Below are 72089 nucleotides of genomic sequence, written 5' to 3' on the forward strand. Positions count from 1 at the left end.
CGACCACCTCCAAATCACCTCAGTTTTGGCACACATGATATCTTCCACAAACAAAACTAGGTTTCCAAGTTTTTGTATTTTTTTTGAATTTTTTTGAATTTATAATGCCCTCTAGACTGACTGCTGAAAACATCGGTCTATGCCTCAAGGGGGCATTGTAAAATAATTTTTTTCAAAATTTTCTTGCACACACATGTTTTGCACATGTGGGTGACCATGTACAAGAAAATTTGGGTGATTTGGAGGTGGTGGAAAAATTCACGTTTTTTCAAAAATTGGTTTAAGTTATCCAAATGGTCCCTCCGGGAATGCGGGCATTTTTTCGACCACCTCCAAATCACCTCAGTTTTGGCACACATGATCTCTTCCACAAACAAAACTAGGTTTCCAAGTTTTTGTATTTTTTTGAATTTTTTTGAATTTATAATGCCCTCTAGACTGACCGCTGAAAACATCGGTCTATGCCTCAAGGGGACCTGCATGCAAGAGTCGGGGACCTGCATGCAAGACTCGGGGACCTGCATGCAAGAGTCGGGGATCTGCATGTGAATAGTGATTCATCAAGGCCTTGACAGCTACTGGCACAGCGGCTGCCGCCCGATTTGCATGCAGCGAAGATGAACGTGCATGGAGGTTTTTCAAAGATTTCCAAGCACACCCCAGTGGGCCACGCTTATTTAAAAAATACGTCAGTCATTATTGCTCTGTAAATGAAGAATATGCATGATGATTATGAATATGCATGACAACCATAGTAAGGGTGAAGAATCATAGTGCCCAATTTGTTGAAATACATCATCATTCTTAAAGTTGGACATCAAATGATACACACAGAAAATGGAAATGAAAGATGTCGAACTAATACAGTAACATGGCAGTACAACCATACTTCACTAAATTACTGTCACGGTGAAATAGAATGTAAAGACCACGTCACACAAAGCTGAATGGCACACGACTTTCTCTGGCTCATCGTCGGTTCATGTTGTATGTAGATATCACAGTTCAGCCTCGAGATCCTACACAGAAGAATACAATAAATCACATGGACATCAATTATGAGTAAAACACATGCAAAAAAAATATGAACATATTTCGTACCTCTAGCAATTTAGCGCATTTACGTCAATTGTGACCTGGTTTCTTGCAATAGCCACAGATATTTTGTGATCTTGACTTCTTTGTCTTTGCCTGCAGCCTTTTCTTCGGTGCACCTCGTCCTGGCACATGCACGGGATCCAGAACCTTATCAACTTTCTGCGAGTGCGGCATCAACGGGCCAAACCTAATGCTGTTATGCTGAGCATTAGTTGGCTCCTTGCTGTCAGCTTGTTCAAAACTTGATTGCTTGCCATGATGTTGTGCTTGCAAAAGCATCTTTAGACGGTGATAGTCCTCATCAGAGTGGCATGCCTGGAAACTTGCGGCATGACTACAATTCCGCAACTCGCGGTACCTCTGCAGGCTTACCGAATAGTCATACATCTGGTTTTTTCTAGTAGGTGCGTATGCACATTTTGCATTCATAGTCCACCTAGTGGGAACGCAACAACCGGGCAGAATTGTTTGTTTTAAAATCCCCAATATGTAAAAAATGTGGGAACATGGTGTGCCTGCGCATTCCAGCTTACGGCAAGAACAACTCACCCTGTGCAAAAGACCTCCTTGCTCTTCAATGCGCACTCCAAACTTTTTATCCATTCTTTCCTGGTTGGACACAACATAAGTGGAATCTTCTGATCCATCTAGTATCTCTCTAATCTGACATTTGCTGACAGCATCTATGCTCCATAAGACCATCTTAAAGACACTAGGTGTGAAAACTGTTGCGGCGTGTTTCTCAAGCGGCGAAGCATTTTCCTCTGTAAATGGAACGGACTGCAAGGCTTCGACGTCATGGAGAGCTTCGTTAATCCGTCGCGACGCAAGGCAACGCTCATAGTGCTCTAGCATTTCAAACAACGACATCTTACCCTCAAGATGTGTATGTAGCACAGAGTTCAAGCTCTCACTCCTCTGATTGCTGCTCAATCCTAAGAAATAACGCCCCTCAAGATATGGAGCACACCACAACTTTCTCATCTGATACATCTGATGCAGCCAAGACTCCTCACTGGTTACTTTATTCCGTTGTAAGAATTGTATCCATTTTATCTCATGCTCTTCAATGGAAGAAGTATCATAAATGAAAGATCTGAATTCCTCCTTTACGTCGACATCATGCAGATGGCGTACAATGTTCTGCTGAATGTGCCATATACATAGTCTATGGTTTGAGTCTGGCCAGACCACTCTTATTGCTCTCTGCATTGCAAGGTCCCCATCTGTGATCACAGATATCGGATGCTTCTGTGCCATGCAATCAGAAAAGGTCCGCAACATCCACTCATATGCCTGGCTTGTTTCATGAGAAATTATACCACAGCCAAATATAACAGTGTTGCAGTGGTGATTCAACCCGACAAACGGCACGAATGGCAGATTGTATTTGTTGGTTCTGTATGTGCTATCAAAAACAATGACGTCTCCGAAAGCCTTGTAGTCAAGTCGCGATTGACTATCAGCCCAGAACAGTCCCTTGAGATGGCCATGCTCGTCTACCAAGTACTTGAAGAAAAAATCCACATCTCGCTCTCGCCTTGCCATCATGTGCATGATCACCGTTTTAGCATCACCGGCACTGATTGTCTCCTGCTTATTAGCATGGCAGAAATTATAAATGTCCCTCTTTATGCATCCAACCTTATCAAATCCACCGTATTGAAAGCACAAAATATCCATAATACGGTATTTGCGGATCCCACATTTTTCCATGTCCGCAATGTCCGCTTTCTGCTCATCGCTAATTCGTTTGTGCGAACGCAGCAGACAAGAAAGATCCCGTGGGGCTAGAGGATGGATGTGCTCATCGATGAAATCCTTGACAAACCACCGACCGGTTTCCTCCTGTCTCGTAATGACCAATTTAGCATTACACCCAACACGAGTTAAACTTCATGGCCTCCTCTTTCTATCTTCCATCTTTCTTTTTATGTGCTTATCTTCGCGAAACCCTTGACGACTACACACAATTTTCCTTAAAATTATGTATTTGTTGGATCCATCCCACTCAACATAGCTTTTCCTCACACTAAAACCTTTTTCAAGAGCATATTTGTTATAGAATTCATAGCCTTCAGCCTCACTATCAAACATCTTGGTGACAACATTTACATACTCGAACATACTCTCATCACTTGCATATGCCATGTCTTCCTGCATATGACATGTGAGGGAAACCAATCATCAACATCTTTCTGTTTATCAATGTTGCAGGTGTAAAATAGCTCATAGGCAAAGACAAGTGCATGGAAAAGACTTTGCTGGTTTGACATGTGAGGGAAACCAATCATCAACGTCCAACAAGTAGTATCTCATCTTCCTTTAAACTATATTTCATGCGCTATGCTAACCTAAAGTGATGATGACTTTAATAAACTAAATTAAGTGAACTATGGAACCAGTATCTCATCTTCCTTTAGTATATCTCATCTCAAACGTCAAGGAAGTAAGCAATGCCCTCAACATCTTACTTAAACAAACATGATGCGATTAGCTCAAGAGAAACTATGCCACGATGAAGCTTTCCATTCGTTGTTCTAGTCCGTACCCGGATCTTGTGGGGTTGAGGTTGTACTGCATGCACGGTGGAGGGGCGCAACGGCCAAGTGAACGAGCAGAACGCCAAGCCGAATTCATACCTTAAGGATGGTACGCGCGAAGAGATGGGATCGCCCGCCGCGGTCGCCGCCGATTCAGCCGGCGCAGATCCGGCCTTCTTCTTCTTCGGTGACGGCGTGGGGGGTTGGGGTTGGTTGGGTGGAGGACAAGGACGATGAATTTATTCCTCTCGCCGGGCAGGTCGAGGACGGAGAAGGTCAGGAGCGGCGAGCGGCGACGAATAGATCGGAGGAGGATTCTGAACTGGATCGAGTAGACATGGATCTGGTCCTCAGGTGATCGGTTCAAGAAAAGATATTTCCCCCTGAACCATTATGCCCTTATCGCAATTAACATATTAAATTTAATCAATTAAAATTCCCCGCAAGATCTGACGGCTAATAAAAATCAGACGTGATCAGACATGTAAGTACTGCTAAGTACTCCGAGTACTAACCCAATCACCGTAAAACAGCTCGTACAATATACCTTGGAGTATATATGTGCGTTTGCACATGAATGTAATATTTGTTATTTTGTATTTCATTCTGACATGTAATATGCCTGTTGTACTTTTGCTTGCTTTGCAGGTGGATGCCATGAAATATGTCGGAAGATCACTCACAGGATGAGGGGCGTCATGGACTACGAGCGATGCCACGCATGTCATGGCAGTCTGAAACATCCAAAAGGAGATATGTTCATCGGAGGGCATAATAGCACGAGGATGCCCTACTACTCTGCAACCTAAGATCTGAATTAGTAACAGCTTAGAAGGTTAAAATTACCATCAAGTGTGATGTTTGCATGAGTAAAGGCTAGATGTTTAGTATTATTGTTATATGTGATGTGATGGTGTAAATTATTGGCAGGTGTGATGTTCGCATGCCTACAATTTAGGGCAATTTTGACAAATTTGACCTCTGGACAAAAACAATTCACAAACTGAACTGGTTCGAAAAAGGTTCACTCAGCTGACCGTTTTGTGTGGCGCCCGGCATGCAGGCGCCACACCCCTACGGTGCAGCGCCCAGCTCTTAGGCATTGCACGTTTGGCCAGCATGGCACCCCCTGGGCCCGCACCCAGCAGTGTAGCGCCTGAGAGCTAGGCACCACACATGTAATGTGGAACGCCCAGCTTTTAGGCGCTGCACATTGACATAAGTTGCGTCGGGGCTCCCCTCTCCATCCAAACAGCAGTTATCCATCCCCATCTCTCCTTACAGAGAGCGGCGGCGGCGGCCCTCTCCTCTCCCCCCTACACCCCCTCTCCAAAATCAAGCAGACCTGAAGTTTTTGGCCGTGTGTTTCTTCACCAATCCATCCTAGAAGGTACTCCCCTCCGATCCCCTTCTTTCTATCCAGAAAATGGTACTTATTTTGAAGATTTGTGGAACCCTTGTTTGATTGGATTGGAAACTTGCACGTACATTTTGAAATAGATTTGTAGGATTTAGGATTTGTAGATGATTTGTAATCATTTTGTAATCCTAGTTTAGTTTATTTGTATTGAAAATATATGATTCCATGTTGAAAACCTAGATTGTTGAGATGAACCCTATACATGTCTAGATGTTTGTGTTAAATTTTTAGATGGGTTAAATGAAATCCTAGATTTTTATTGACAAGAATGCTTTCGTTGCGGAACCCTACATTTTGAGATGTTTTTAGATGAAATCATTATGGAACCCTATATTGTTTTGGATACATATATGTTTTTTGTGATGATTGTTGGCATGCTTTGATTGTATATATTACATTATTATTTAATTTTCCTTTTTGTTTGTACCAATTGTTGGCATGTTTTTTGTGATGATTGTTAGCATGCTTTGATTAGGAAGTATGGTAGTTAGCAAACATATGTTTATTGTTTGAAATTTGTAGGATGGTTTGGCTTCTCGATGACTATTATGACACTGTACACCGGGCCTACTTTATGCTGGTGAAGAAGTGGGTACTATGAAAGTGGTCGGTACTATGAATTTTGTGTTTATTTCAAATGCACATGCTCCATATGTAATATTCTGATTTGCTTGTTTGTAGGAGCTTCAACCTCCAAAGATTCGGTCTCACGGGGTCACCAGTGGTTTCATGCGTTATGATTAGCGGTAGACACCGTACGTAAGGGACACAGGATTGCTCCCTTTCATTCAGTTGGTCAGTCGGTCGGCGCTGAACCTTAGTGTTGCAGCAATCATCGCGCTTATTGATCGTTGGAGGACGAAGACACACAGTTTCCATCTTCGGACCAAGGAGATGACCGTGACGCTCCAGGATATTGCTATGATCGTCGGTCTTCCTATCAAGGGGAATCCTCTTTGTATGAGCACCGATTCTGATGGGTGGCGCCAGCAGATGGAGGCCCTTATCGGTATGTCTCCTCCAGAGCCTCCGAAACCAAAAGGAGACAAGAAGAGGGAAAGAGTCGCAGCCGGTGCTCCTTTCACTTGGATTGCATTCCACTTAGGGAATTGCCCTGAGGATGCTAGCAATGAACAAGTCCAAACATACGCTCGTGTCTACATGTGGTACGTTATCTCCAGGACTCTGTTTGCTGACAGCACAAGCAAGAATGCTCCATGAATGTGGCTGAAGGCGTTGACCGTCTTCGATAGCAAATGGAGTTGGGGTTCGACGGCACTGGTTTACTTATATAGACAGGTACAGAGTTGTTTGTTTGCATTTAATTATCAATGCGATCTTCCTGTTAAGTGAACCATGTTTTCTTTTATGTGCAGTTGGACGACGCGTCTTGTAGGATCTCAAAGGATGGATGTATTGGTGGTTGTATGCTCGTAATTTCTGTATGGAGCTGGGAGCACTTGTCGGTTTGACGGACGAAGCAGGTGAAGTACGAGGCGTGGGACGACAAAGACGACCCACTGCGGTTCCCCACTTGGGCTTACAAGTGGGATGTGTTAAATGAGACGACGGATGATCCCTCGCTCATGTACAAGCAGTACATAAGCGAGTTGGACACGATTATGGCTGAGCAGGTCAGTTGACATTGCATCAGTCATTCTCATGTTTTTATCGTAACTCGACATCAATGTTGCCTTGTTGTATGCTATGTTGTAGGTGGAATGGGAGCCGTATGGCGCCCGGGATAGGTTTGGTAACCCTGGAGATTTCATGATGAATCCGATTTGCCTTAGGGATAGGGATCTTTGGCATATGCGGTGCCCACTCATATGCAATTGGGTGGTTGAGCTTTAGATGCCACATCGGGTGTTCCGCCAATTTGGTTTGTTCCAGCCTCACCCGTCAGAGTGGGAGGACACGGATTTGCTACACGGGTAAGAGAGAATGAACCTTCTGCACTTAGCAGCTTGTCGGTGGTTTCGATGGTGCTAATATTCTGTTTTCTAACATGCAGGTTGGATAGGAGAAAGCAGTGCAAGATCAAGGACTGGGACAAGCATCACGGGAAGTATGTCATACAGTTCGCGCTTAGTGTGGAGCAAGCTAAGGCTAGAAAAGGATCCAAGCTTCGTGAGCACTGCCCGATCACGTTCAACAACTACCTCACATGGTTTCTTGCAAGTACTCGTGTGGAGATATGCAAGCCGACATATAATGAGGAGATTTTGGAAGATCCCACCATCTTTGATGAGCTAATCCAGCACCAGTGCAACAAACTTGTCAGGGAAGGCACCCGAGTCCCTTCAGCTCCAGTGATGAACTTTGTGGTAAAGGCTTCCCCTCTATTCTTTCCCATTTTCCCTATTCACATCTTTGCTTGCCTAACACGTTTATGTCGTTTCCGTTCATAGTGTATCCAGATCAAAAAAGTAGCTGATGAGAGCGAGATTATTCTGGAGACAATCCCGATTGGAAAAGGCGATGGGGAAGGTGCACTTCGAGCATTCATTAAGGTACACATCTCTTTCAGTTGTCCATTTTACATTTATTGCTACGTTCGATATCTCATTCACTTGTACATGTTGCAGCATCAGGGCCAAAGGTCAAGATGGTTATCAAACATTGTCAGTTGTCGTGACCCCGAATATGTATCACCTTAGCGGTCTAGGTCAGCTACACCATCAGATTCCACTTCTGACCATGGGGCTCCTTTGGAGGAGGAGGATGTGGGTGTGGTTACCCAGGAAGTATGCCAATAGCACATACTCATTTCTTGATGCATTGCTAACTTCATCCTCATGCACTATCTTTTCCATATCGTTTGTTTTTATAATAGGTTGATGATGACATGACCTTGGATAACTATCAAGTTCGGTCAGCATACATGTTCAGGTGTGAATTAGGGGCTTTACCTTTCACGTATTTTGGTATACCTATTCACCATCGTAAGCTAACAAACAGAGAATGAAAGTGCATTGAGGATCGATTTGAGAAGAAACTGAGCTGCTGGAAGGGCAAGCTGAGGTCATATGGGGTCCAATTAGTTCTCATTAATTCGGTTCTCACGAGTATGCCCATGTTTCTCTTGTCTTTTTTCGGGATACCAGTTGGAGTTTGGAAAAGACTAGATTTCTATTGTTCCCAATTCTTCTGACAGAGTGATGATCTGAAAAGAAAGTATAGACTTGCTAAATGGATATTATTTGTCGACCAAAAGACCAAGGGGGTCTAGGTATCAAAAATCTTGAGGTGAAGAACAGATGTCTTCTCAGCAAATGGTTGTATAAGCTATCTGTAGAGATGGACGTCACATGGGCACAGATTCTGCGTAATAAGTACCTTCATTCCAAAACTTTATCTCAGGTGATGGTGAGGCCAACGGACTCGCCTTTTTGGAAAGGACCGATGAGAGTTAAATCAGTTTTTTTCAATAGGACAAAGTTTATTGTCGGTAACGGTACCTCTGCGAGATTCTGGAGGATACATGGCTAGGGGACACACCCCTCGCGCTTCAATATCCTTCTCTCTATAGCATTGTTCAACGGAGAGACGCGTCCATTGCGACAGTACTTCAGTCCACGCCTCTCAATATTCACTTTAGGAGAACGCTAGCCGGAAACTGTTGGGAAGCTTGGCTCCATCTTGTGAGACGACTGATGGATGTTCAGCTTTCTCAACGTCCCGGTCAGTTGTGCTGGAAGCTAACTAGGAATGGAGAGTTTACGGTTAAATCCATATATCTGGATATTATCAACTCTACCTCTATTCCTAGTTCAAAACATGTTTGGCATGTCAAAGTACCTTTGAGAGTTAAAGTGATTGTGTGGTTTGTACACAAACAAGTCATTTTAACTAAAGACAACTTGGCAAAACGCAACTGGACTGGATCTACAAGATGTAGTTTTTGTGATCGGGATGAATCCATCAAACATCTCTTTCTTGATTGTCCATTGGCAAAAAAAATATGGCGGCCGGTTCACATAGCCTTTAATATTACTCCTAATAATATCAACACGTTATTTGGGACGTGGCTTGACGGGATAGATTCCGAAACAGCTAGACACATTCGTGTAGGAGTTTGTGCTTTATTATGGGCAGTCTGGAACTATAGAAATGATTTGGTCTTTAACAGAACAATAAATACTCATTTTTTGCAGGTTATCTTCCGAGCCACTGCGTTGATCCGTATGTGGTCGCTACTCACTCCGACGGAGGCCAGGGAGCGTTTGGTTACTAGATCTACCCGATGGGAGATGGTAGCATGGGTTATTTTCAACCGGTTTGGATGGCGGTTATGTAATAGGATAGACAATTAGTTTTTCTATCTTTCTTTTGCCATCCGGTTGTGGCTTTACTTTTACTCTTCTGCTCCTTGTGAGCATTTTTGTTCTTTTGTTTGAGACTTCAAGACCTCTGTCGAACTTATTTGATTTTTAATAAATGTGCCCGTATGCATCGTTCTGATGCAGAGGCCGGGGATCTCCCCTTTTCGAAAAGAAAAAAAACATGTTAAAGCCTAGGAGGGGAATCAATAAATACACACCCGAAGACTTCACTGAAAAAGGCAAGAGGAGGTTGGCATCTCGCGGATGGCGGCCTTGGATGACTATGTGGACGAGGTGGAGCAGGAGGAACTGGAGCCTGAGCCATTTGCTCGTTCTAGGAAGAAGAAGATATCCATTAGGAGGGGAAGAGGCGGCAATAAGCGCGAAAGGAACTAGTCGCCGTCCTCTTTTTCTTATGTAACTCGACTAGTGGTCGTTTTCTTATGTCAAGCTTGTTATTCGTCGAACTTATAGGCTTTGTTGAACTTGTTATATCGTTGAACTTGTAGCAATGTTGAACTTGTTGACTTTCTTTAAGTTCAATTGATGTGTTAGTTGATCCTAATTGCTTAATCTTTTTCATATTACTTCATCAAATTGTCATAAGCTTTATCATATTACTTCATCAAATTGTCATAAGATTTATGTTGAAAAAAATCTAGAATGCAAATGTGCAGATGTTGTTTGTCTTCTTGCCTCTTGACGCACGTGTGGCGCCTAGCTCCTAGGCGCCACTCCACACAGTGTAACGCCCAAGTGGTAGGCGCTGCACTGTGCATTGTGGCGCCTAGGAGCTAGGCGCCACACAATGACTTAGCGAAAATTTGGCCTCATTGTAAGTTGGGAACCTTCTGTTGCTCACTGGACTGTTGTCGACATGTGCAACGCCTAGGTCTGAGGCGCCACACACTACGGTGCAACACCCTGAGCGTTGCACCATACCGTGTGGCACCTCAGACCTAGGCGTTTCACTTGTGGACAACTGGCTGTAACCTTCTGTTGCGCATTGGACATGTGTCCAGATGTGCAACGCCTAGAGCGAGGCGCCACACCGCATAGTGCAGCACCTGGCCCGTAGGCCTTGCACTTTGATGTGTAGCGCCTCTAGGCTAGGCATTGCACATCTGGACAAATGTCCAGAGAGCAACAGAAGGTTATAGCCAGAAAAAGAGTAGTGTGGCGCCTGAGAGCTAGGCGTTGCGCTATGATGTGTGGCACTTCAGCGCTAGGCATTGCACATCTGGAGAAATGTCCAGAGAGCAATAGAAGGTTACAGCCAGAAACAGAGTAGTGTGGCGCCTGAGAGCTAGGCATCGCACTATGTGGTGTGGCGTTTCATAGGTAGGCGGTACACGTCTGGAGAAATGTCCAGAGAGCAACAGAAGGTTACAGCCAGAAACAGAGTAGTGTGGCGCCTAAGAGCTAGGCGTCGCACTATAAAGTGTGGCGCCTCGGCGCTAGCGTTGCACTGTATATTTTTTTCCAACACACTGTATGACAGCAGATTTTGGGACTATTGAGGAAAGCACATATTGAAATAGACAACACATGGCACACATACACAATCGGAGCATACAGTGCTTACCATGGTACATAGTAGTTCAAATAGAGGATGAGTCCATAGAACCAAATAGAGGAGGAGTCCAAAAGACATAGTAGTTCACAACCAAATCGAGGAGTCCAAAACACATAGTAGTTCACAACCAAATCGAGGAGGAGTCCAAAATACATAGTAGTTCACAACCAAATCGAATATCATAGTTTAGAGTATAACATGGTCATAGTCCACAACCAAATCGAAGATCACATAGCTCTATTGTGTCATTGTGTCGAGTGAGGCCCCTTTCCCTTCTTCTTATTCCTCTCTTCTTCTTCTTCCCCCTCCCCTTTCCTTGTGCGGTGAGCCTCTTGAACCACCCTCTCCATGAATATCTTGTTCTCCCTCTCTTTCTTTGCATCTTCGAAAGCCCAAAGCTTCAAGGTTCTTTCTTGAAAATCCTTTAGACATTTCTTCTCGGCCTCTTCACATTTAATCTTCACCACGAGCTAGACCGCCACCAAGGCCTAGTCCACCACCACGAGCTCTACCACCACCACCATGGCCTCTTAGAAGTCCTAGTTGCCTCCCTCTTTGTTGCCTAGTTCCTCTTTGGCCTACCCCTTGTTGGCTACTTCCTGGTTGGTTTGGCACTTGTTGGCTACCACTTGCTTGGCTTGGCACTTGTTGGATACCACTTGCTTGGCTTGGCCCTTGTTGAGTACTACTCCCTCCGTTCCTAAATATTTGTCTTTTTAGATATTTCAAATGGACTACCACATACGGATGTATATAGACATACTTTAGAGTGTAGATTCACTCATTTTGCTTTGTATGTAGTCACTTGTTGAAATCTCTAGAAAGACAAATAATTAGGAACGGAGGGAGTATTTGCTTCGCTAGGACCTTGTGTACCTCCTTGTTGGCTTGTGCTTGCATCATTTTTCTTTTACCTCTTTCTTTGTTTAGTACACTTTCTTTTGTTGTGGCCCTGATCTTTGCATTCCCCACAACGGGAGCGCTCACGAGGCTCTTGGAATTGGCCATTGCCTGATTCACGGCCAACACCATGGCCCCATCCGTCCATGTCACCTCTAAGACGCTTTGTCTTACGTCTACCCCATTTAACAACCTTCAAATCCAGATCCGTCCATAGTTGAACTCTATAGTACTCCGGCCATTGTGATTGGTCAAAGTATGGGTGAAATCGGGGATCCCATGTATTCTTCATCATCATGATTGAGAATTCCGAGAGCCTCACGGTGAGCGGGTGATCGACGTCCACATTCCTAACGCGAGCGGTAGTATACAAGTGTGAGCATGGGAGATGAAGCAACAATGGCCTCCCACGAGAGCAATCACACCGTGTTAGGGAGACCTTGAAAGCCCGACCTCCATGTTGGCGGCCATCGTTTGTGGTTCCTCCTGGCTCTTTCAATTCGTACAACCAATCGTCGTTGTTATATAGTATAGCTTCCTGTGAGTCTGCCGTGATTGAAATTCCGACCATTCATCAACCTTGGGTGGGAACTTGTACTTGTACTTGCGGTTGTTCTCACCCGTTATCTGCGTATCTGTTTCCATTGAGTGCTTCAGAAAGTACGCATTCATCTTGTCAAATGTGTATTGAACTATTGCCGTCACGGGTAATGCACGTACACCCTTGAGCACCCTATTGAAGCATTCGGCCATATTGCTTGTCATTTGACCATACCTCCGGCCGTCTTCATCAAAAGCACATGCCCACTTATTCCTTTCTTGAATGTGCCTATTGAGGAAGTCTTGACCCCCGGGATCAAGTTTTTTGTGTGTGAGCAATTTGTTGTACAATTTGGCGAACCGCTTGTCGGAGAAAGCGAGACAACAATCTTGAAAATCATCTGCCAACTCCTTAAGGCCACATGCCCTATAGAAGTTAGAACAAAAGTGCCTCATGCACCATTGATGGTGCAACGGAGCATGCCCGGGAATGTTAATGTCCACCGTGTTAAGAATTACTGGATGGCGATTCGATATGACACAAATTTCCCTTTGAGCTGGTAATACCTTGGTTCTCAAAAGATGCAAGAACCACTCCCAGTTATCATTGTTCTCCACCTCAACCAAAGCAAATGCCAAAGGCAACACCCCGTTATTGGCATCACTTGCTATTGCAACGAACAAGGTGCCCTTGTATTGTCCAGTCAAGAACGTCCCATCAATGGCGATGACCGGCCGACAATGTTCGAAAGCCCTCACGCATTGCTCGAACGCCCAAAATGAACGGCCAAATACTCGGACGGTCCTTCCATCATGAACCGTTGTTTTTCCCCATGAGGCTCGACCACATGAACCATGCCCGGGTTTGTGGCGGCCATAGCTAACAACAACCTAGGGATTTGGTTGTATGCTTCATCCCAATTAGCATACAACATCTTAAATGCGGCTTGCTTTGCCTTCCATGCCTTGTCGTATTTCACCTTGTAATGAAAGATGGCTTTCACAAGGTCCATGACTTGTTGGATGCTCATTGTTGGAAGTGTGGATATTGAGTTGGAAAGCCTATAAGCAATGAACTCAGACGTGAGTTGTCTGTGGTTTTTGGATACAATTCCCATCCACCCTCTTGCCTCGGCACATGTGACTTGGTACACAACTCACTACGTGCCAAGTGGGCCCTCCTTTACATGGTCTTGCATCCACAATCCATGGACATTTTTTGTCTTCACATGCAACTATGTAGCGCACATTGACGTCTGAGTTCACCACCTTGTGTGGACGATAATGTGTAACCGAGTAGTTGTCGAGCCACATCTTCAACTCCAAGAAGGTTTGGAACTTAGACCCGGGAGAAATCCCATTCTTGTCATCTTCCAAATCCCAGTGAGAACTTGGGCTAACTCCAAGAGATATACCTTGGTTGCCATCTACCACAGCTTCATCTGCGAGACTAACATCCTTGAACAATGGAGTCTAATGATCCCGCCCAAATACCTTCTCGAAAGCTTCGGCCTCCTTCACCGTGAACCCCTCCTCATTCTTCATCCGGACCTTCGTCATCCGACTCCGATGCATAGCCACGGGAATAAGGGATGGAATGGCCCATTGTCTCTTGCACATGATATTTGTCAAGATCACCCACATTGTTGTCATGGATATCAACTTCATTGTCATCGTCCTCATACTCATCATTCTCCTCTTGCAAATCTTCATTGTGGTTGTTTGAAATCGGGCTCCATGTACGCCTCACTTGTTGTGTCAAAGGAGGTTCACCAATTTCATCTTGGTTCATGGGTGGGGGACTACTAGCAACCAAGGGGGAGGGGTTCCGGTTCAAGTCCAAATGCACACTAGAATCAACCTTCTTCGTAGAAAATAACTCAAGAGCCTTGTCTAGTGATTCGGCCACCGTCTCCTTGTATGCAACCCAATGTTGCTCGGAGTTCGCACGCATGGTCTTTCAACGGATGTGCATTCCAGAACCAACATTATGCCTTCCCTCCAACTCAACGGTATCACTTGGATCCATCCAATTCAAATCTTCCCTCACTTGTTCCAAGACCTCTGCATAGCTAGGACTACTATCAAACACCATGTCAAGCTCATCCGGATCCGGTTCAATATTGCCTTTCAAAAAGGCATCTTTGTCCACATGATGAACAAACACACATGTTCTTCCCATCCCTATAAGCATTCAAACAACAAAACGTAACATATCTTCCATAAGTACTCATCTGAAGATTAACACGGAATACAAACCCTAACATAGATATGAAACAATAACCCTAACCCTCACTTAACAATGACCATAAGCACAACCCTCACATATTAATAACCCTAGCACCAACATAACAACGCCTATAATCCTAACCCTAACATACTAACAACCCTAATCCTAGGAAATTGGCAAACAAACATCTCCTATCTCCATACATATTGCAAGATCCATAAAAAACTAGGGCTTGCCCAAACTGGCAACAAATGAGCAAATGTTACCATTTTTTGGATCAAAACAAGGGGATCGGAGGAGATTACCTTGAGGGAGATATTGGGTTCGAAATCCACGGAGAAAATATTCAAATTTGGAAGATTTGAAGAAGGATTTGAGGGGGGGGAGGGCAAATCATGGGGGAGTTGGGGTGTGGGGGTGGGGGGTTTGGGGGTTGGGGTGGGGAGGGGGCAGCCAGGGAACTAGTAACAAGGTGTGTAGCGCCTAAGAGCTACGCGCTGCACATAACAAGTGTGGCGCCTAGCACGCATGCACTGCACTTTACAGGTGTAGCGCCTCTCTGAGGCGTTGCACTGCTGGGTGCGGGCCCCAGGGTGCCACGCTGGCCAGAAGTGCAGCGCCTGAGTGCTAGGCGTTGCACTATAGAGTGTGGCGCATTCGTGTCGACCGCTACACAAAATGGTCAGCCGAGCGAAAAAATTTCACAAGCAGTTCAGTTTGTGAATTGATTTCGTCCACGGGTTAATTTTGTCGTTCTTGCCACAGTGTAGGGGTTAGGGCAAATCAAACAGTTTGCCCCATTCATCCCACAAATGTCCAAACCGAAAATGCAATACAATTCGCTTTCCCATTTTGGCCCGGACAGTCTAAACTGTTAAGTATCCCCCACTCTGGCCCCAAATGGAGGAGACTACTCACGAAGTCTTGACTGTTGGTAAGTATCCCCCACTCTGGCGCCAAATGGAGGAGACTACTCACGAAGTCTTGACTGTTGGTTTTTGATCGCTAGATCAATTCACCACGTACGTGCAAACTAGCTCAAGGGAGCAACCAAATAGGCAGCTTAATTAATAGTGCGTACTCCCTTCATCTGAAAATACTTGTCCTAAAAATGGCAGTAGCTAACTAGCTCATACTTGCCGTAAGCATGTACGTACATGAAACGCCTGTAGCGATCGGATCGATTCAGCGGTCTTGGCAGAATCTCTCGACGGAACGGAACGAAGGCACCGAATCGATGTATTATTTGGGTTATTTCTTCTCTTATTTTCTGGTCTAATTGCACCGGGGTATACGTAGCTAGCATCAGCCCTAGTCAGTATTTAGTACTCCCTCCGTTTCAAAATAAGTGTCCGTTGAGACACTTATTTTAAAACGGAAGGAGTACTAGTTCTACTCGAACACACACATGCACGTGCAAATCCACGTACACCTAGGAATACTAAGCCGTGTTTACCTCTAACATTGACTGTACGCCACGTCGGGCCAAAAACCTGTCCCCAGCCTCAAATCACATCCGGACCCATCCCCATCCAGCACTGCACCCCTCCTCCACTCGCTCTTGGAGGCCGAATTTCGTATTTTGACCCTTTTTACAAACAAAATCTGGATCTGACCCCTATTCAAAAAAATTCGGAATTTGACCCTTTTGCTATCGCCAGAGCCTCTGGCGGTAGGGTTAGACAGGCTACCGCCAGAGGACCTGGCGGTAGGGTGTGACGGAGGGGGACGGCCCCGTCACCACGCGCTGACGTGGATAAGTACCTTATCGCCAGATCCTCTGGCGGTACGCTGTTTGATCCTACCGCCAGTTGCTTTGGCGGTAAGGTGTGGCCGGGTTTTGCCGTGCAGCCCTTCTGTAACGAAATATGCAAGAGCGTGCCTGGCGGTAGGGTCCTTTGTTTGTTTTTTCAAGTTTATTTGGTTGCTTGTTTTCAATTTAAATATGACAGCAATATCACAAAAAGTTTTACAAATATGACAGCAATATATGAGCTCACATATTAATAAAGGTTTTACATAGCAAATATCAAACAGTTTACACATAAATTCATAAGTAGGAAATAGCAAATAGCAAACTTGTCCATATAGTTTGACAACCCCTACTAAATCATAGATGCATATTCAATAGACATGTTTATAGGTTGGATATACCTCCCCCCTCGTATGCAAATTTCATAGACATCCAAATAGTTTGATCACAATTTCATAGAAATATGCAAGGGCCCTGAACATAAGAACCAATAAGCACAATTTCATAGAAATATGCAAGGGCCCTGAACATAAGAACCAATAAGCACAATTTCATAGACATAAGCATAATTAGTTTTGCCATTACGGATTAAGAAACAAGTACCAAATAACATAGTTTGATCACAATTTCATAGACATAAACATAACATAGTTTGATCACATCCAAATAGTTTCACGAAGCCAACATAGGTAGCAATCAAACATGACGATCATCAGCAGCAACAAACATATATAGTTTAGATGATATCGATGATGATCATCATCTTCAAGCCTTGACGGTTGGTCTTCCTGATAGTAATAAGGATGGCATGTCCAACATATATAGTTTAGAGGAAGCTTTTCCACCCATCTGTGCTTAAATTTGTGCGGCCGTCCGTGTCCACACCGTACGCACAAGTAGTGACGGGGCCCCTTGCGGTAAGGCGTATTCCAGCATAGCCTTCTTCATCAGTCTCGATGCCACAACTCTCAGATAGGCTCTTTGGCAATTTCTGAATAAGAAAACATATCAATTAATAAGTATGGATTATCTAAACTATTAACAATTCCTTGGAATCTACACTAATAACATACCATCTCATGTCGATCGATCATGGTAGTTGTCAGACGGGTCATGAATGGCGCCCCGATCAACTCAGCACGTGGCAGAAAGTTGTCCCATAGGTTGCACACCTCCTGTTCGCTCAGCCTCACTCTTTGAGCACAGATGGCTTCCTCAAGTGGGTCTTCATCTTCATAGTCCTCATCAAGTGGTGGTGGTGGCGCCATGTTCCTTATATAAGCATTGGTTGGATAAAGTTAATTAAACAAATATCACATATGGAGATATATAGCAAAACAAATATCACACAAGAAATCATCACATATGGCTATAAGAAAGACTAAACCTAGGGTTCATCTAGGTTCTAGGGTTCATCATATCAACTAGGTAGGGTTCCTCGTATGGCTATAAGAAAGACTAAACCTAGGGTTCATACATTTGCAACTATATGAAATAGGAATACACACATTTTCACACTATGCATTAACCACCTACCAATTTTGCAAAACATTCATCTTCACAAATTTGCAATACATTAACCATCTACGAATTTTGTTATGCCTTTATCCTCACAATCTTGCATTCAACATACAGAAAGATTTCTTATAAAATTCATATATACATAACAAAACAAAATGGACTAACATATATGCATTCACCAACATATCCTCACATATCTTGCAATTGTTTCACCCACACATCCTCACATAGGCCTACTAAATCATATACTCCTAAACAACTAAAACATCATAAAAAAATCAACACCAAAACCTAGGTTGCACCTAGTGCCAAACATAGCTTCAAAAATAAAAAACCATTGCGAAAACTGATTGGAGGGAATGGAGGAGCTTACCGGCCTCTTCGATTTGCCCCAAAGATCCACGAAAATGGTGGAGGGAAGAGGGAGAGCGAGGGAGGGGATCGGGAGGAGGAGAGAGGCGGCGCTCGACTCTGTTCGAGTCGAGGGGAGGAGGAAGAACGGGCTGGTGGGTGGGGTAGGGCCCGCCCGCCACAACCACGGGCGGTAGGCCTCCCAACCCTACCGCCACAGACTGTGGCGGTAGGCCCTTTTCCCCGTCAGTACGCGCCGACGGCCGTCAGTCACCGTTACAGGGCCTACCGCCACTGCTGATGGCGGTAGGACGTGCAAACCTACCGCCGGACCTCCTGACGGTAGGAAAAAGGGTCAGATCCCGAAATAATTTCAGACAAGGGTCAGATCTTGAATTTCTTTGCAAAAAGGGTCAAAACACGAAATTTTGCCGCTCTTGGACCCCGACACCGCCACCTCGACCCCATCTGCTTTGTCCGGTCCAACAGATTCTTCCTAGTTTGATTCGTCGTCGCAGTTCACTGTTGACCACAACTTCGTTGAGTCCTGGCAGCTCATCGGGTCCGCGGATGGACACAACCAGATAGGTAGAATGACCTCCCCCAAGCTCGATGGCAGAAGAGGTGTGGATGTCTATGATCAATGCATGTCAATCGTCCGGAGTGGTCAAAAATTGGTCGGCGCCCGATGCGTACAGAATCCAGGAAGTAAAGAGAGCCACATAAGACATGAGGAAGGAGAACTGGTTGTTAGGTTTCACATTTCACATAGTGGGAGGTGAGCTTTGATCCAATTGCCACTGTCAAGAAAAGGTGGGCGGACAATTAGAGGAAGGTTCGTGAGTTTTTTTTCTTAATGCGATGAAGAACTACACGCCATTCAAAATCTTAGTTCCATCTCCAGCTACACACACGCACACACCTATATCCAAACTTAATTGTCTCCTGTCTAGAAACTGGAGGGGTCAACAGAATAACTAGGAAAATTGTCTAGAAAATGGAGGGGTCAACAGAATAACTAGGAAAAATGCAAGGAGCGCTGATGGCGTACTTGCTTCCTATCATAATTTCCACAGTTTATCATCTCCATGCACAGACCTCCTGACCCAAGATCCAACAAGGCACTTGTTCACTTCCTTAAGGTCAGGAATTCCTAGCCCAGCAATTTTCTTTTTCATGCATATCATGCCCCAATTGGCAAGATACAATTAATCGGTTGTGTTAACATGATGAAACAATGCAGACCCTTGGACTGAACCAGCAGCTTAATGCTTCAACAATGCAGCAAAAAAAAAAACTCAGGCATGGTAACAGAATCAGTCAACCTTTGCATCCAACACATGGATAATCAGAAACATTTGACAGGGCACAGATCGGCCAACATGGCAGCACCGAACCAAAAGCTCAACACAGCAGCACTAATCCAACATCTAACCAACTCGTTCCTCACAGAGGAACCCCTCCAGTGGATAGTTTGCACTAGAAAACTCAGACCGCAGGTACAAGGCAGCCCTCGGGCATCAGTTGTCAGCGCCTCTCCTTCCTGGACAACAGGGTGCCGGACAACTGCATTTCTCCTGCCTCTGGTATCCAAACGAACATGTCGGCGATTCAAGTTCAATCACTTGTTATCTTGGTCATATCAGAACAACAAAACATCACATGTCACTTCAATTAGTAATAAGGGACAAACTGAAACATTCTTTCTACTTCAGGACTGACTCGAACCAATCGAGCTGACGGTCTTTTTTTCGCAGGAACTGCCTATAAGTTTGGAGGTGGAAGACGTGGTGAACCCGTGAAATCTACTCCCGGAGGGTGATATATTCCTCCGAAGCAGTACTTGCACACCACAACAGAAGCTGCACAAATATAGATCACTCCCAATTAGTGTTTTGTATAATTACTACTCCCTCCGTTCCTAGATATAAGTCTTTTTAGAGATTCCAACAAGGGACTACATACGGAGCAAAATGAGTTAATCTACACTCTAAAATATGTCTATATACATCCGCATGTAGTTCGCATTGAAATCTCTAAAAAAGACTTATATTTAGGAACGGAGGGAGTACAAAATAAGAAATGACGTGCTAGAATTGATTTCACAAAAACATTACTACATCTCAGCAAAGAAAGAAATAATAGTCCAACAATAAACAACAACTCGTGGTACTTTCTAAAAATGAGTATTTTCACAAATGTAAAATCAACTTCGTAACAGTAGTTTTTTAGTGATCGATTCAATGTGACAGAGATGTGTAATCATTCGTACCTTTATTCACGGCAGTGCAATATCTGAGCAATTCGGGTCCTTTTTCCCCACTCAACTCAGCAAAACACCTGTACCGGTTTCTCCCTACATAAGCTTTAAAGTACACATGCCAATAGCTCAACGGGTCATTCTGGTCCAAGATAAACATGTTGCTGTCAACTCCAACTGCACGCATTATCTTCTTATCATCACTCTGTAGGTTAGAAGCAAAAAGATTAGGATTCCACAGATTCAACTATACTTTTGGTCTATGCAGCACCAATACGGGGCCACGGACACGGCCATACAGATATGCGGGACGGGGATAGGGATATGGGGACACGGGATAAAGCAATTTTTAGAAATGGCCATACGACAATACGGCGAGTGTATATATAAAATAATGTAATAAAGACAAAATGATAATCTAAAGATGTGAGATACTGAGATGAGATCAAAATATTATGGCGTGTGGTGAGGCGTAAACAACACTTCGTATGATAGCAAAGTAAATCACACACAACCTGTAACTTTTTAGGCTTCGTATTCAAATAACAACCTTAGAGTTTGTATCGTCGGTTAGGCATCAAACTTGAACTAATGTGGGCACTTGATTTAACTGCCACTTTGTGTTGTTGGATAGTACAACCTGATAAGTTCCAGCTATATTTACGTTTGGAAATGTGTAAATACGAGACATTTTGTTCTCCGAATGGTTTGCTCTCATTCCATGTGGAGACAAATGGGTCGTACTTATGCGACACCTCGACTAGATTGGCACAGGCGACGCCCTCACGCCTCAAAGCCCAAGCTAAACACCTTACGCTACTCTCTAAGGCAGGCACAAATAAACACATACCTGCTGTTGTGCGTTGAACTGCTCAACCGCCACATTAGTGCAGTGAGTTGTCTGACAAGGAGGCTCGTCGCTGAAGTATGCCACCATGTCCAACTGTCTTGGCAAATCTTTTGAATCAGGATAATGTCCTATTCGACTGAGGAGCCGATGATCAACAAACTCCTGACCAACACTATAAAAAGCACAAGTATGTTCTCAGTCTTTCTAATTCAGTCAAATGTGTAACGAAAAGCATGATTATGTCTTAGTTCTACCTAAATCAGTATCTATATATTATTGCTTTGTTCTTAAATTTGAAATGATGAAAAAAAATCCTTTGCTTTTGAACTACTCATATTTGTCTTCTTTATGAGAAATAGGTGCAGGCTTTTAATCCGCAAAGACAATTGAAAACATACCTCTTGCCAGGCTTTGGTGGATGACCTAAAGTAGAAATCACCAAAAAAAATCCATTAGTCAGAATAAACAATAATACTGATTCACTCAATGCAATTTTATTTTATTAGTAGTGCCTCTCTGCATTGCACTTTGCAGGGGTAAGACTAGGTTCCTATAATCCCTCCCCAGACCCCACCTTGTGTGGGAGCTTCTATGCACTGGGTCTGTCCTTTTTTGCCTGAATTAACTTAGCCTACTAGGCAGGGTTTGAATTATGGGAGGGAGGGCTTACCTTCATTAATTGAGAAAAATATTAATTTAGGTATATTCTTTTCTGTCGCTACTGTTTCTTATTGTGTGTGCTAGCTCAAGTGATGCGACTAGTCTGGATTATTATTGATGCACAGGCATGTTTTTTTTCCCTGTTGGGTGTTAATTCAATTATGTCCATGCATGCTGCGCAGTAACAGGAGTTCCTGCCCGCTACTCTGCAGCGGGGATCTTGCAGGTTGCTCTAGGAAAAGGTTCAATCAGAATCACAAAGGGTTGGAGTGCTATGTGAAACAGTGTTTGGTCAGAAGAAAGGGGAAGGTCAACATAGTGGATTGATCTGGTGAAAGCCATAAGTTGGGGCAGATATTCTAGTGCTACTGCAACTCCAGAGACTCAAAAATCCTGATGTTCTTTTCCTGTAATAAGTTCCCCCAAAAAAATTGCCTAAGTTAAATAAAATAGTCTGGATCATTATTTTTTGGGACGTAGTTTAATATGCACAGCCAATTTGGCAGTCTCAGACCACTAAGCAAACAGGTTGCCCTAGTTCACAGTGTACAAATAGGTTTATCTGTTATGTTCTCTTAATTGCAAATGTGAGCCACGCCATGAGCTGAGAAGTATATATGGGCATAATATTTTAGCAAATTAGAATGCTGTTGTTCTGTCACAAACAAGAATGTAGCTCATATCTAACCTCGTGAAGTTGCCATTAGCTGTGCCAGCCTACAAGAGAAAATAATTAGCAATTAGGATTTAGGAGTCATCAAATAATAAGTGATCTGCTCCTTTTAGAAATTTAAATCCATTTCTGAGTATTTTGATGGAAGTTCAACCACCGTTACTCAAGTCATCGTCATCACATATATGGCAAACTAAAAGCTGAATTGATGTTTACCAAATTTAAAATGTATACAAGCTAAATTAATATTTACTAAATTGAAACATATAGAAAGAGTGAAACTGAAGCTCGGTGGTGATCGAGATTTTTGAAAAATTCAAGCAGACGAGAATTAGCAAAAGAAGCCATCAATATGGAGTTATACCACAATCACTGAACTAATCTCAGCATAATGACTATCTGCCAAAGAAACTAGATGTATTGATTACTACCCTGCCCAAACAATCAAAACAACAAAATAGGATCCAGCTGTAGGCTAGTCAAGAACCTAAGAGAAAACTTCATCATTCTGTGGATTCTGATTGAGGTATCTTAATTCTCAGTGAGCAGCTATGCAGCACCGGTACGGGACAGTGGGACACTGACACAGTGATACAAACTCAGGGACACGGGATACGGCAATTTCAAGGAACCATAAGGCGATGCAGCGAGTATATATAAATAATTAATAAAATGGCATGTAATAAAGACAGAATTATTTTAGCAGCAAAGCAATAACAGCAGCATCAGGCCATCAGCAGCCCAACGGTCCAGCAGCACGCATGTAACGTCCCGCTTCTCGGTTTCACTCACAGAAGAAGGATTTGCAAACAAGAGTAGCTGAGAAGGTAGGTGGGAAGAACAACAAGAACTCCTTGGGCTCATAGGATAGGAACTTTTTTTCCCGTTGAAACTAGGCAAATGTTTTTTTTTCTGTTGAAATACAAAGGATCGGTTCCTCTCTATAGGAATATGATTCTATTCCTACAAACCAAAGGGATCCAAAAGAATTTTTCCTACAAAATTCCTATCCTTTAGAATCCCTGCAAAATGAAGGAGGCCCAAAGGGGAATGGTTCTAGGGTTCTTAGGATACCCCTTCCTGTCTACGGCTTTAGTAATCGACATGGGTTTGGGCCCAGTCCGCACCAGCTTTTTTGAAAATTTTGAACTTCAACCTAAGATTGTGTCAAATATGGTTTGTATGCCAAGGCAAACACAAGTTGGCTACTGGCGCAGTGGAGTGGCACACGACCTGTGTTCAGGAGGTCACCATCGACTCACAGTGCTGGCCATTGTGTTTTTTGAACTAGTATTCGCATTGAAGAGAAAACTTCGTCGATGCGTTAGGCATGGCTCGAACCCACGCCTTTCGAGAGCCTGGGCAGTGAACTGACCACTGCAGCAGAAGTTTGCATCCATTCCAGGTTCAATATCATATATTTTGACGCTAAAATATTTTAAATTCAAAATTTATTTGGGGCTGACGCAGCCAGCTTGGTGGTTGGTGTAGTGCTCGTCATGGCTACGAGCGTGACAACGCAGCCCATCAACAAGCAAGCACGCAGGTAGCCCAACAGCAAAGCAATCATGCATGCACCAAGCAAGCGCTCAGTGTGGCAGAGGGCAGCAAGCACAAGAGGACCGGAGGAGATGTCGGTGTAATTTCCGACAATAACAATCATGGGCAGCGTACGCACAGAAATTCAGAGTGGTGCACTTGAGATGAGGATTTACCAAGGTTCAGGTCCCATACAGCGAAACAAAGCGAGGGATGGTCTGAAGCACTTGTGCCAGCATGTGAGTCTATGCATAGCAGTGGCATCCTTTGCAAGTGCGCACGATCTGTTGGGCGTCCACGACCGTGGTTGGCCAATACAAACCATGCAAGAAGGCTTTCCAAACACGTGACTTAGGTGCGGCATGGTGACCACAGGCGCCCCAGTGTGAACTTCCTGGAGGACCCTTCCTCCTCGGAGATGCACCTTTGGAAGACATAGAAGGAGCTCCACTTGTGCAGCTCTCCACTGATGATGGTGGCTGGGTTTGGCGCGTCGGACATGCCACACCTAGCCTCGTCATTTATCCTAGGGAAGGGTTCCCATCATCATGTAATACATGAGGGGCTTAGTCTAGCCGGGGTTGATAAAGAGGACTTCCGCCCCTGAAGCCCAAGCATCCTCTGTCGAGGGTGGAGGCAACCCTCCCAGGCGCGACTCAGACCCAAGGGTGACTTTCTCCCTGACTGAAGGTGAGTGCAACTCCTAAGGGAAACATCTAACAGGACTGAGTTTCACGCGGAGCCTAAGTTGGCCAGCTCGTCTGTCACCTCGTGTCGGCAGAGTACATCATGAGTTCTAGCCCGTCAAACTTGGCATGGAGCTTCCGCACCTCTTGGCAGTATGCCTCCATGGTGGGATCCGTGCACATCCATTCCTTCATGACTTACCAGACGAAGAGATCCAAGTACCCACGGGCGAGGAGCCGGTGGATACCGAGTGATATGGCGATGTGCAACCCGTGTAGAAGCGCCTCGTACTCAGTTGCATTGCTCGGCGCAGGGAAGTAGAGTTACATCATGTACTTGAGATGCTCCTCTTTGGGGCAAGTGAGTACGACACCAACCCCTACACCCTGTACTCAAGGTTGACTATAGGAGGGAGGGATTGAGCTTCACTTCACTCGGCCACGAAGTCGGCGAGCGTCGAGGACTCGATGCCAGTGCGAGGGGTGTAGACCAGACCAAAAGCATGAGTTCCATTACCCACTTCACTGTCAAGCTTCATGCGGTAGCCAACGGAACCAAAAGTCTGAACTGATGGAAAGGGCTAGGCAATCTACATAAACTTTAACACCCGCTCTCACATGTGAAGTGGGAAGTCAACATGTGAATAGACCCAAAGGTATGGGTAAAGAGCCCTATACATGCAGGGGGGGGGGGGCAGCAGTCTTTAGATAATTTGCGAAAGCCTAGACTTGAATTGAACCCAAGACCTCAGGCCCTGATACCATGTTAAGCTTCATGCACTAGCCAATGCAACCAAAAGTTCAAATTGATGGAAAGGGCAAGGCAATCCACATCTTGGTTGTCGATGACTTTGGCGATTAGGGAAGCAGTGACCACATGGACCGTGTGTGGATGTTAGTAATGAACCAATTTGGGACATCATAAACAGGCCATATATGATCTTCTAAATTTATGGGCATCGCACCTTGAACTCAAACAACACCTCATTGATGAAATAGATTGGCCGCTGCACCTTCTGGGTGTAGCTGGGCTCAGACCTTTCGACCACCAAGACAACGCTAACCACCAAGGCAGTCACGACCACATACAGCAGTAGCGGTTCTCCTTACGGGGGGACTAACACCATCAATGTAGTCAGTGTCTTCTTTAGTTCATCGAGCGCCTTCGGCATCCACTTGAAAGTGTGTTGCTTCTTCAAGAGCATGTAAAGGGGCATTGCCTTTTCACTGAGCCGCAAGATGGAGCAATCGAGTGTCGCTGCACACCTAGCCAGCTTTTACATGGCCTTCATGTTCTTGGGCGGCCCCATCTTGAGGACAACTTCAATGTTATCGGGGTTGGCCTCGATTCCTCACTCAGAGATGATGATTCGAGTAGCTTCCCAAAAGGGATCCTGAAGATGCACTTTTCCGATCTAAGCTTCACGTTGAACTTACCGAGGTTGGTGAATGTCTCTGTTAAATCCGTCTGTGGGCCCTCCTTCCAGATCTTGATCACCACACCGTCGATGTAAGACTATACGTTTCTTCCAATCTGATGGTGGAAGCAGCATTTGATGCACCGTTGGTACATGGCACTCATGTTTTTCAAGCCAAAAGGCATTGAGGTGTAGCAGGAGGCACCGAATGGGATGATGAAGAGCGTTTTAATTTCATATCCTTTGTTGATCTTGATCTGGTGATAACCCAACTAGGCGTCCAGGAGGCAAAGTGCCTCACAGCCTGCGACAGAGACGATCACTTGGTTGGTGCACGACAAGGTGAAGGGTCTTTCGGACACGCTTTGTTCCGACTAGTATAGTCGATACACATCCTCCACTCCACTTCTTGTTCTTCTTGAGGACAAGGACCAGGTTAGCCAGCCACTCGACATGATGCACTTCCATGATGAAGCTTGCCGCCAAACACTTTGTTATCTTTTCGCCAATGACCCTGCACTGGTCTTCCCCGAAGAGGCTTAGGTGTTGCTTGACGAGCTTGCCATCCTTGTGAACATTCAGGGAATGTTATACAATGTCCCTCAGGACCCCTCACATGTAGAAGGTGGTCCACACAAATATGTCCCAATTTGTCAAGGAAAAAGGATAAGTGCATCCTTCTGCTCGAGGCTGAGCATGGGCCGATATGCATGACCCTGGCGAGATCCACCAGGTCAATCTCAATCTCCTTGGTGTCTTGCACCGCCTAGAATGACGAGGAGATCATGACACTTGTTATTTGATGGCCTTGAACTTCGCCGCCGTAACCAATGTGATGGGCATACTGGAAGTGGCATCGCACTGTGATGACCCCACTAGGGTCTGGCATCTTGAGTTGGAGATAGGGTAGTTGGGTATCTTCATGAACTTGGCATAGCACGGGCAGCCTAGGATAGGGTGGAAGGAACCTAGCATATCAATAAACTTCAAAACACAGGTTCTTGATCCTGTAGTTATTGGGGGTGCCGAAGGTGACAGGTAGATTGAACTACCCGAGTGAGTTGGCCTGGTGTCCCAAGATGACCCCGTGGAAGGGTACACCAGTCGGCCTAACTCTGAGGCGAGGGATCTCCATCCCATCGAGGGTGTTGACACAGAGGATTCAGAGTCGCTCCCTCCATCCATCCGCACCTGGGTGAGTCGAACGCCGTCGACGAGTTGGTCCAAAACCAGCGGGAATCTACCCGGCAGTGGGACATGTTCCACGTGGTCGGCTCGTCCGAAGGTGATCCAGGTCTCGAACACTTAAAGAAGTGAGGTGTGCTTGGCTTGGTTGCATAGATCTCACGCATATGTGCTTAGCGCGATGCTTGTCCCCGTAGCTGTTGGAGCCACTAGAGATCACGTAGCAATCGCTCGGTCCTGTGTGCCTCCCCCCTCCCCCGCCATGAGCTGACATGCGGGGTGCCAGGAGGCAACATTCGCTCGTCCTGTGTTGGCACCGAGCACATTGAAGGAGGCACACCTTGTCCAAGGCCCCATCAAAGACAGTGCCACTGCATTGAGGCCCAATGTACCTGGCTGCCATTTTGCCCCTTGTCGGGGTGTCGAGTTTTTTGCCGTCGGATGAGGCTCACATCCACACACAAACTGTGCATAGCGCGCCAAGTGTCAAGGTTTTAAATGCAGTAACGTCGAGCAACAATTGATTTGTATGGAGGGGCATGCAAGTAGCGAATCGAGATGGCTGCACACGAGACACACGATCTACCCAAGTTCAGGCCCTCCCTGGAGAGGTAACACTCTACTCCAACTAGCTTTGGATTATATTACTCAAGTGCCGACCGGAGATCGAGAAGATTACCGAACTTGTGTCTTGGATTAAAAAGTATGGCCTTGACGGCAGCCAAGGTGGAAGAGGTAGGGTTAGGTAGAAACCCTAGACCTAGATGGCTCTAGAATGAGATCAACCCCCACCCCTCTTCCGAGAGGGCCCTAGCTCGCCTTACATACCTGGCCGAGCTAGGCTTACATGGTTCAGGTCGGACAATAGGTGGGCTTGTTTGACCGGATCAAACCAGACATGCTTTGCCACCACATTTAGCCTAAATGCTTTGGTATCAGCCATGCAATCAGAAATGCAAATTTAACATGGATACTCCACCTAGCAACCATTCCCTACATTGACCATCCTTGGTGTTGCCTTCATTGGGACTTTCTCCTTCCCATGCATCCAAGGTTTGAACACCACACCTCAGCTTCGTAAATTCATCAGCTAAAGGTTGCATAAGGTCATCAAGTTTAACTCTAGGATGTTCAAGACCGAAAATTATAAGAAAGGACTACATGCTCCAAGTGCATTATTATGACTTCAGGGCGGAGATTTCAAAAAAACAAAAACACTGACCAACAATAATAAGAAACAACATTCGAACTTGACCCACAGCTAGTCGGACATTCCTCAAATCTAATGCAAAGTTTGGTTAATCTGGGTCAAGTTATTCCCATGTTTCACCATCGCATGGGTGCACCATTTGACCAGAATTAGAGCGAGGAGACCCTTTGTGTGATCACATCATTTTTGAGATCTCCCATGCTCATACAATCGTTGCAACCTATCTATTATGGGCATGGGCCACAACACGTAATGTGCGATCTTACTAGAACCATCTCTTTATCAATTAGTAGTCTGCTTGTGTGTGTATTAATTCACATCGATCTATGCAGTGTACTCAAGACTTTTTGCTTTCTGAACAGGGCATGTATTACTTTATTTGGTTCAGTCAGTGAGCAGTGAGGTGCCTAATTTTCCAATGGTACTACATTGTGCAAGCTTCTCTAATATTACTTGTTGTTTTTGCTCTTTGTTCAAGATTTTACAGAATCGGAAGGTGCAACGCTACGAAGGCCAAGTCTGATAAGAGATAGTGCTCCATCCTTCTCTGTTGACAGGTCCAATATTAACTTAATTGTTGTATATTATAGTCTGCACAAGAACACCGTTGTTGATTGATGGACCGTGGGTGGATTGCTTGCTGACCATAAAGTCACTGAGCAATCAATCTGAACCTTGTCATGATGATGTAGTATTGGAACTAATAGTTGAGCTGATGCCTTGCATGCTCTATTACAAGGAAATGCGAGTAAACAAAAAAGTGATTTTTCAACTAGCACTGGGATCGTAAAAATATTATAACCAGGTTCGGTTCGTCATTGATTATGGCAGCTGCACTCCAATCCTTGAACGAACCAAAAAAAGTAGCACTGTTTTATGTATAGTGAACGAAGTGCTGAATAATAAACAATGACCTATGTAGTATCCGACACTGCCCTCGTGCAACTCCAATATTAATACTGTGAATTGCTAGGGATTGGACACCCACAATAAAAAAAAATATGTCCAGTGTTGTTCGAGCAAGAACATACCTCGTATTTGGTCTTTTTGAGACGATTCCGGTTCAAATCGACTGTGTTTTCACAGCTTCCTGCTGCTGCTGCTGCTCCGGCTGATGTTTGCCAGTCTTCTCCCGAATTCGATTCACCCGTGGGCCGCAGGACAGTGGAGGAAGTCGGAGCTCAGCCACTGCACGGGAGATAGAGGCGGGTGAGATGATGGACGAGGCGGCGCCGGACAGAAGAGGGAGGCGGCGCCGGAGGGGGGAGCTAACCGGACGGGGGAGGGAGGCGGCTGCGACCGGAAGAAGTCAGCGGACGGTGGAGTCGGAGAGAGGCCGCATCGGACGGGGGAGGCGGCGGATGTGAGAAGTGGGGACGATGGAGTGGACTAGGGATTTTGACCTAGTCAATCCTGACGGAAAACACTTGATTACAACCGGCCGATAACGCGCAGTTTTCAGCCGCGTGTGTAGCCGTTGGATCAAGCTGTCATCAACGCCAACGCGCCGCGTCTGGCTTCAACCATGTCCTCACAAAGCCACGTGTTCCCAACCTTTCTTTTAAGAAAACCGCATATTCATAATAGATCACGGACCTTTTTTTATAAGGAAACCGCGTATTCATAATAGATCACGGTTCAACAACACAGGCATCCCAATTCTAGAGAGAGAGAGCGCACGCCAGGAGGACATACACTCGGTACAATTGTAAAATAGACCCTGCTAAAATTGAAAATACAGCCGGCTACTTGGGGCCACTCTCCAAAAATGATCCATCAACCATCGCCGACCTCCGTCGTCGCTAAAACACCGTCGGATTGGAAGGAGATGGAAAACCTTCAAACCATGGTCCAGAGACAAAAGCCGCTTTGTGAGCCGATAAAACCATCTATTATGTGGCACGTCGACTGGGGTACTTCCCGTATATCTGGCCATGGGCCGGGCCGGGCCGGGCTTGAAAAAGCCCACGACAGAAAACTGAGGCCCAGGCCCTCCCAGGCCCTATCATCGGGCCTACTTTTCAAGCCCAAGCCCGACCCATCTGGTAAAAATCCCTTATTAGGGCTTAGGGCCATGGGTCGGGCCTCTTCCTTAAAATGTCAATATGCCAAGCCCAAGCCCGTCCAGGCCCTGCTGTTGGGCTGAAAACTCAGGCCCAAGCCCGGCCCACGAGCAAGCCCATCGGGCCTAGGCCCTAGATTTTAGGGCCGGGCCTGAGATGGCCAGGACTACTTCCCCGCGCCTCCCACTGGAGGCCAGCACCACCATGTTCACTTGACGAAGTCGAAGAAAGACACCAGCGCTGCCTGTCGTCGATCGTGAACCCAGCACCGAGCCATCCGCAATCCCGCTCAAGTCGTCACAGCAACCATCAAAGACAAGGCAACCGCCAGCCCAGACCAAAGAAAACTAACCTCGTTGATCCGAGAGACCAAAGAGGAACACACGCCATCAACTCTTCGACGTCGCCTTGGACAGTGACCTCGAGATAGGGAGAGTCGCGGCACCATTATTTGCCGGTGCGCCACCGCTTCCACCATCAAAGCCGCCACGCCGAAAACCTAGCCCTAACCTATATACAAGCCTACGTTGAGGCACCAGGGCTCCCCAACCCTCCCGTCGCCGGAGCTGCGGATGGAGGGAGGGAAAACCCACAGCCTCACCGCCGGCGCTGGACGGAGGGAAACGGGTTTCCTTCCTTTACGCCGCGTCAGGAGCGAGAGGAAAGGAAGAGTGTGTTCCCAACCTTAGAGCATCTACAGTCGGGCGCCTCAAAACCCCTCTCAAACGGACGGCCCGATCAATGACCGGTCAAAAAAAGTCACCCAGACGGGACATCTCAAGCTAGCTTCGAGTGCCCGGGCTAACTGACACACCTCATATTCATCCCAAATCTGAGGCGGGTATGGGAAGGCTCAGGCGCGACCGGGTGTGTCCGCCACGTCTTGCTGACGTGCGGGATCCATGCCAAACACTCTAAAACCAAGTGGTCTGAAGGTCGTTTCCTCCATCAGACCGATGGTGTCGTGTGTCGCCGCTCAGGCACGCCACGCAAGGGCCATAGCCCGGCTATTTAAGTCAGACGCCGGCACCCAAACCCTACCCGTCCACATTTTCTCCCCTTCCATCCTTCACCACGACTTTTCACTCGGCGTCCCCCTCCACAATCAACTAGCCATGCCACCATGCCGTCGGGTCACGACCTACGCCTATCTAACGTCGGAGCACCGGCTACAGCCCCTTGAGCAGATCCTGGCAAGACGCGAAGCAAGGACCATCGCTGGGCTCCCTCTGGACTTGGCGAAACCGGAGGAGGAGGATGCGGAGCCGGCAGAGGCGACGGAGTAGCAGGTAATCCTCGAGTCCTTCCAGTCGGAGACGGGGGTGGTGGTCAACCGTCATATCCTTCGCGAGCAGGAAGCGAGAGTCGACGAGATGCTCACCTATATAGATTAGAAGTAGGAGCCGGGGGGCCCTGAGTTTTCAGTTTTACCGCACACTCCCATCTACCCGACGCCTGGCATGGAGATTGTGGATGTCACCGGCGACGAAGAGCGGTGTAGGCTAGTTATTAGGTGATCAGCGTAGTAAGTGAGTTTTTCTTTTGCATGCTTTATATAGATTTAAGGGGTGAAATATGAGGTATTCGGATGTAAAGAAGAAAATATGAGGTGTGACGGTTCACTGCCCATGGACAGGCTTCCACGCGTCCGCGGGCATTTGAAAGCCGAATTTGGTGTTCGCAGCAGTAGACACTCTTATCCTGTCAGTACCCTTCTTCTTCCCCACCTCTCCAACGAGTGAATTGCAAAAAACATCGACATTGAAGGCTAGGATTGCAGAAATTACACTTCTACAGTTTTGTGCCAAAAACCACTAATTCTGAGGTTAATTTTTTTGCAAAAAACACTAGTCGCTCGATTAGACCGTTTTGAGCACAATTATGACAGGTGGGTCCCGCTAAACAGGGTGATGTGGCATGACATGACATGTTACAAATAGGTAGAATAGCTTAGGCTAAAGTGTAAAGAGCCCTAAAAGGATAAGGCCATTTAAAAAAACATCCACCCCGTGCGTTTCACTGCCCAGCCGCCATGGCAGACCATGCTGTCGTAAGCCAAGCCACTGCCACCACCGCCGGAAGCCACCCCTCCTTCACAGTGTCGCCCACCTTCCCCGGGCCGCCGCTCCTCCCTCCCCTTCGGATCCGGTCGCCTTCGCCAGCTAGCCCGCCGTCGTGGCCTCAACCCCTCCCTCCCCTCCGGATTCGGCCGCATCAGGCCGCCGCCGTCGCTAGCCGGCCCGCCGCCGTGGCCTCCACCCCTCCTTCCCCTCCGGACCTGCTGGCGAGGTCGTTCATCAATCGCAGGCGGCGCGAGCAGCTGCAGGTGGCCCGCCTCCGTGCCCCGCCGTCCTAACAGACACCACTGGCCACGCACGGGAAGGGAGTGGAGGCCACGCCGCCGTCGCCAGCCAACCCGCCGCCGGAATTCCCCTGCGCCCCGCCGCCGGAGCAAGCAACAACTTCGCCGGTCACGCTCGGGGAGGGAGTGGCCTGATGGAAGACGAAGGTCAGAGGACCCGATTGCTTTTTTAGGGGTCCTTTTGCAAAATAAAGTCGTGTCTGGATGTAATTGACTGTTTCTTTTGTCATGTCACCCTGTTTAGAGGGACCCACCTATCATAATCGTGCTTAAAACGACCTAAGCGAGCATCTTGTGGTTTCTGCAAAAAATTAGCCTGGGAATTAGTGTTTTTTGGCACAAAACTGTAGACTTGTGATTTTTTGCAAGACTGTGCTTCAATGTCGATATTTTCTGCAATTCACTCCCTCTCCACCACTTTCTCGTTAATCCTTATCCTCACACAAAGCACACCACAGCCTGCTGTGGCTCTCTCCGCAGTCCTCACGCCACCTCTGGCTGCGCACCACAGCACCGCTGCCGTGGGGCAGCGGAGCAGAGCACCTGTGTTGCCGGAGTTGAGTTGCGCTGGAAACACCATCACCGATTACTGCAGGAACAGGGCGGCGTCATCGCTGCAGGCCGCCGAGAGTTACGAGGGTCGCGATGTCGTGCTGCAACCCGCCACACCCTACTATTGCCATGCGCTCCCCAAAAGAACGCGTGGGCAGAGTCGAGTGGCTGCCGCTGGGAGACGTTGGGTGATGGTGTGCCGGCCGACCGCTGCTGCGACAGGAAGCGGAGTTATTGTGGGGCGCCGGACAGCGATGCTACCTGAGGTTCTTGTGTTGCGATGGCCCATGGATGCGTTCTAAGCACTGCTATCCAAGCTCCCCACACACCGGTGCCGCATCGACGATTGTCAGTGTTGTGACACAGCGCTCGTCAGTGCTACTGTGGCTGCTATGCAGCACATGCGTCTTTGTAGGGAGACACTGGTGATGCGGTACGGCACTCGCCGGAGCTGCAAGGCGGATGGACAAATCGTCGTAGGGGCCGCCGGTGTTGCAATGCAGCACTCCACTAGGGCCACCGGTGCCACGATGCAGCATTGGTTGGCATTGCTAGTACTCCTACCAAATACTCATCGGATACTTTAAGGGAAACGTTTAACACCGGCTGACCGGCCGAAGCCAGCGCCGGTCTCCTCGCGTAGTGGGCTCAAAGCAGGTGGCCCACACACCGCTTTGCGTTGCCCTTATCTCATCCACGGGACACCCTCCTCCACTCATCTTTCCAACCCAAATACAATCTATCTTCCCCTTTCTCTGTGCTTCCTCCAAATAACACAAATCCATGGCAAAATAAATCACACACAGCTTGCAGCTCTGGCGAGAGCATCTGCTGGTCGCGGACACGCGCAGCTCACGCTCTGCCCCAGTAGCATGCCGCGTGCAGCTCTGGCGAGGGCATCATCTGCTCGCCGGGGCCTTCCCCAGCAGATGGCTTGCTGCAGACGAAGATTTCGCGCCCCGCTCCGCTCGCAGGAGAGGGCAACCACCAACAGAAGATGATGCAACCTCGGCTCGGCAGAGCTACAAGCATAGGCTCGCGGAGCTGCAACCAGCCACACAAATGCTGGAACCGGCGACGGCGGTGCTGCGACGGCTTCAGCGGCGATCTAGCTTTGCTGGAACCAGCTACTTTTTTTGCTGGAACCATCATTAATTTTTGCTACCACCCACCCATCCAAATTTTTGCTACCATCTGATTTTTGCTGCAACCGATGAACCATTTTGCTACAGCCGTTTCGATTTTTTGTTACTATCAGTGTTTGTCGAATTTTGCTACATCCATCTTCTGTTTTTCCTGTCTTTTTTGCTACAACCATATTTTGATTTTGCTGGAACTGAAGTCATTTTTTGCTACATCCACCCACGGCGGTGTTGCTCAACGGCAGCAATGGCTTTTTTTTGCTACAACCGTCTCGGATTTTTGCTACTATCGGAGATGCCATTTGCTACCACCAGAGTTTTCGCTATTTCCAGTCTTCCTGGAAGCATCAGGAGTTTTTGCTACCATCCTTTGTTTTTGCTGGAATCATCCTAAAAATTTGCTACCAACGTCTTTTGATTTTGCTGGAACCGGCATTTTTTGCTTCGGTGTCGGCGGTGAAGGCGGGTGGTGTTTTGGTTCGCCGGCGGCGGTGAGGCTGCGAGCGCCGGCGACGAGCAGGGGCAGCGGTGGTCCAAGCGAGAGCAGCGCAGGCCAGCGTGCGGGATCCCGCGAGCGGCGATGGCGCTTGCTTTTTTCTCCTCTTTTTTCCCGTGGGGGAGGATGACGATAGAAGATGCGGGGCAAATCTAACGGTTACGCGCGTCCAGATCTAGCGGCTCTGGTTTGACCGGCCCAAACGTTCCGCCGGTGCGCCGGCGCAGAGTACTGCCCATACTTTAATGGCTCTGCGGATCTTTGTGCTAAACGTGCTACTACTTCTTTAGCAGTGTCAGATTGTTGGACGGACTCTTGTCCTTCCTTGTTAGCAGCTTCATTGCTGACATAGATCATAATTTGGAATCTTGTGGAAACTGTTATCCTATTAATGGAGATTCTTTCTTCCATCTAGTGAACTGAGTTTGAGACGTAGCTGAACTTCTCTTCATGACGTGATGCTGACATGTTATTAACAAAGTTACAGATTGTAAAAGGAGGGCAAATCGCTGAATGTATAAAGCAAAGCAAACATGCCACAAGTCGAATCAACATTATTGATCAACAATGCAATAAATAGAAAACTCCGTTGATACATCAATTTTGTGGGAATTGGAGCTAAACATCAATTACATAAAACAAGATATAGTGCTGTTGAACAGGCTAGGCAGGCATGATGACCAATATTATTTGTTCCAGAGCAGAAACATTAGACAAAGGCTCATTGGTGAGGATTATGCCCCGCCAAGAACAGCAAGTGTAGTTTCTAGTTTGAAGCATATTTTGATTTCAAACTAGCATTAACAACGCCCTAAACTGTAGGCAAGCATAGATGACACATGACAAATTATTCACTCCATCACACATGAAATTCAAATAATATCTGATGAGTAAACATGCAAACATCACATGCCAATAATTTATGTCATCACATCACATAGCAATAATTTTAACTCTAAATTCTAAGGATGCAAACATCACACATGAGCTGATTTTCAATGTGTTCACAACATATATGACAAAAATTTATGGCATTTATGTCATCACTCGTGATGGTGATTTCAACCTCCAACTAGTACCAATTCACATCCTATGTTGCAGAGATGTAGGGCATCCTCGTGCTATCATGCCCTCCGATGAACATATCTCCTTTTGGATGTTTCAGAATGTCGTGACATGCATGACAACGCTCATAATCCATGGCGCCCCTCATCCTATGGTTGATATTCCGATATATCTCATGGCAACCGCCTGCGGGTAAAACAAGCATTTGATATTTGAAAATATAATACACAGTTATAAAGATTAAGCTCAAGTAAACACATGTATGCTGCCACAATATATCCTAGTACACAAGATTTATGTATGAATAAGAGTGGGCTTCATGTATTGCTTCGAACATGCAGCATCCTACATTAGCAAACAAATGGTGCATTACAAGAACATAGATATTTATCTACGATTGGTTGCACGCTACTCCTACCAATGTTCTATATTTGCAATCATTCTCACCATATGATATTCTGTACTTGCATACAAACAATTATACCCAGAATCTGCATGTTTAAAAAACTGTTGTCTAATGAAAATGACAGTGTAGAGAAGGTGACACCTGGACTGTTGCCACGGGTGGATGTGCTCTCCGAAAATAATAAATAATGGTATATACTTAAAATCATACACTCCCATCAGAAATAAGTTCTCACATAGGATGCCAAAATTTAATGACATGCCCACTTCTCTCACGGAAGAAATTACTTGCACTATTATCAGAAAGAAGACTATCTCAGCAGCCCAGATTTCTTTGTTCAATGGGCTGCTATTGCAGTTTTCTATTTTGGAACACAAATTTGAGTGACTAGAACAAGTTACACAAATCTGTGCGAGGGGAGCTGCACCAGCCCAAGGAGAGAGCGCACCAATAATCCAGCTAAAACTAGAGATATTTTTATCTGTATATTTGAGAAACTCCAGATCAGTTTCAAAGTTGTTAAGTTTATTGATTTACAAATTAGTCCTTTCTTCTCAAGGTAAGGCTCTAAGCTAATCTATCAGTATCCCTCAAGGGCCAATCTACATTTAAGAGGGCCCTAGCCAATGAAAAATTGATACGCTTAGACGCGCTTAAGCACCAAGCAATGCCCTGGTGCTTCGCTTTCAGCCTTAGCACTGAACTAAGCGCCACAAAAATTATAGACGCCTAAGCGAGGGATTGAGCGCTGAGCGCGCGGTGAAGCACGCTAAAGCGCAAGATAGGCAGAAAAAAATTATCGGCTGGGCGCTGTCGCTCGTGTGCATTAGGAAATGAAAAATTGAGTGAAAAGAGGGAAAGAGGGCTCGGGATAGTGTTTAGTGAGTGATTCTGGATACAGAGGACAAAAGAGGGCTCGGGACACATTCGCACAGAGAAGAGCTTGGCGGCAGTGACACACCAACACCACCAACCTCATGCTTGGAAGCGACCTCACACACCAGCGTCCTGACGACAGCCTGCCAATCCTCAACCTCCTCAGCTCCTCCCCCTTAGCCGTCTCGCCCTTCGGTCTTCCCCGGCCTCTCCAACGACAGATCTGATCCCCTTCTCCACCCCGAGCTCCTCTTCCCCTCAAGTAGGTCCTCTGCTCGCCCAATTACCCTGTGTGGCTCTGCTGTTTGCTTGCTTGTGCTGCTGCCTGCGCAGCTGGTTGCTCCTGATGTGCTGCTGTCTGACCGTGTGGTGTGGTAAATCTTGGGTGTGGTGCTTGGCTGCTGTTTGACCATGTGGTACGGTACTTGTTGCTTGTGTGTTGTGGTGTGCTAGGCAGGCTGCTAGCTGCTGTTTACTGTTGTGGTGTGCTGCTAGCTCTGCTACTGCCTACTAACTGGTCAATGTTGTGATAATGCAGTGTGCAGCATGGATGGGTCAAACAAAGGCGGGTCCAGCAGAGACGGTTGGATCAGACCCTTTCCTAGCAAAACTCTGAGGCCTCCTTTGGTTTCTAGGAATTCTATAGGAAGGATTATCGACGGAAAATTTCTTTTGGGGCCTTTTGGTTTGTAGGAATGGATTCCTATTCCTATGTAGGATAGGAATCAATCCTTCACATTTCAAAGGAAAACAAACATTATCCTAGACTAAATGGAAAAATTCCTATCCTATGCATCAAATGGCATCTCTGTCCTACCTGCTCAGGCCTCCTTTGGTTTGTAGGAAATAGAATCCTATTCCTATGGAGGAATTCTTCCTATCCTCCACATTTCATGTCCGTACGGCGTCTGTACAAGATGCTTAAGCGCCCCTAGGCACCACTTAAGTTGTCATTGCACAAAGCAGTAGCCACCGTTCACTCAGCGCCTAGCGCTTCAAATAACCTTGCCCTAGGGCGAAATCAACGACATGGTTCCTTAAGGCTATGCATATGTATATGACTATATGTATATATTTTCACTTGAAAAAAATCAGTGCTTTGAAAATAAGCTTCTTCGAGCAGTTCTTGATGCAAAAACATGTCAATTTGTGATGTCATACCGTCGTGCCGTGGTCACCGTGGGCAAACAGAGGCCAATGGGTGAAACATGAATACTAATTAACATAATGCTTTTAGCAATCCGATCAAATGAAAAGTACTAGGTGCAACATGCTAGTTAAATAAACTGAAACTACAGGTATCATAACTTTAGTTTCAATTGGTATGGCAATAGAGTTTAGCTAGACATAATTCTTTGGGATAACAATCAACTTGACCAATTGGCTGAGTTGAACACTAGATCAATTACCACACGGCAGTGCTATAAGGAACAGAACTAGTACTTCCAAATACCAATCGATGACTAATTAGCAGTGTTACTACAAGCTGAAAACCACTATGTACTAATCCATTGATGCTAGACAAAACTGAGTAGTCAACAAGCAGTACAACAAATCCTGCAACGGACAACCCTGCTACTGACAAAAGGATTGCAGATTTACATCAGTTGTGGGTCTGACCTTGTCCTTCGGAGCTGATAGGCAAGTCTCCTACGATGGTTGCGCTCGTGTAAGCGTAGCGGGACTAAAATGATGCCAACCGCAGCAGCGATGCAGGGGAAGCTATGACACCGGAACCAGCAGCGATTCCGACAATGGCGATGATAGGGCAGCAGAGGGCTTGAACCTTAGACAATGGCTACTGGATGTTTTGCAAATGTTTTTTAGGGAATATCTTGCAAGTGTTTGTATGAGGCCAAAACACATGGCCTTTTATCTGCTTTCCTCCTCATCTGATGTTTCTTTCCATGCTGCTGGCTTGGCTACCGGATCAAACTGGGCCTTTGCACAGGTGCGTGAGGACGTGTCTGCCTATGCAAAAATATAAGCTCATGGGCCCCCTCCAGGTTTGGGCCCTAGGCGGTCAACCCTCCCGCCTTGGCCTACAGCCGACCCTGCTCCCTCTGTATTCACAATTGCTGTTGCGCCCACCAGGAGCTGCACCAGCCCAAGGAGGGGCACACCAACAATCCAGCTATAATAAAACCAGGGATATGCTTATCCATATATTTAGAAACTCCAGATCAGTTTCAAAGTTGTTAAGTTTACTGATTTACAAATTAGTCCTTTATTCGCAAGGTAAGGCGCTAAGCTAATCTATCTCTATCCCTAAATAGTAAATACCTCTAGTGAGTGGTGACAATACAAATTGGTCCTTTCTTCGCAAGGCAAGCATAATGCTGGTTGCTAAATACCCATAGTGAGTGGTGAAAATATATAACTAGCAACCAATATTCAACTATAATAACATAATACATAATAAGGCAGGCATCCAAAAAGCATACCAAAACAAGGAGCATCATCGATAATCGAGACATGCAGCACACGCATAGGCTCGGCATCTTCCTGCAGCTGGAGCTTTGGAATGAGCATGAGCTCAGCGAAGAAGAGCCTCTTTGTAGGGTCATCACTCTTCTGGGGTTTGGCGGTGAAGTTAACATGGGCATATGTTGTTCCACATGCCTCGGAAAAGCAGTTGGACGTCAAGGCTTGAGAAATGTCGAACTTGTGCTGATAGTTGATAATTGTATTAGGAAGATCCCATTAGTGCATCAAGCAATAGAGTTATATAGCAGATTAATATGCTGCGCACGCAATAAATACCTCGGTCTTTCTGGCATTGTAATGCGCCAAGGCAAGGTTAGCAAAGTGTTTAAGTTGTTCTAGGTGAAGCGAAGTGGGGTCACGATGAGCGAAGCGTGCTTCCATGTCCTCAGCGGTTAGGTACTCTTCCCTGCAGGTGAAGCAAGGTAGTTAGCACTTGTTTCGCCACATTGTTAGGTAGAAAAGTCAAGTGTTTTCTCTTGAGCAGTTCCATGTCCCATCGACAATTTACATGGACAGTGTTGAATCTGGATAGGAAAGCACAAAACATGGGAATTCTGTGTGTTTTAGCAGTATAGAGCATCAACATGGAAGAGGAAAAAGAACCAATTTTTGGACTCTAACATGACACATATCTAGCATGAACAAACCAGTTAGTTCACCACTGCCACTAACAGCCGCCGTAATATGCAATGAGATGTGCGCCTACCTAGTGAGTAACCAAGCATGGTCGTGTTCCTAGTACAAGATAGTATTTGATCTGCAAGTCAGTCAAAGCCCTTACTCTGTGTCGCTGGGCTTGGGGTCGTAGTTGATGACTATATTCTCCGGCCAGCCCTCGGCGAGCTTGCGGTACCAGCGGACATGCTCCTTCTTGAAGTCCCGGAAGGCGACCTTGGCCTCCTCGGAGTCGCACCCGCTGTCGTCCATCCTCTCCAGCTCCTCGGCGCGCGCCAGGTGCTGCCGCCTCAGCTCCTCATGCGTTATGAAACCCAGCTTCATCCTGAGCTCCACTTCCAGCGGCAGGGTGCGCGGGAGCCTCCTCCACGTCCCCGGCTTCCTCTTCCTCGCCGGCGCCGCCGGCCCGCCGTCCACGGGTCGTGAGGACGTCGCGGAAGACGCTTGCGACGACAGCGACCAGCTGGGGCCGTCATCCATCCTCGATTTGGAGTCGGGATTGGGGTCCATGGATCCTCGATTGGGATTGGGGATTGGGGATAGTCTCTAGGTTTTCCCTTAGCGGCGGAGAGGAGAGGAGAGGAGCCGTCCCCAGCCGCGCTCTAGTAGTCTTAAGCGCATCGGCTCTCTTATTGGGCTCTATGTTGCGGGCCGAACGCACTGGCCCGTGAAAAATTGGGGTCTGCGAAAAATTTACTGTTTGAACCTGATTTTATTTTTCTTCTAAGAGCTACTCACATGTCCAAATGCTTTGAAATTTGGCACGCACATCACACACTCAGTCATCTCTCTGCATAAAAGAAAATCAGATTTTTTTTTGAATTTTTGTAGCATTATTTTTTTTAGTTTAATATTCATCGGGTGTAGACGAGCTCGGGCTCGGAATTGGATATTCGGTAAAAAAAGTACTCCCTCCATTCACTTTTGTAAGGCGTTTTAGACATTTAGGACAACACCCAAAATAGTTCAATTCCAGCCGTCTTAAATGTCTTACGAAAGTGAATAGAGGGAGTACAATTTTGTGGATAGAACTGTGGTTGGAGCAGAAAAAGGTACTCCCTCTGTAAAAAAATAAGTAAGACGCAAGTTCACGGTCATTGGACAACCCATTTCTACATCATCATCTTGCACGTGTGCAGTGCAGAAATATGATTCCATGGTTCGCTTATAAGTGTCAGGCATTTAGGAACCAAGGAATTTCCTAATTGACTTAATGTCTTAATCTTCATGCGTGTGCAATGCAGAAATATCTGGTCAAGCTGATCCAACTGATTGATAATATCTGTAGTAATAACCAAGATTTTGAGGTGAGCATCAAAATCGTTCTTGTTGTTTATTCGATAATATTTTTTTAATGATATGTTGCTCTTGTTGTTTGCATTTTAGTTCAGATTTCTTGAATTGTGAGAATTCCATAGTATTTGTAGTCATGTACAGTAGATGTGTGTGATAGTTTTTTTTTATTCTTACTCTTGCTCTTTTTCAAAATGTTGAACATAGCTTTTTTTAGCTTGACAGAGAAAAGTTCAAAGACCCTTCGATGTTGTCACGGGAATGGATGCCTAAGTGTCTTGCGCATTTAATTTTAAGGGGAATCACATAGAGAGAAATTCAAGAACAAGTTGTCTAATCAGGTTAACATAACACCTATGCATTTCTCTGTCTTTTTTTACTTACACTCTTCACTCTTTGAAATTAGTACATAAACAGTATATTTTTATCTGCCGTGCAGAAACCATATTTGAAGGTCACTTGCAGAATAAGGATTTTGTGCCTCTTGAAGTCTTTTTCTTTTTCTTTTTGAGGAATTGGCCGTTAACCGCCCATATATTAAGAGGAATAGAATGTTGGTACAACTTGCATATGACGCCGATGGCCAAGACATGATTAGCCCCAGGCAACAATGCAAATTAAAAGAAAAAAGAACTACAGAAATTAATCTGGCTCCAGTGGTGGGTCATTCTCGTAGTCTGATAGCCAGTGCATGGTCGTTGTGGGTAGCTGAAGATCCTGTCTAATAAGATGAAGAACGCCGTCTGCTGTAAGGGAAACATGCTCAAAGACACGCCTGTTCCGCTCCTTCCAAATCTGCCAGCAGGTGTAAATTGCCGTGACCATGTCCTTCCAAGCCAAATAACAAGTGAGATCATTCCACCATTCGGAGAATTTTACGCAAGTTCCATAGTCTCACACCAACAGGCCACCTGATGCCAAATATCCCTAGAAAAGCACTTCATAATTAGATGGAAGGGTGTCTCATCCTCTTGATTGCACAGAGGGCAGCAGTCGGCATGAGGGATCCCTCTGGTCTGGAGATTATCATTGGTTACACTAGTGTAGAACCGGGCTTTAGCGCCGGTTCGTAAGGGCCTTTAGTGCCAGTTCCACAACCGGCACTAAAGAGTGGGGACTAAAGGTCCCCCTCCCCCCCCCCTTAGTACCGGTTCATCATGAACCGGCGCTAAAGTGCCACCACGTGGCACGAGCCAGGCCCGGGTGCGTGCAGGACGTTAGTACCGGTTGGTAACACCAACCGGTACTAAATGTTTGGGGGTGTTTCGGTATTATTTTTTATTTTTCCTTTAATTTTGTGTTTACAATTTAATTTAGTGATTATTTTAGTTATTAAATCATTAGGTGAAACTACCGCAGATTAGTTTCGACTAGATGCATGTGGATCCCAGCTAAGTGATCAAGTATAATATGTGATCACTTAGCTAGGATCCATCCAGCTGAAACTAATCTGCGGTTTCTTTCATAAATGATATAATAACTCATCATCATCATCATATTAATATAAAAACTCTTGCATCATATCATCAACAACGGTAAACTAGCTAGCTAAAAATCATCATAGTCGTCATTACCACTGTTTAATCATCATAGTCATTACCGCTATCTAATCAGCACCAACACTAGCTTAAAGAAAAAAACATTCACTTGTACCAGAAGCAAAGATATCATCGAGTTCAACATGGTCATCATATTATAAGCGTTCATAACACCACAAAAGCAAATCACCCTTTAAGATTAAGTTCAGGACGAAGAACATGGACATGAGAGGACAAAAGTACTAAGAGCTAGCATGAACTAGCTAAATCACTCCTGCTGCTCTCTCTCAGGTAAAATAGCATAGAACATGTATAACTCTCCTGATTCATCATACTGGAGCATGCAGATGAACCTATCTCCTAATCGTGGGCTGCGCTTCTCATTGCTGCCCCTAGTACTTTTCTGGGATCGTTAACAATTTTGCTCCAATCTTTCACTATTAAGCATTCATCGCTTTTAGAAATCCTGAATGCACTCATGTGCAATGTATGATATCTTGGTCGTAAGCTAACCATTGACATGTGACCTTTAGTCTCGATCCACTGAGGCACAACTGTCATCGGGAGTCCCTGTTGAAGAACATCGTATAGTAATTAATATACTTAGCAATGAAAGTTTAGCAAAAAAATAATGTATGCAAAAGATGCACTGAGGACAAATAGTAAAAATCTTACCATCTTTCGTAAATAGATGTGACTGTAGTTCAATACGATCACTATTAGTCACACGTTTTGAGTACTAACATTTCTAAGTGCAGGAAGAAAATTTGTCTTAACAGTATGAAGATCCTTAAGCCATGAAACATAATGACTTGTCTCCTCGCAGTTTAGTTCAGCTCCGGAAGAGTAGTAGGTCCTGTCTACCAAGCGCCGGACATGTTTGCTTGAATGGAAATAAGCTGTCAATAAAAATTAGTTGTCAACTATTTTTAAATAAACAATATCAAAGACATAAATATGGTTGAGAAAATCACATAATGGTAGAACTGGAGGCGTCTGCACATTGATCCAGATGTCTCTATTACCTTCAATATCATCTTCCGGACGAATATCAAAGGTGATAACCATATCAGGCTCAAATGCATAAGCCTTGCATAGTGTTTGTCAAATTTTGCATTCAAAATAGGTGTACGTGTCTGCATTGTATAATTTGACGTTGTAAGTATAACCATGCTCAGTCTTCAGGTAAACTCTCTTTACCTCCATAGTTTCCATAGCACTGAAACCTATCTTATCCAAGACAAAAATTCTTGCATGGCAAGGGATGCGCTAATAGAATAGTGAAAATTTAAAATTATAAGTTGAAGCAAATGAAACATATATAAGTCATGCTTAATTACAAAAAAAGACTTGTCGTTGTGACTTACTGTATCCACTTCGAAGGTCTCACCTATCATCAACAAGCAAATTTCTGTCGCACAGGCCGCGCTGGTCTTCACAGTATTCACATTTAATGAAATCTTTTTCATCGTCAGACGACATTTCCTATGTTCATATAGGTGAAACATTAAACACTTACTAGTTCTATTAATTCAACTAATTCAACTACTTCTATTAGTTCAACTAGTTTTATTAATTCAACTAATTCAACTACTTCTATTAGTTCAACTAGTTCTATTAATTCAACTAATTCAACTAAGCATTTAATAAAAATAAACTTGTTCTATTAATTTTCTTACTAAAATAAAGTAGCTAGTTCTATATAGTAATATTTTAATTAGATCATCAAATCTCAGATATCTAAATTTTCTTACTAAAAATAAACTAGCTCTATTCATTCAACTAATTCAACTAAGAATTTACTAAAAATAAACTAGTTCTATTAATTTTCTTACTAAAATATATAAAGTAGCTATATATAGTAATATTTTAATTAGATCATCAAATCTCATATACCTAAATTTTCTTACTAAAAATAAACTAGTTCTACTAATTCAACTAATTCAACTAAGCATTTACTAAAAATAAACTAGTTATATTAATTCAACTAGTTCAAATAATCTCATATACCTAAATTTTCTTACTAAAAATAAACTTGTTCTATTAATTTTCATACTAAAAATAAACTAGTTATATTAATTCAACTAGTTCAAATATCATATATATACCTAATTAATATCTAGCTCATTCATCTAAAATTGACATTAATATTTAACATCTTTTCCATATAATTCATCTAACATTAACATTCTAACATTCTTATCTACGTAATTCATTTAACATTAATCTAAACAACAGAAAATAGAAAATAAGTAAAAAAAATTATGTGTGTGTATGTGTGTGTGTATGTGTGTGTGTATGTGTGTGTGTATGTGTACGAGCGGCGGCACGAGACGGCGATGCGACGGGGACGGCGCGCCGACGGGCGGCGAGCCGGGGGCGACGGCGCGATCGAGATGGCGACGTAGTATGGGGCGGCGGCGACGGGCGGCGGGGGCGACGGCGTACGACGGGCGGCGGGGGCGACGGCGCGACGGGCGGCGGGGGTGGCGAGGGCGGTGGGGCCGGTGAGGGTGGCGCACGATGGGCGGCGGCGCAGCGGCAGCGGCGATGTCGCGCGAAGAAGTTGGAGAAGAAGTGGGTCGATGAAATTGATTTTTTCGTAAGTGCCATATATATAGGAGGGGCCTTTAGTACCGGTTGGAGCCACCAACTGGTACTAAAGGCCAATTTTCAACAGGTCAAGTGGCGAGAAACGGCACCCTTTAGTACCGGTTCGTGGCTTGAACCGGTACTAAAGGCCCACTCATTAGTACCGGTTGGAGCCACCAACCGGTACTAATGGTTGTGTGCTGTCATCAGCGGTGCATAATGTTTAGTCCCACCTCGCCGAGCGAATTGGGCAGCCGCACTGGTTTATAAACCCTGCCGCGGCTGCTCCTTCGAACTTCTCTATATAGCAGGCTTCTGGGCCTAACTTTGGTGCGCTGCCCTGTGAGCCTGCTGGCCCTTCTGGGCCTCTATTTGCAAACCCTAGGTCTGGCAGGCCCACTGGATAGCGCCTCAACAATTTTTTATATAGTTTTTTTTCTTTTCTGCATTATTTATTTTTGAGTAAATTTTTTATATATTTTTTGTCTTTTCTGTTTTATTTATTTTCTTCTATTTATTTCTGAGTAGTTTTTTTTGCTGTATTTAGTTTCTTTGTGAATATAACAATTTTTTATATAGTTTTTTCTTTTCTGCATTATTTATTTTCTGCTATTTATTTTTGAGTAATTGTTTTATATAGTTTTTGTCTTTTCTGTTTTATTTATTTTCTTCTATTTATTTCTGAGTAGTTTTCACCGTGATCCTCTCTACTCTTTTGCACATGCTATCTGGGTGAAATGATGATACCATGGCAAGTTCCAACATTTTCAGAGTTCATTTTGTAGTGATTTTCAATTTCACCATCATTTATCTCTCTAAACAAATCGGTAAATGATTGAAAAACAACAAATGATGTCAGAACATGTTGGAAATTGATGACGTCGCTTTGAATGCTGCATACTGAACGCAAAAATAGGCTGGAGTTCAAATAAGTTTAAAAAACATTGATTATCATAAAAAAATACATTGATTATCATAAAAAATACATTGATTATCAATGATCTTTTTGTGTACAATCTGAATTGTCAATATGAATCCTCAACGGTTTGGAAACCGGTGAAGATTCATGTTGCGACCACAAATTCTACACATAGAGTTTAATGAAGACCAAGTGCTTGTGATAGCTTGAGAAGTAACATATTTAAGGTGGTAAAAATCTTGCTAGGGGAGCGAGGTGGGACTAAAAACAGCCTACCACAACCTCTTTACTACCGGTTCATGCCACGAACCGGTACTAAAGGTGCTGGACGGGCCCCATCCTCTTTAGTACCGGTTCGTGGCATGAACCGGTACTAAAGGTTCGCGCCGAACCGGTACTAAAGATCTCCTCTCACCTAGCCGTTTGAACCGTGTCCATTAGTGCCGGCTCAAATGCAAACCGGCACTAATGTGTCTCACATTTGACCATTTTCCTACTAGTGTTAGGACACGACCTCGCAACCACAGCCACATGAAGAAGCGGCATTTTCCCTCCACCTTGGTCTTCCAAAGCTTCTCAAAATTGATACCGGAGTATGAGCCCACGAACTGATGTTGATAAGCTGACCATGCAGAGTAAACACCATCTATGGTGCCCTTCCAAGAGACAAAATCCACTTCTGAGTTAAGCTGGACCTGTTGTAGTCTAAGCCAAAGGTGGAGGTGTCCCTGCCATTTCCTAAGAATAACCGTGGAGGATGCTCTGAAAAGTGCCTGGTCGACCTCGTCACAAGGAATAACGGAGCTAATCCAAGGCCTGACCTCCTTTTGCTTATTTAACCACATTCAGTGAAGCCGAAGAGCACACCCAAACTTCCTGATATCCAGCACACCGAGATCTCCAAGTCTCTTTGGGCGATAGACCGTGGCCCAATTCACAAGTGCTATTCCTCCAAAGGCCTCCGTTTTAGATCTCCATAGGAAATTCCTTCGGTGTTTGTCAATTTGTTTGATGACCCAGATGTCCAACTTAAACATCGAGATGAGGTATGTGGGGATGGTAGTGAGAAAAAACGTTAGGAAAAGTAGATACGTTAGAGACGTATCAGCGCCCCACTTGATGGTTTGAAACAGCTCCCGCCGGCGGAACAACAACAGCCACACTCCTCCTCTCTGATAACTCTTTCCAGAATAACATTGAGTGGTGGCACTCCCAGAAACGATGGGCCAAAGTCTCCTCCCTACCACACACAACACAGAAGACACCTGGCTTGATCCTCCTACGATATAGCTCTGAACCCATAGCTAGTCCATTGCGCAGCAGTCTCCAGGCTTGAACTTTGACTTTGTTTGGCACATGCGTCCCCCACAAAGCAAGCCAATTTTTGTGCGTATTAACTGTAGAGAGAATATTTGGTGCAACTCAATTGTATTCCAGGGAGTCGGTCACAATATATACACAGGATGTCTTCCGTGACAAGGAAACTAATCCTACCATATCTCTAGGAGTCAACTATACAAGGCTAGAGAAGATAGGATAAGCAATACAGATATGTCACGTTCAACACCCCCCCCCCCCCCCCGCAGTCGAAGCGTCGGCGTCGGCGATGCAAAGACTGGAACGGAACTCCTGGAATGCAGCAGTTGGAAGCCCCTTGGTCATAATGTCGACAAACTGTTGGGTGGTCGGTACATGAAGAACACGAAGCTGACCCAACTGAACCTTCTCTCGAACGAAGTGAACATCAAGCTCAATGTGCTTGGTGCGCTTATGCTGCACCGGATTCGCCGCGAGATAGGTGGCCGAAACATTATCACAAAAAACCACCGTAGCTTTCGCGATGGAGACCCGAAGTTCGCCAAGTAGTTGTCGTAGCCAACATGTCTCGGCAACAATGTTGGCAACTGCGCGGTACTCGGCCTCAGCACTCGAGCGGGAGACGGTGGGCTGCCGCTTAGAGGACCATGAGATGAGAGAGTCACCAAAGAAGACACAATATCCGGACGTAGATCGTCGAGTGTCGGGGCATCCGGCCCAATCCGCATCAGTATAAGCAAAGAGCTCAGTGGAGGCGGAGGCGCGAAGACGAAGACCGAATGTCGGTGTGCCACGAATGTACCGGAGAATGCGCTTGACCAAAGACCAGTGAACATCACGAGGCGAGTGCATATGCAGGCAAACCTGCTGCACGGCGAACTGAATGTCTGGTCGGGTGAGCGTGAGGTACTGAAGAGCACCAACAATACCGCGATAGAGGGCGGCATCCGTGGCAGGTTGGCCAGCAGTGGCAGAGAGCTTCAGCTTGGCCTCAGCAGGAGTAGCAGCAGGTTTGCAATCAGTCATACCAGCATGATCCAGGAGATCAAGAGCATATTGTCCTTGATGAAGGAAGAACCCGGAAGTGTCACGTCGCACGTTGATGCCGAGGAAGAAGTGCAGAGCGCCCAAGTCCTTAAGCCGAAACTCAGAACCAGGACGACCGATGATATCGCGAAGTAAGTCCGTCTGAGAGGCGGTGATAACGATATCGTCAACATATAGAAGAAGCATGGCGACATGATCAGCTCGATGAAGCACAAACAACGATGTGTCGGAGGTGGTGCTGCGAAAACCGAGAGCAGTGAGGAATGCTGCAATGCGTTGATACCACGCACGGGGCGCCTGCTTCAGACCATAGAGAGACCGTGAGAGCAGGCAAACATCATCAGGTCGAGAGGGATCGACAAAACCAGTTGGCTGCTGACAGAGAACACGCTCTGAAGATGACCATAGAGGAAAGCGTTGTTGATGTCGAGCTGATGAACAGGCCAGTGACGAGAGGCGGCAAGTTGAAGAAAAACACGAATCATGGCGGGTTTGACAACCGGGGAGAAGGTCTCCGAGAAGTCAACACCGGCACGTTGTGCAAAATCGCGAACAACCCAGCGGGCCTTGTACCTGTCCAGAGAGCCATCAGGAAGAAGCTTACGCCGAAAAACCCACTTGCCGGTGATAATGTTAGCACCAGGGGGCGAGGAACCAACGTCCAGGTCCGGTTGGCGACGAGAGCATCATACTCAGCATGCATAGCCGCGAGCCAATGCGGATCACTCAGTGCAGAACGCACCGAGCGCGGTACTGGAGAGATGACCGTGACACTGAGATTGTGGTAGCGAGGGTTTGGTTGATGGATCCCGGCTTTAGCACGCGTCACCATGGAATGATGAGGCGGTGGAGGCGGGGGCCGAGCCCGACGTCGAGGCGGAGGCACAACCACGGAAGAGGACGACGGTGTGGCCACGGGAGAAGCCGCTGGTGAGGCGGCCGTCGAGGCCTCAACGGAGACCGCAGACGGCAGCGTCAAGACCGCGGGCGAGGCTGCGGGTGGCGAAGAGGAAGCCGCAGGGACGATCGCGGGTGACGGCGACAGAACCGCGGGCGAGGCCACGGGTGGCGAAGATGACGCCGTGGCCGAGACGGACGAGGCGGCAGATGAGGCCGCAGGCGACGCGGGGGCGGGCAAGGCCGCCTCCAACGTGGGTGCGGGCGAAGTAGGAGAGGGCCCGGCCGAGACGCCTCCTGCGCCAAGCCAGCGAGGGCGGGCGCCGAAGCCCGGGGGGTGAGATCAGCTCCGCCTGAGCCAAGCACACTAGAGGCACCCGAAGCCTGGAGGGGCGAGGCCGGCTCCACCTGAGCCGGCAAAGGAGACCCCGCCGAAGGACCCGTCGGAGGTGCACGGGGTCGGGGCGGAGGAAGCGCAAGCTCTCCACGGGGCCGTCGAGGGAGATCATCCGAAGACGGACTTGTTGTCGGTGTAGCCTGCTTAAAGGGAAAAACAACCTCATCAAAGTATACATGCCGTGAGACAAATACGCGACGAGAGACCGGGTCATAGCAGCGAAATCCTTTGGTGTTTGGTTGATAGCCGAGAAAGACACAAGCAAGAGACCGAGGCGCAAGCTTATGGGGGGCGGTGGCGGTGATGTTGGGGTAACACAAGCAACCAAACACATGAAGATCGTCATAGGAAGGGGGAGACCCGAATAGAAGATGATGAGGTGTATAGCTCCATCGCGGTTTGCATGGCCAGATGTTAAGAAGGAGAGTGGCGGTGGCAAGAGTATCGGGCCAAAACCGGGCGGGCATGTGTGCATGGAAAAGCAGCACACGAACACTCTCATTGAGGGTGCGAAGAACACGTTCGCGACCGTTTTGTTGGGAGGTGTATGGACATGTAAGGCGGAAAATAGTGCCATGAGTGGAGAGAAGATGTCGAATGGCGAGGTTATCAAATTCTTTTCTGTTATTCGTTTGAAGATGAGCAATGGTGCGATGGAAGTGGGTGTGGACGTAAGCATAAAAAGCGTGGAGAGTGGAGGCGACGTCAGATTTACGGCGTAACGGAAAAGTCCAAGTGAAGTGAGAAAAATCATCTAAAATCACAAGATAATATGATAAGCCCGAATTACTAGGCACGGGAGATGTCCAAACATCACAATGAATAACATCAAAAGGAAAAGTGGCTATGGATGTAGACGAAGGAAACGGCAAGCGAACGTGTTTTCCTATGCGGCAAGCATGACAAGTGTGAGCCGCCGATTTATTACAAGAAAAAGAAAAAGTGCTCAAAACTTTGTGAAGAGCGTCGGCGCCGGGATGACCAAGTCGAGCGTGCCAAAGCGAGACATCGGCATGAAGAGCAACCGGGCCACCACTCGTCGTAGGACCACATGGGTAGAGATCGTCAGGGGAATCACATCGGTGCAGAACCCTCCGGGTGCGAGCATCCTTGACAGAGAAACCAAGAGCGTCAAACTCAACAGTGATAGGATTTTCACGAGTAAGAGTTTTAACAGAACATAGGTTTCTGATTAAGGACGGTGAAACTAGCACATTATTAAGAGTAAGAGATGAAGAGGGAAACAGAAGAGAGGATGAACCGTGATGAGTGATGGGAAGAGAGGAGCCATCACCCACCACGATGCGGGAGTTGAAGGGATAGGGAGAGGCACGAGAGAGGATACCGGGGTTGGAGGCCATGTGAGCTGCGGCGCCAGTGTCCATGTACCAATCACCGCCTCCGTTGTAGGTGCTTGGCGAGGGTGCAGCATGAAGGGCGGAGAGGAGCGCCGGGTTGTAGACCGGCGGGGCGCCGCCATATGCGCCGTAGCCTGGGTAGCCGCCGTAGGCCGAGGGGCCACTGTAGGCCGCGGCGGTGCCGTGTGCCGGGGGAGCCGGCGTGGTCAGCAGCACCTGATGAGAAGACGGCCGCGGCCCGAGGATGCTTGGAGCGGGAGGGCGGGGGATCGGCATGGAGTAAGCATGCACAACCCCCGTACAGGGATTATACCCCGAGAGCCATGGCGGAGGAGGGGCGGCCGTGGTTGCAGCGGGAGGACGCGGCGCCGAGTTGGTGTTGCGGTCGCGACCCCCGCGGCCCTTCTGCTTGCATCCACCGGCAGGCGCGGGCGCGGGTGGCGGGGTCGGAGTAGGCGCGTGTCGGTGTCAAAACCGGCGGATCTCGGGTAGGGGGTCCCGAACTGTGCGTCTAGGCCGGATGGTAACAGGAGACAAGGGACACGATGTTTTTACCCAGGTTCAGGCCCTCTCGATGGAGGTAAAACCCTACTCCTGCTTGATTAATATTGATGACATGGGTAGTACAAGAGTAGATCTACCATGAGATCAAGGAGGCTAAACCCTAGAAGCTAGCCTATGGTATGATTGTTGTATGATGGAGTTGTCCTACGGACTAGAACCCTCCGGTTTATATAGACACCGGATAGGGTTAGGGTTACACAGAGTCGGTTACAATGGTAGGAGATCTTGAATATCCGCATCGCCAAGCTTGCCTTCCACGCCAAGGAAAGTCCCATCCGGACACGGGACGAAGTCTTCAATCTTGTATCTTCATAGTCCTGGAGTCCGGCTGAAGGTATAGTCCGGCTACCCGAACACCCCCTAATCCAGGACTCCCTCAGTATCCCCTGAACCAGGCTTCAATGACAACGAGTCCGGCGCGCAGATTGTCTTCGGCATTGCAAGGCGGGTTCCTCCTCTAAGTTTTCGTAGAAGATTGTAAACACCAAGAGTAGTGTCCGGCTCTGCAAAAATAAGTTTCCACATATTGCCATAGAGAGAATAATATTAACACAAATCAAATCTGCTGACGTATTCCGCAGCGCGACATCACACTACAGCCAAGTCCTTTACTCGAATCGTTTTTACTTTTCCACCTCAGCACGTTTTGCGAGGCGGTTTCCTTGGCACGCCTTGTCAAAGCAGAGATCGTGTCCCCCTTTTACGGGATTCTCATCAATACGGACGTGGGTAACCCAATCGTGCCCGTTAGCACGTTTCCTCGATTAAAGGCGAGTCCCAAACGGTTATGGGGAGGGCTCTTGGTATTCAACCTCTTATAAAGAGACAAAGGCCTTACTCCTTTTTCCAATCTCAAACGAGTTCGCCCGTCGCCTCGAGTTCCAACACCCTAGGCTCCAGATTCCAGGCGCTTCGGACCTTCGACAATGTCCGGCTCTGACCTTCAAGGCCGATGGCCGCCCTCCTCCGTCACGGAGGAGGACATGCTAAAGTTAAGGGAGGATAAGTTCCTGACCGGCGAAATTCGCATAGGTTGCCTGCTCAAGGGCAGGCCGTTCCCAGTCCCCAGCCCGGTGAGAGCGTGGTGTTCATGTCTCACTTCCTTTGGGGGTTAGGCTTCCCAATGGATCCCTTTGTGAGGGGGCTGCTGTTTTATTACGGGCTGGAATTCCACGACTTAGCTCCGGAGTCCATCCTCCATATTTCCTCATGCATCATCGTGTGTGAAGCGTTCCTCCGTGTTAGCCCTCACTTCGGATTATGGCTCAAGACTTTTAAAGTGGAGCCGAGGATGATCGGGGGACGGCACGCAGAGTGCGGAGGCGCTGTTATAAGCAAGAATGCTAATGCTCCATGGCCCGAGGGCTCTTTTCAAGAGGAGCTTGGCTTGTGGCAACGAGAGTGGTTCTATATCACCGCTCTCAGGGGCACCAAGTGGGTGGCGCCTCCTGCCTTTCGCTCGGGTCCTCCACCACGACTAGCGTCATGGGCCAGCAAAGGGTTAGACTGAGGGTTACCCAAAGACGTGCCCTTGCTGCAGGGCCGCATTAGGGATCTCTTAGAAGGAGACCTCAGCCTGGTCAAGGTGACGCAGGTCATGCTGATTCGCCGAATTTTGCCCGGCAAACGTCGCTCCCTTCGCCTGTGGGAGTTTAATCCACACTACAAGAAATATGTCAACTTATGACCTTCTGTCAGTGACCCTCGAAGAATTGGTCATAAATTTATGACCATTTTAGACCAATTGGTCAAAAGCTGTTCAGGGGGCTCCAAACCCTAAACCATTGCGACCATTTTGGTCAGAAAGGTCGTAATTTCCTTACACGAAATGGTCACAAAGCAAACAGTGCTAGTCTGCTGCCTTATTTCTAGTTGTTAATGACCAATATAGATGGTCATAGCCTTGTAGATTGTGGTGGGTTGTGATGACTAGGCGCCATCTCATCAGTTTTGCCTATGTGTCATGTCCATGTGGCAGTTTTTGCCCTAGGTTGTGAAGCAACCAATATTTCTATCATTCCCAAAATTCCCAAAAAAATCTCATAAATTCTTTGGGGCATATCTTCATCAAATATGTAAAAATCCTTCCTTGCCTAGTTCAAAACTAATTCAACAATATTCATTTTCCTATTCTGTTCACAACAACACTTTATGAAGGAAGTGCTATTTATATATTCTTGATTGCCCTCGGAATTTTTGGGCACTCTTTCCTATCCAAATAATTACCGCATGACAAAATTCAGCTCCATTTGCCTAGCAAATCTTCCTCGGCAAATTTCCAAAGTTTTTGTCCACCTAGAAGCATTGTGATGGAAGTACCTTTTTTATATCTCTAAATGAGATGAAATTTATACAGTTCATTCATATGCCCAAATTATCACCCTCCTCCAAATTGCAGCTCAGTCAAATCATCTATGTGAGCCCAGGTTCAATTTATATTTTATGGCCAAATTGGCACGTTGCAAAGCAAGTGTTATATAGACCCCTCCTATTACCCTCAAACTTTTCGGGCACTCTTCCATACCCAAATCATTGCCACGTGATAATATTCAGCTCAATTTTCCTAGTAAATCTTTCTCGGGAAATTTCCAAAGTTTCTACCTCAAGAGAAGCTTTGTGAAGTAAGTACTAGCTAGGCTTACCCAAATGATCTGAAAATTTACCAGCGCATGACCATACCAAAGTAACTTACCCACACCAATTTTGAGCTCATTTCATTCATCCAATCTCTCTCACTAGTTTTCCCAAGTTTTTGTCCATAGAAGAGCATTGTGAAGGAACTACTACTTTGGCATGTCCAAATGGTATCAATTTTCTACAATGCTTTCCTATGCCCAAATAACCATCCTCCACAAAATTTCAGCTCACTCCATTCATTGTTTTGAGCCCAGCTTCAACATTCATATTTTTGTCCAGCGTGGTACTTTGCAAAGCAAGTAACACCTAGGGTCCTCCTTTTGAGCTAAAAATTTGTGAAGACATTCTCCTTAGTAGATTATTATCCTCAGCCAAAACTCACGCCCATTGGCCATGTGCATTTCCCGTACCGCTAATCAAACACTTGGCTGCTAATTCATGTTTGAGCATCGATCAGTCTCCTCGTGAGAATCTTATGTTGTAATTTTCTTCCTAGAACCAACTTGGGGAGTGCCCAACCCACTAGACATGCCTAGGCCGCCCAGAACACATGGCAACATTACGGTCACGCGGTGACCACGCGACGGGCATGCGAGTTTACGCGCTCTAGAGTTGGGGCCCTCGACCACCGCCCAAACCTCGACGTATCGCCACCAAACCATGTATTTATGATTAAATAGGTCCTTATGTAACTAGAAATGATTTTTAGAAAAAATAAATAGCAAACTATGAGGTAGCTGCAGTTCAAATTTGACCCGCTTCCAACTGAATCGGCGGAAATTTGTCTTTTTCACGAGAGGTGGATCAAAAAAATTTACACCCAACCATTTTGTCAATTGTGCATTAAATATGGCCTAATATTTTATAAAAATGATTTGGTCCAATTTTGCAACAATTATTTGGTAGTTCCTTCACAAAAAAACCTCCTTTTGGGCACTCGAAAAATGGAAAATGGTTTTTTCGTCCAACGAAAATGAAAACTTCCTTAGGCAACATTGTTTGACATTCCAATATGCACCCTTGTGCACAATATGACATCATTTGAACAAACTATGCCATTAATGTGGCCATAAGATTGATCATTTGGCTTGAAAGCCATTGATCTCCACACGTGATAGCTCGTTTCTGAGAACACTTTTTTAAAATAATTGCCATATTACAAGTTTGTTATTTTTCCTGGGAACTTGGCCGCAAATAATGACACAATGCGAAGGTTTCCCAATTTTTTGATTTTTTTGAATTTTTTATGCAAGTTTCAAAATGCGGTCAAAACGGCGAGAATGACCGTTCCTAGCTAGTGGTTGAATCTTGGGATTTTTTTGATGTTTCTCTGATTAAATAGGTACTTATGTAACTAGAAATGATTTTTGGAAAAATAAATAGCAAACTATGAGGCAGCTGCAGTTCAAATTTGACCCGCTTCCTGCTGAATCGACGGAAATTTGTCTTTTTCACGAGAGGAGGATCAAAACTTTTTACACACAACCATTTTGTCAATTGTGTATTAAATATGTCCTAGTATTTTAGAAAATCGATTTGGTCCAATTTTGCAACAAATATATGGTAGGTCCTTCACAAAAAAACTCATTTCGGGCACTCGGAAAATGGAAAATGTATTTTCCGTGCAAAGAAAATGAAAACTCCCTTAGGCAACATTGTTTAGAATTCCAAGATGCACGATTGTGCACAATATGAGATCATTTGAACAAACTATGCCATGAATGTGGCCATAAGATTGATCATTTGGCTTGAAAGCCATGAATCTTCACACTAGATAGCTTGTTTCCGAGAACACTTTTTAAAATAATTTCTGTATTACAAGTTTATTATTTTTCCTGGTAACTTGGTCACATATAATGACGCAATGCGAAGGTTTTCCAATTTTTTGATTTTTTTGATTTTTTTTATGCCCGTTTCAAAATGCGGTCAAAACGGCGGGCTTGACCGTTCCTAGCTAGTGGTTGAATCTTGAATTTTTTTTGGTGTTTCTATGATTAAATAGATACTTATGTACCTAGAAATGATTTTCGGAAAAAATAAAGAGCAAACTACGAGGCAGCTACAGTTCAAATTTGACCCGCTTCCAACTGAATCGGCGGAAATTTGTCTTTTTCACCGGAGGTGAATCAAGGCTTTTTACACCCAACCATTGTGTCAATTGTGCATTAAACATGTCCTAGTATTTTATAAAATCGATTTGGTCCATTTTCGCAACAATTATTTGGTAGGTTATTCACAAAAAAACCTCATTTTGGGCACTCGAAAAATGGAAAATGACTTTTTCGTCCAAAGAAAATGAAAATTTCCTTAGGCAACATTGTTTGCCATTCCAATATGCACCCTTTTTGCACAATATGAGATCATTTTAACAAACTATGCCATGAATGTGGCCATAAGATTGATCATTTGGCTTGAAAGCCATGAATCTTCACACTTATAGCTCATTTCTGAGAAAACTTTTTTAAACAAATTGTCGTATTACAAGTTTATTTTTTTTCTCGATAACTTGATCACATATGATGACACAATGCGAAGGTTTTCCAATTTTTTGATTTTTTTTTTGAATTTTTTATGCCCGTTTCAAAATGCAGTCGAAACGGCGGGCTTGACCGTTCCTAGCTAGTTGTTGAATCTTGGAAACCTTTTGATGTCTCTGATTAAATAGATATTTATGTACCTAGAAATGATTTTTGGAAAAAATAAAGAGCAAACTATGAGGCAGCTACAGTTTGAATTTGACCCGCTTCCTGCTGAATCGGCGGAAATTTGTCTTTTTCTTCAGAGCTGGATCAAGGCTTTTGACACCCAACCATTTGGTCAATTGTGCATTAAACATGGCCTAGTATTTTAGAAAACTGATTTGGTGCAATTTTACAACAAATATATGGTAGGTCATTCATAAAAAAACTTATTTTGGTCACTCGAAAAATGGAAAATGAATTTGGCATGTTGCATCCTTGGTAGTGAGCAATTTGCGGGGGAGGCTCTGGAAGTGGTGAAGTAATTTGCTGGAACCGACAATATGGATTGCTAGAACTGTTGATTCAGGATGCTTCATCCCGGCGGTGAGCAGCCTCAGGGAGGTGCTAGAACTGGTGAATGCTACAACTAGAGAATGTCGGGGTGATGCCGACTGTGAGGCGCCAGACTGCGCTTGTGCGCGACAGCGCAACAGCGGGAGGGTCAACGATGTGTTCTATCTAATAAGAGCAAGATAGGAAAGAAAATATAACTTCGGGGGTGAATCAAATGGTTACATACGAAAACATCGTAGGGGCGCCAGGTAAGCGACCCAAATTTAGACCGATTGACCGGCGCCTAACAGCCGCCTTTTGGGAAATGGTGTGGTTAAATTTTGCAACACCGATTTGTAGGCATTTAAAAAAAATCAGAGATTTGGGTCCAAATTTTGGATACTTGAGCGCGAGCCAGCCAACCAATGAGAAGCGAGGAACCACATCCACGCGGATCACCAAGTTGGACATGATCTGAGCCATCCATCACGCGCCCATCCAACGGTGGATATTGTCCTGAAAGACCAAAACCCTAACCCACCTACCCACCCACCCTTTCCTTCTCCAGATCCGATCGAGGCTATCACGCCTTCCTCTCCCTCGCCGCCATCCCCACCCACCACCGCCGCCCCCACCCACCGCCGACCTCGTCTTCGCCATCCCCCTCCCCTCGCCTTCATCCCCCATATCCACTAGTCTCGATCCGGCGTGCGTGCGTGCCAGCGCGGGCGTGCCTCAATTCGATCCAGCGCCTTCCTCCCTCCATCCCTTGGCGTGTGTGCCGGCGCGGGTGCCATGTGGGCAGCTCCAATACGACCATGACCACGAACGGCGGCGGCGGCGGAGGGAAGGACAAGGTGAAGGGCTCTGCAGTCTCCTTCACGGAGGGCGAGGAGGTGCTCGCCTACCATGGCCCGCTCCTCTACGAGGCCAAGGTTCCCCTCCCCTTCCCTTCCCCCTCTCTCCCCACCTCCCATTCCGTTCTAGGGTTCGCCCGCCGCCGCGTCGGCTCCCCGGAGCTTCTCCGTTACATTTTTTTCGGTCGCGGCTAGGGTTTCGAGCAGGGCCGTCGGAGCAGGCGAGGGTTCATGGAGTTGTAATCCGAGGGTGTATCACATCGGATGGCACAACACTCTTTTTTTCTTCAGAGAAGAAAGAAACACAGCGCCGTTCTTCCTCTGCACCTCCCAAATTTTTACATTTAGGGCATAATTTTTAAATTTAGAGCGCACATGAGGACACTAGTTTGTGCGTATCCCAGTATCAGACCAATTTTTAAATTTAGAGCGCACATGAGGACACTAGTTTGTGCGTATCCCAGTATCAGACCATGATTAGCACCAGGTGAATTGTTCTCTTGGACTATGGGTACTTCATCTAGTAAGTAACAAGGAGTGGGAGATGGGACTATGATTAGCACCTGAAGGCTTGATGACATTTACCAGTTGCACACCTGCAATTCTTCCTTTAGTAATACCAACTTTGTTCTGTCTGCAGCCTGTCGTCTTCCTCCACGGGGGTCCGGGGATGGCACTTCACCCGACAACTGTGGGTTCTTCGATCCGGAGTTCTACATGATCGTGCTGTTCGACCGGGTTGGTTTCGTTTTGATCCCCTCGTGTGTCTGTTCACCGGTGTTCCTAGGAGATCGTGGTGCTTAATCTGCTTGTGTTTGATTGCAGAAAGGCGCTGGAAGAGCACTCCCCATGCTTTATCTAGAGGAGAACACCACCTGGGACTTGGTGGCTGACATTGAGAAGGTCAGGCAGCACATCGACATTCCAGAGTGGCAGGCAACTGCAAATACATCTTATTTTGTCAACTGCAACATATACCCTGCTGTAAAGAAACCACTTGAAGAAAATATTTAAGAGAGCAGGGCAGTTCGTGTAGATTTTCTTGCATTTGTACATAGCTATTGATCATGAATGTTGCAATGCAAGTTATTAAAAGAATGATGATACCTCTTAATGCCTTGTCTTTTCAGAAACTAGCTAGCTAGTCAAGCATTTCTTTTCAAGTTTGATACTAGTGTTATTGTTGGAGATATATAGTGGAAAACAACATCCACAGTGGTATAGATTGTTCCAGTCCATGACATTCGGGTGCAAATTGGCACATAGCACAAATCTTCAGAGATTTGAGCATACTCCTACCAAATCTTGTACTATATGGCATATCATTAATGTAGGTTTAATATAGTTCTAGCAGATTTAGGCAAGTAGTAGTATATCTTATCTAACTGGACTGGGTGCTCTTTTTATATATGGAATGATATCAATGTAGGTTCAATTGGGTTATCTGTAGATTTTCCATCTTCTGCATTATTCAGATTATTTTACCTTACCTTGTTTGAACCAAGAATCTGAGCAAAATAGGTAACTTTCAACTCAAGGATTTGAATTTATTTTGGCAGGCACCAATTGGCCAATGAGATGAAGGAGCTGAAGGAGATCCACATGGAGGACACCGAAGAGGAGGAAATGCATGACATCGACAGCTGCGACTTCGGCAACTCCCTTGCGGTTGTTGAATATGTGGATGAAATTTACAGCTTCTACAGAAGGACCGAGGTAATTATCTACTTGGAACCCCGGTCAAGTTATCTAGTACAGAGTTGTGTGTCTGACCTGACCTGGCGAACTCACCCAATGCAGGTCCACTATAAGTTTGAGCTATTGGGTGAAATTTTATTCCTTACTGTCAACATCATTGATAGATACCTGGCCCAGGAAAATGTCGCTAGGAAGAAGCTGCTGCTGTTGCTGTTGCAGGTTTATGGCACTTGCAGGGACAACACAAATTCCATCTGTTTTTTGTTCTTTGTTTTGATTGATGTGCGTTCATTACCAATTCCTGAGGATGATTTGTGTTCCTCATGGAGATTAGTCTCGGAAGCTACAAGCTATTCTCTGTTGTGTGGTATATCCTGATTGGTGGCATTCTATGTGCCAACTTATCCTGGAAACGACACATACATTCATATGCAGTCCTCTCTTATTTTTCTTTTCTCTGTGTTAAATGATCTAAATGTGTGGACCAAATGATCTCATAGTTTAAATGCACCATAGTTTTGCATAACCTCAATACATTTACATGCACACGCATACACATTTGACTGCTGAGTATTTGAATTATTGGAATGTGGGGGTTGGTCTGTTTATTCCCATGTTCTTAAGTTTTGTGTATTTAGACTGTAACTCTTAAGATATCATTGTAGCTGTAAGTAGACTGCAAGTTACCAGCAGATTGTAATGGCAGTCTAATTATCACTTTAATTTTCTCCCAAATGACTGTAAGTGGACTGTACGTTGTGACACCACTGATGCCAGACCTACAAACAGTAGTTTGATGGATTTGTAGGGTTTTTTGGGCTGTGGTATTACGATAGTTGTAGCTCACATGTTTGAAACCAGGTCCAGTTCCAACCCGATTAGGATTGGCCTTTTAGCAGCATGGATTTACCAAGTTGGGATGTTGGGATAGTTGGATTCCTATTGTCTCTTGTAGCACCAAATGCTAGTATGTGTTTTACTAAAGTCATCAGATAGTTAACGCACTGTGAGATGTCCACACTTGTTTTGTTAACAAACATGAACTGTTGAGTCATCTATTCGTGGCTGTTGCTTTTGTTCAGTATATACGTGTGCTTTCTGTTCTTTTGTTCTATTCACTGTGTGAGTACAGTTTCTTGTTGGCACCAAGGTGTCTGAGATGGTCTTCCTGTTGGTGCATGAGGAAGAGGAAGTGAAGTCATTGATTTGTCCACCGAGGAAGAGGAAGCGTGAAGTCTTTGATTTGTCCAGAGGGTAAGTCCTCGGTCTGTCCCACTCTTCCTTTGCTATGTGATTGTGACCTCCATGTGTTATCTACTTATCTGGACACTATGGTTCATATACTATTCTTGTGATTTTCCAATGCTATGTCAAAAAATGAATCTGTAACCTTTAATGAATTCAATGTATGATCGTGATGAGAACGAATGAATGAATGATATCATACCAACTTGTTTTTGCCCTTGATCAGTATCATTTGTGGTAGCTCCTAAGCAACATGATCTTTTTCTTACTCCGAGATCCCAAGTGTGGTGCTGTACTTTTGTTGTGCTTGATTGATGTCCTACTAGCTGCTACTGTTAATTGTTACTGTCATGGTGTTAACACTGCTTAGAATATGTTATGCACCTTAATTCTAGTAGTATTTGTTGTCAAAAGCATGATTGTATTGTGAGCCATCAATTTCTTGGAGTCTTCTTAGAGCTTGTTGGTATTTACTTTTTTCCACCAATATAATATTTGCTAATATTTACTCATGGTTGCTACTGTTATCCGTGCCCTCATGCATTAGGATCGACCCCTAGCTGCTTGTGTATTTGTTTATTATTCTGTTCAATATTCTTTTCCTAGCTATTGTATGTTTGAGGATATGGCTTTCATTCTGAATTCACAGCCATGATAATGATCGTTTCCTGTCTTTTACAGGAGCTCCAGGCTCAAGAAGTTGGAAAAAAGGAATGCTTCATCTTTGTAGCTAATTATATGTTCCTGGATGATGTGAATGGCTGTTATAGTATTTCATAGCGGCACTTTTGTAGTTGTTCTAAATTCCTAGATGATGTGAACTATGGCATGAGTAATATATATAATATACTCATTTTGGTCGCCATTTATGAAAATTTGTGTGATCGGGGCTCTTTGGACCAAAATACTGGTTACTTTATTGTTGATACTTTATTGTTGATATGTCGGAAATGAAACATATACTATTTGGGCCCTAAAAAGGCCACAAATCAAACAATGAACAAAAGGCGATGGCCAAGTAAATAAAAAGGCTTAGGCCCAAAACGAAATAGATCACAAAAAGGCCATGATCCATGAAATAAAAAGGCCAAATTGTTGGGCCAGGCCCATGTAGCTAGAGAAAATTAATAGAGAAAATATATAGTAAAAAGGCTGAATTGTTGGGCTAGGTCCATGTAGAAAATCGAATTGGACCGGGCTGAATCTTGTGCCACGTCAGATTGCCACGTTGGATGCCTACGTGGCCTGGAGAGGTTGCTAGTGACCAAAACGCCACAGTAGATGTATTTTGGTCATAAACGTCTAGGACCATTCCAAAAGAAAGGTCGCTATAGTCAGTTTACGACGGCCAGCTTTTAACCTTATGTTTTTGGTCACAAATGGAAATTTGTGACCATTCAGTGACCAATAGTGGTGGTCACAAGTTGACATATTTCTTGTAGTGCCAGAGGGACCGCGGGCTCTCCAGCATTTCATGGGCGCAACGCCCGCGGAGATGTATAAGCTGTTCTTCGGATCACAAGCAATGTGTCCGGATTTGACCGAGGACGCAGGCCTAAGCTGCAATCGCCCGGATACTCAAGTAAGTAACCTTGTGCCCGGACCTACTATCCGTATAATTGTAATAAACTTGCCCCTAAAAGAGCTGTCCTTTTAAACAGGAGTGGATAGCGAAGGCAAAGTTGATCAGGTGTCCGGCTCCCCTTCCCGAAACCAGGCCGGATCCCGTGCTTGTCAGGATGTTGAAGCTAATGCCTTTGGAGGGAAGTGAGGGGGAGGACAAGGAAACTATGGCCTCCTCGAAGGAAGCTGCTCCGAAGGGAGGAACCGACAATTCCTCTCCTAAGGGGAAGAAGAGGGCCGCCTCTGACGACCCGGAGACCATGGCCTCGAAGCGGGGGGAAAATCCTCGTCAGAGGGTCCGACACCGGGGAGTTCCTCGGCCGAACTGCGCCCTCAAAGGGATCAACCCTCCAATGAGCCGTAAGTAGAGAAAGATTTTCCTTTTGAGGGATGAGAGAAATCCTTGATTTATATCTGAGAAGATTAACTGGAATTTTACCTTGTAGCTCGGACCTCAGCCTTTCTCAGCAGAGCTCGTCTTCGGGGGATCTTCTTCCGGAGATGATGGAGAGCGGAACGCCTCCTACTGCCGTACCGCCTATCGAGGCGGGCAACCCTGAAGTGTCGTCGCAGAGGGTTTCTTCGGATCCGGCAGGGGCGGAAGATGGCTATGTGGCCTCCCACGGTTCTCCATGTCCGGCCTTCGAAAGAGGCCATAGGACAAGTCCGACACCGTCTGGTGCTCGGCCGGAGGAGCTAAAGATTCTGCTGGGGCGAGCTTCTATCTCAGAGGAGCACCGTGCATTGATGGGCACGGTGATTGAAAGGATTTCATCTGCAGAAAGCGGATTGCATGAGGCCGTCAAAAGTTTACTGACGGGTTTTGAGGTACGTTAGATAATGTACACTTTTGTCAGTTGCGCATAAGTAAGATGCGCCCTGTGTAGATAGTAGCCCCTGAGACTCTGCGCGTTGTCAAGAAATGACGGCAAGCAGAGGATCATAATCCCAGGCCTAAGATGTCGCCTTTGAATGTAGGTGGTGAGGTGTCCGGAATTGAGCCGAACTGATGATTTTTCCGAACTAAAGCGGCAACTGGACGTGGCAGATGCCGACATCGCGCTTGTCAACAAGCGGCTTGATGAGGCTCAAGGTATGTAATTCCTCGGGCAGTGTTAGGTAAGAGGAGCTTCATGCCAGTGTCTTACAATGTGTGTGCTTGACGCAGATGGTGCGGCCGCCGTGCAAAGTCTTAGGGCAGAACTTGCCCGAGCTAAGGAACAAGCGAGAAGAAGCGATGCGGCTGCCGAGAAAGCCCTTGAAGAGCTAAGAGCCGAACAAGCTGCTCACTGCCGAAGCAAGGAGGAGATGGCCGAGATGGCCGTGAAGTTAAAGGGTGCTGCTGACCGTTGCAAGCTTCTTGAGGAAGAAGACCGAGTAAGGCAGACGGACTTAGAGAAGGGCGTTGCTGATGCCGGGGATGCTCGCTCTGCGATGAGAGCTGCGAAGGAGGAGCTGCGCCAAGCCGGACAGATTGCGGCTGGAAGGCCCTTTATGCTGCGGAGGAAGTTTTGCGATCCGAAGTTTGCTCCGTTGAACCGGATGTGGAGTGTGGAGGACACCTATCTGGATTTGGCAGCGAGTGCTGCTGATGCGACCGAACACTTTCGAGATCGAAAAGATCACGAAGTGGAAAAGCTTTTCTGGTCGCAGTTCCACAATCCAGAGCGTCCACTGGCAGTGGACGATCGCCTGGCTCAATGGGCCGAACTGAATAGGTTGTCCGGACTCGCCATGAAGTACGTCATGGGTCATCTGTGGCCGGGGAGATCGGAGCCGAAGAGTTACTTCAGCTTGGTGCAGCAATTTCTTGATGTGGTGCCACGTATCAATGCGATGAAGAGGTCAGCATGCATAGAGGGCGCACGGATGGCTCTTGCCCGTGTCAAGGCATATTAGGCAGAAATGGAGACCACCGTTGTTGTGTCTCGAGATTCGGACAAAAGCCGAGTACCCTCCGAGCACTATTTTCAGGAAGTCCTTGAAGGCGCTCGTGTAATAGAGACGCAGTGCTCGAAGGATGCTATTTTATGATAGCATATGTAATTATAAAGCAATATTTTGATAAATTGTAGTGGCCTTTTATACTTGTGCCTTCAAGTATTGGGAACACCTCCCGTGTGGCCGTTTTAAGATATATATATATATATATATATATATATATATATATATATATATATATATACAAAATCTGAAAGATGGCAGTCGTTGGCTTCAGCCCCCACGCACATAGTGCGGGGGTGCTCGCAGAAGACGCATTTTCACACTTAATCCAACGTCTTGGTCCTACAAAGGAGGTGATAGCGCAGCGGGCTAGGCAACCGGACTATAATGCTTTAACACTTTCACTTAGCCATAGGAGCTTGACAGTGGGACTATTTAGGTAGCCCCTTGGTGGCGACTGCGCTCACCCGAGTTCGGGGCGCGTGTGTGCCTGGCCGAGAAACGACCCTTAGTTAAAGCGGAGGAATCCTATAGATTCCGGTAGGTCATCGAGTGGCTGACCAGTCTCGCGCTACATCATGACAGTCAGTTTTCGGCTTTCTCTACTGAGGTGCTCGCCCGGCCGAACCGGGGCACAATCGCAGTAGTTCTCCTGGTGCTACCTTAGCCGATAGAGCGGAACGTAAGGTAGCCGAACTCAGGAGCCGGGCAACCCAACATTTGACCAAAGACATGATTCGGAGCTGATGCACATAATGCCAAAACTCGCGACGCCGAACACTCCCTAAGGTGTTCGGTCTTTATAAGTGCGGGCGAAACAACGCCCTTTATAAAAAAGCCCCTAGTGTCCAGGTACGCGCAAAAATTCTAATGTGGCCACATGCCAAGACGCCAGCCTCCTCCGTGGTTACATCAGAGAAAACCAGGGGATATGTAGCAACAAGAGACAGTAAAAAAGGTTTACGCGGGGTCTTAATCTAAAAAGAATCCTTAGGACGGGTCCCTACTGCACGTCTGCGCCTGTGTCTCCGTTGTGCCGTATCCTGGACGGGCGTCGCACGACGTTCATCTGTAAAAGAGAGGAACTGAGTTGAAAATGGGTCGTGTCGAACAAAAGTTTAAAATAAACAAGGTATAAAGTAAAATATATAAAATTGAGCTTTATTGTCTCTTATTGTACGGAGCCCCCAGTGCGGGGGTATATGGCCACTAAGCCTGCATCAATGATAGTTTTGTACCGAACTCGTCTATCCGCGTTCGTGGTCTTTAATGACCTTTTCCGAAGTTTTTGGCCGGTGAAGCCATTTTACTGTGGGGCTGTCCGCACAGTCCTCCGCTTGGGGGAGGCGCATTTCAATTCTTCCCCTTCAAAGAGATGATGCCTCGTGGACCGGGCATCTTAAGCGTTAGAGATGCATAATGCGGTATTGTGTTAAAGCGGGCGAAAGCTTCGCGTCCCAGTAGTGCTTGATAGCGACTTGAGAATGGGACGATGTGGAAAGTCAGCTTTTCGCGGCGGAAGTTATCGGTAGAGCCGAATATAACTTCGAGCCAGAGAAAACCCATGCAATGGGTGTCCGGGCCAGGCGTTACCCCTTGAAAGGTGGTTTTGCTATGGCGGATTCTTGCTGGGTCTATCCTCATGTGACGGATTGTGTCCTGATATATCAGGTTTAGTCCACTGCCGCCGTCCATAAGGACATTTGAAAACTGGAGTCCGCCAATTATTGGATCGAGTACCAAGGCAGTCCAGCCTACATTCCTGATATTTCTAGAATAATCCAGCTGATCGAAGATGATTGGTTTTGACAACCAGTGGCGGGACCCCTTTGGGATAGGCCGTGTGGTGCGTACCTTTATGGGCGCCGCACGTTTTGTTATATGAAGTAAGTTTACTGTTTTTACTTCTTGTGGGAAGTTCTTTTGTTTCCTGGTGCTCTGCTTTTGGGGTTCGTCCTCGTCTTCGCTTGGTGTGTCGAGCCCCTTGTGTTCGGCGTTGAGTCTGCTGGATTGTTTGAAAACCCAACAATCTCTGTGGGTATGGTTAGCAGGCTTCGCATGAGTGTTGTGTATTTGACATATCCTGTCCAGGATTTTGTTTAAGTTGGATGGATCATCCCTGTTATCCTGGAGGGGCGGCTTTGTCTGATTCTGTCGTGAGCTTTTGAATTCGGCGTTGACTGCCGTGCTCTTCGGACTTTTTTCCTTAGTCCGGCGATTGTCCTTGTTGCGTCGCGGTTTTTCGTTTCCATCCCTTGCTTCGGATGTACTTGGGTCGCTGGGGCTGCATCTTGCCAACCAGCTGTCCTCTCCTGCACAAAAGCGGGTCATGAGGCTTGTCAGTGCGGCCATTGTTCTTGGCTTTTCTTGGCCGAGGTGTCTGGCGAGCCATCCGTCTCGGATGTTATGCCTGAAAGCTGCTAAGGCTTCGGCGTCCAGACAGTTGACTATCTAATTCTTTTTAGTGAGGAATCTATTCCAGAATTGCCGAGCTGATTCTCCGGGCTGTTGAGTTATATGACTAAGATCGTCTGCATCCGGAGGGCGGACATAGGTCCCTTGAAAATTTGCTCGGAAAGCGTCCTCGAGCTCTTCCCAACTTCCGATTGTGTTTTCAGGAAGGCTTTTAAGCCAATGCCGGGCTGGCCCTTTAAGCTTAAGGGGTAAGTATTTTATGGCGTGGAGGTCATCTCCTCTAGCCATATGAATGTGGAGGATATAATCCTCGATCCAGACTCCAGGGTCTGTTGTTCCATCATATGCCTCTATGTTTACGGGTTTGAATCCCTCTGGAAATTCATAGTCCAGGACCTCGTCGGTGAAACATAGGGGGTGTGCGGCGCCCCTGTATTTGGGTGTGCCGGATTCTGATAATGGCTTTATTGCATTGCTTACGAGAGCTTGCTTTCTTGGCCCGTAAATGGACCTGACTGGGCCATGATGCGAATCCTTAAGTGGGTCACATGCCGACTTAAGTGCGGCGCCGCTTGCCGCTTTATGCTGGCCATCGGGTCGTCTATCCGACCATGTGGCTTTCTTATTTTTTGAATGCGAGGGCTCTAGGGCCTCTTTGTCGAATTCAGGCAGTAGCTTTCTCTTCAGATAGCTTTTAGTGCGGCGACTGTCGCCGTATTTATCTGCGGTATTGATTACTTTGCTCCATCTGATCTTGAGTGCATCTTCTGCCGTTTTTAGCTTCCGCTTCTGCATTTTCAGGCTACGTGCTGTTGCAACGAGCCTCTTGTGGAGATTCTTCTGCTTCGTGGGTTTATCCGGCATACGATCGTCCGGAGTGCCATTTGCGTTGGGGGAGGGATGTTCAGTTTCTCTGTCCGTGTTGCCCTGTTCGGACGGTTGCTCTAAGGCCTGCTCGTCGTCTACCGGCTCATCCTGCTCTATGGCTGGGTCTTTATCGAGGCGGGGCTTGGGTCGGCGTTTACGCCGACGCTTTGATTGTTTTTCGAGGGATCGATGCCCCGTTCCATCCCCTCTTTCCTCGTTGTCGCTTCCTTTAGGGGTATCCACCATGTACACATCGTGAGATGAGGTGGCTGTCCAATGCTCTATGGGCGTTGGTTCATCTATATCTCCTGCATCATCGTCCATGCTGTCGATGTCTGCGGAGTCGAAGTTGAGCACGTCGTTTAAATTGTCGACAGTGGCTACCAAATGGGTGGTGGGTGGGCTTTGAATTTCTTCATCGTCCGTATCCCATCCTCGCTGACCATAGTCCGGCCAGGGCTCTCCTGATAAAGAGAGAGACTTTAGAGAATTCAGGATGTCGCCGAAGGGCGAGTGCTGAAAGATGTCCGCTGTGGTGAACTCCATTATTATCGGCGCCCAATCGGATTCGATCGGCCGGGGCGCGGGGGGTCCGGAGTCCGGAGAGGGATCCGGATCCTCGGAGTCACGGGTCATGCGGAGCGCAGGGCTGGCGTTCGGCTCGATCGCCTTTGAGATCGCAGCCCCCGAGGTGATGTCCAACCGCTCATCCTCGATTGGCGCAATAGGCTCCGAATTAAGGGTCGGAACCGGTGCTTGTGCGGCCTCCAGGGCACTGTTCGGCGGCAGAGCTAGATCATGCCTCTCGAAACAGTGCGGCACGCTCGGTGGTGGCTCGAATCCGTCGAAGGTCAAGTCCCCACGGATGTCAGCCGTGTAGTTTAAGCTTCCAAACCTGACCTGATGGCCAGGGGCATAGCTTTCGATCTGCTCCAGATGGCCAAGCGAATTGGCCCGCAGTGCGAAGCCGCCGAAGACGAAGATCTGTCCGGGGCGAAAAGTCTCGCCCTGGACTTCATCGTTATAGATGATCGAAGGAGCCATCGAGCCCAAAAAGTGTCGACACAGAGGAACTCTCAATGAAAGCACCAATGTCGGTGTCAAAACCAGCGGATCTCGGGTAGGGGGTCCCGAACTGTGCGTCTAGGCCGGATGGTAACAGGAGACAAGGGACACGATGTTTTTACCCAGGTTCGGGCCCTCTCGATGGAGGTAAAACCCTACTCCTTCTTGATTAATATTGATGACATGGGTAGTACAAGAGTAGATCTACCACGAGATCAAGGAGGCTAAACCCTAGAAGCTAGCCTACGGTATGATTGTTATATGATGGAGTTGTCCTACGGACTAGAACCCTCCTGTTTATATAGACACCGGATAGGGTTAGGGTTACACAAAGTCGGTTACAATGGTAGGAGATCTTGAATATCCGCATCGCCAAGCTTGCCTTCCATGCCAAGGAAAGTCCCATCCGGACACGGGACGAAGTCTTCAATCTTGTATCTTCATAGTCCTGGAGTCCGGCTGAAGGTATAGTCCGGCTACCCGAACACCCCCTAATCCAGGACTCCCTCAGCGCGCGTGGTGCTGGCGGAGTTGGCGGAGCGCCGTGGCCAGCGGCGAGACCGACGTGGAGGGCAGCGTGGGTCGCCTGTCGAGCGGTGTGACGGAGACGCTTTTCCTCCATGCGAAGATAAGTGACCGCCTTCGCGTACGTCGGCGTGACGAGGGAGAGGTTGGCGGCGGACTGGCCAAGGTCGGGGTGGAGGCCGTGGAGGAGGTTGGTGAGGAGGACGGAGTCGTCGATGGTCATGCCGACGTCGCGTAGTTCATCGGCGAGGACCTTCAGCCGCGTGCAGTACTCATCGATCGAGAGATCGTTTTGCTGCATAGTGAAGAAGTTCCCTTGAAGAAAGACGCGGCGCTGGAGTTGATTGTCGAGGAAGAGATCACAAAGGCGCATCCACATAGCATACGCAGACGGATCGCGGGCGTTCACCATGTTGAAGAGGCCGCCGGAGATGGTGAGGAAGAGCCACTTGACGATGCAGGCGTCCACAGCAAGCCACTCGTCGTCGTCCTTCATGTCGCGGAAGTCGACGCTCCCATCAACATGCTCGATGAGACGGTAAGAGCGGAACAACAACGCGAAGTAGGTGCGCCATGCGTTGTAGGACGGCGAGTCGAGGTCGAGGATGACCGGTACGTGGTCTTTGATGTGAAGTTCATTGAGACGGGCGGAGGTGAACATGGCACCGGAGAAGGAACCGGCGTCGGATGCGTCAGCCTTGGCCATGGTGGCGTCGGGTGGTTTTGGGTGTTGGGGAAAGGAGCAGCGGCGGCTACAGAGGATAGATGGGAGCGGCGGCGGCTGTTAGGGTCTGGGGAGGAAGGTGGCGGCGGTAGGGAGAAGGAGGGAAGCGGCGGCGGCGGCTACGGGAGAGGTGGTAGCGGCGGCAGCAGCGGGAGGGGTTTGGGGAGGAGTGGGCGGCGGCGGTGGCTACGGGAGAAGTAGCGACGGCGGCGACGTTAGGGTTTGGAGTTGGCGCGGCGGAGGCGGCGACTAAAGGAAGGCGCGGCGGCGGCGGGTTGCGGAAGCGAGAAAAGATCGCGGTAAAACTGATACCATGTAAAGAGAATATTTGGTGCAACTCAATTGTATTCCAGGGAGTCGGTCACAATATATACACAGGATGTCTTGCGTGACAAGGAAACTAATCTATCATATCTTTAGGAGTCAACTATACAAGACTAGAGAAGATAGGATAAGCAATACAGATATGTCACGTTCAACATTAACAAAAGACAAAGCCTCCCGCCGTCCGGATTTCGCTCGCCTCATACTCATGGCCAAGTGGTAAGCCGATCGAACAGTGTATTCACCATCTCTCGTGTAGTTCCACGCCAAGAAGTCCTCCATACCCTGGTCCATCCACCGGGATTTGCTTAATATCCTTTGCATCATCAACAAAGAACATTGCATCGATCTTTGCCTCATTCATCTA

The 72089-nt window shown here is 46.4% G+C and overlaps 2 protein-coding genes and 1 non-coding gene across 3 annotated transcripts; 1 reads left to right on the top strand and 2 right to left on the bottom strand.

The window, feature by feature from the left end:
• Positions 1-19537: 19537 nt before the first annotated feature.
• LOC123149779 (uncharacterized) lies at positions 19538-29902 on the bottom strand. The gene is made up of 6 exons (XM_044569514.1): positions 29770-29902; positions 22716-22744; positions 21766-21790; positions 21368-21529; positions 20530-20722; positions 19538-20119 (listed from the first exon to the last, which is right to left on the bottom strand). Exons 4-6 carry the CDS (start codon positions 21452-21454, stop codon positions 20022-20024), a joined length of 378 nt encoding a protein of 125 aa, XP_044425449.1. The 5' UTR covers positions 21455-21529; positions 21766-21790; positions 22716-22744; positions 29770-29902; the 3' UTR covers positions 19538-20021.
• A 6317-nt stretch (positions 29903-36219) lies between these two features.
• Positions 36220-41461, bottom strand: LOC123149780 (uncharacterized). Its single transcript, XM_044569515.1, has 4 exons — positions 40969-41461; positions 40464-40593; positions 40145-40370; positions 36220-36604 (listed from the first exon to the last, which is right to left on the bottom strand). Exons 1-4 carry the CDS (start codon positions 41370-41372, stop codon positions 36444-36446), a joined length of 921 nt encoding a protein of 306 aa, XP_044425450.1. The 5' UTR covers positions 41373-41461; the 3' UTR covers positions 36220-36443.
• A 19822-nt stretch (positions 41462-61283) lies between these two features.
• LOC123155244 (small nucleolar RNA snoR80) lies at positions 61284-61417 on the top strand. The gene has a single exon (XR_006477300.1). It is a non-coding gene; the product is annotated as a small nucleolar RNA snoR80 (small nucleolar RNA).
• The last annotated feature ends 10672 nt before the right edge of the window (positions 61418-72089 follow it).

This window comes from Triticum aestivum, chromosome 7A, assembly GCF_018294505.1.
Source record: "Triticum aestivum cultivar Chinese Spring chromosome 7A, IWGSC CS RefSeq v2.1, whole genome shotgun sequence".
NCBI classification, from domain to species: Eukaryota; Viridiplantae; Streptophyta; class Magnoliopsida; order Poales; family Poaceae; genus Triticum; species Triticum aestivum.

Bases quoted from the DNA above. Each gene is read 5' to 3' on its own strand.
- LOC123149780 (XM_044569515.1), bottom strand. From the start codon at position 41,372: ATGGACCCCAATCCCGACTCCAAATCGAGGATGGATGACGGCCCCAGC. The intron at 40,371-40,463 runs GTATTTATTGCG...ATCAACTATCAG, and splicing joins ACAATGCCAGAAAGACCGAG to CACAAGTTCGACATTTCTCA. The intron at 36,605-40,144 runs GTATGCTTTTTG...TTTTACCCGCAG, and splicing joins CGATGATGCTCCTTGTTTTG to GCGGTTGCCATGAGATATAT.
- LOC123149779 (XM_044569514.1), bottom strand. From the start codon at position 21,454: ATGGTGGCATACTTCAGCGACGAGCCTCCTTGTCAGACAACTCACTGC. The intron at 20,723-21,367 runs GTATGTGTTTAT...TCTAACCTACAG, and splicing joins AGTTCAACGCACAACAGCAG to AGTGATGATAAGAAGATAAT. The intron at 20,120-20,529 runs GTACGAATGATT...ATATTTGTGCAG, and splicing joins TTGCACTGCCGTGAATAAAG to CTTCTGTTGTGGTGTGCAAG.